This window comes from Phocoena phocoena, chromosome 3, assembly GCF_963924675.1.
Source record: "Phocoena phocoena chromosome 3, mPhoPho1.1, whole genome shotgun sequence".
NCBI classification, from domain to species: Eukaryota; Metazoa; Chordata; class Mammalia; order Artiodactyla; family Phocoenidae; genus Phocoena; species Phocoena phocoena.
This window is the reverse complement of record NC_089221.1, coordinates 52,958,547-53,030,635: the sequence shown is the minus strand read 5'-3', so window position 1 is coordinate 53,030,635 and position 72,089 is coordinate 52,958,547. Positions and strand designations below refer to the sequence as shown.

The 72,089-nt window shown below is 37.6% G+C and overlaps 1 protein-coding gene across 2 annotated transcripts; it reads right to left on the bottom strand.

Annotated features, from left to right (window-relative positions):
* Positions 1-20,874: 20,874 nt before the first annotated feature.
* On the bottom strand, positions 20,875-71,824 carry SREK1 (splicing regulatory glutamic acid and lysine rich protein 1). Of its 2 annotated transcripts, none has more exons than XM_065874152.1 (12): positions 71,557-71,824; positions 63,850-63,983; positions 58,018-58,133; positions 47,497-47,661; positions 47,174-47,352; positions 45,859-45,989; positions 44,871-44,985; positions 39,673-39,792; positions 38,924-39,304; positions 34,634-34,729; positions 22,093-22,237; positions 20,875-21,024 (listed from the first exon to the last, which is right to left on the bottom strand). In XM_065874152.1, exons 1-12 carry the CDS (start codon positions 71,712-71,714, stop codon positions 20,875-20,877), a joined length of 1,890 nt encoding a protein of 629 aa, XP_065730224.1. In that variant the 5' UTR covers positions 71,715-71,824. The 2 variants fall into 2 exon arrangements, with proteins under 2 accessions (XP_065730224.1, XP_065730225.1); XM_065874153.1 differs by having other exon boundaries at positions 22,093-22,234.
* Between the last annotated feature and the right edge of the window lie 265 nt (positions 71,825-72,089).

Sequence of the window (72,089 nt, the reverse complement as noted above, 5' to 3'; positions counted from 1 at the left end):
GCTATGAATTAGGACAAAGGCCTTCACCCAAATATGCTAGTACCTTGACCTTGGACTTCCCAGCCTCCAGAACTGCGAGCAATAAATTTCTGTTGTTTATAAGATACCCAGTCTGGTATTTTGTTATAGCAGCCCACATGGACTAAGACAACATCAGAGGAAACTTTTCACGGAGGAGGCCCATTACATTGGGTGTTGAAGGGAAAGTGGAATTTGGACTTGTAGAACTGGGATTGGAAGGGATGGGGTACCTATGGTATTCCAAGCAGAGAAGGCAAGGGCAGGAAAGGGGACCAACTAGTAAGGAACAGAATTTGACTGCAGCACAGAATATATATTCAAAGGAGGAAAAAGGAGCATAGGTTGGAAAGATGGATGGGGCCTACATTTGGCAGGATTCTTCCAATGGAAGTAATTGAAACCCAATTCAAATTAGCCGAGTCAAAAAAAAAGGGGAATTCAGTGACTCTCATTACTGGCACATCCAGAGATGGTGACAGCCTCAGGCATGGCTGGATCCAAGCACTAAAAGATATCCTCCATTTCTCTCTCTCTCCCCTTCCCTCAGCTGCTCACCAATGGGTCCTAGCCTCACTTACTCCCTCTGCAAGCCCAATTCCTCCAGGTAGTCATGGGAATAACCATCAGCAGATCAATCTCTGGCCTTGTCTAAGACACTGGCCTCTTACTGGGCCAATCACTGGGCCCTGGTAAATGGGGTGCCATGGTTGGCCAGGCCTGGTTTATATTCCCACCCTCTTTCCATAGAATAGGATATGAAATCAGAAGAAAGGGGATGGGAAAGGGCGAGATAAAATGCACAGTTAACACAATCCATCACAGGGCCACAAAGTCAGAGTACCAGGTTGGGACTGTATTGTTTAGACAGTGGCAGGGACAGTGGGTGCTTTTAAGGTGAGAGGCATAATCAGAGACGTGAGTTAGAAAGAGGAGTCTAGGGAATTCCCTGGCGGTCCAGTGGTTACGACTCAGCGCTCCCACTCCATGGGACATGGTTTCAACGGCAAAAAAAAAAAAAGAAAGAAAGAAAGAAAGAGGAGTCTAGTGGCAGTGTGCAGGGTGGACTGCAGTGGTCAGAGGGTGGGGCAGGTCCCTCCAGCCCCAAGGGCTCAGGTCTGATTCCAGAGGGCAGAGGACAGGTCTTTGCCATGGAAGAACTAGGGAGAGCAGAGCACTGGGAAGGAGCAGTTCTTTCCTCTTTACCCTGAGAACCAACAACAGAGGACAGGGGCCCTAGAAGAACAATCAGGCGTCAGTGTTTTCTCTGCAAGCCTGTGACACCATCAGACTCACAAAGCTTAACGCTGGAGAAGAGGTGGGACGTGGAATGAGCTTTTCCCAATCCAGCAGATGGGGGCTCTGGAGGCTGATTACATGAACTTTGCATGTATATGGGATAAGATCTAGAAGGATGCCTCCACACTAGCAACAGTGGTTTACAAGAGGAGAGAGAGACTTTCACTTTACACGTTGAACACTTTGATGTTGTATAAGATGGTTTTACCTTCGCAATGAAAATATACATATGCATTTTATGTACATCGCACATGCATTACAAGTGTGTGCATTGTAAAGGAAAGGAACTGTAACTTTTTGTACCTTGGTCTGGTGACTTGGGACACAGCAAGTTCGCTATGGCAGGGGGATGAGCTGGGTACAGTGGGGACACAAAAGGGAAGTGGCCAGTTCTCTCTGGGGCCTTAGGAATGTTTGTTTCATTGAGAAGCTGTTCCTCAAGCTGAGACTTAAAAGAAGAGTGAGTGTTGATCAGACCAACGAGACAGAGAAGGAAGATACATTCAAGGCTGCGGGCACATGGCAGACAGATGTATGAGGCCAACAGCAGCCTGGTGGGTCTGGATGGCCGAAGCGCAGGGAGCAGAGCCAGCTGAGGCCCCCCACTTACATGCCACAGCCCGGGCTTTGCTCAGAGGGTGATAGGAAGCCGCTGAAAGATTTGATGCTGGGAAGTGGCAGAAGCAGCTCTGAGTTCAGAAAGTTCACTATAGGTAAAAGTTAGTGGGAGGAGAGAGACAGGAGGCTCCTGGAATAACCTGAACAAGAACCGCTGCGGGGCCTGAACCAAGGCAGTAGCTGTGAGGATCGGAGGTTTCTCACCTCCGTGAGGAACAGTCGCAAACAGAACAGGGCGTGGCAGTACTGGGTCAGGGCTATGGGCTAAGGGTTCTGGTCTGAGCTGCCACTGGATGATGGGCTGTAGCGGCAGGAGAGCTTTCTTAAGGTCAGGTCTGAAGTTCTATCATTAGAAAGCAGCACTGGCTTCTCTCCCCTTCTCTTAGGTTAGTTACCTCCACTTCGTGGCTGCCATCCAGGGATTCTATCATCCCCGTTGATACTAAAGAGGCCAATGGTGGCAGCGTCCGGAACATGTCCGCCTCCTGCTGGCCAGTGTACTCCGGTCGCCCGGGTGAAGGGAGGTGCCCGGTTCTCTCCGGAGCAAGGCAGACGGTAGGTTCTCAGGCCTCACCAAGTAAATCCACACTGACATGCCCGGTCCCTGAGCTCCACGCCCGGCCTCAGCACTCTGCCAGGTGGCTTTGTACCACCACCCTCATCCTGTCTCAGAGGGCAAGCCAGCCACCCGTCAGGACCAGCCCGGACATCTTGGCCAGGAGGGCTCCAGCGTCAACAAATTCCCCGCTTCCCATCCTTGCATGCTCCCAGTCCCGGGCCCAAGCCCTCCGCGTCCATCCCCACACTGCCACCACACCCTGCGGTCACCTGTGCCTTCTTGCGACTCTCTCAGCATGAGCTCTGACTGGAGGCAAGATCTTAAGGAAGATGGATCCTCTGCGAGGCCAGGCCTGCCTGAGAGACTGGCGGGTCCCCGCGGGGGCCAGGGCCACGGTCCAGAGCAAGGGAGGCGGCCGTCACCAACAGGGCTTCGCTCCGCAATTTCAAGCCCAAGGACCGGCTGGAGATGGCTCAGGAGTGCTTTGGGAGGCAGCCGTGATGTGTGAGCAGCTGCCCCCGCCTCTCCCCTCCGCCTGCCGGCCCTCCTCTCTCACCTGAGGCTCCCTGCCTGCCCGGGGCCGCTTAGGCTGGAGCACGAAGCCGGGCAGGCTGGGCTCCGCAGGGCCTGAGAGCGCACTCAGTCATTTTAAAAGCTGGTTATTTCTGAGGCCCCAAGCTCAAGAAATGAATTCAGAGAGAAAATGAAAAACACAACAAGATGGATAGCGGGAGTGCGGCCTCCACTAACATGGGCTGTCAGCTGAGACCAATTTGGATAGCTCAGCTCAGCTCAGTCTCAGCTCATGAACTGCGCTCTGCCTCAGAAAAGCCCTTCAGCACGGGGACAAACACACACACACACACGCACACACACAGGCACCATGCACACGCGACAGAGCACAGGCTGGGTTTCAGAGCTATTCAGCCTGGAAAAAGCAAAGGATCCCGGCTTCCTTTTATTTAAATGATAATCTCTGTGGTTTTGACCTCACTGGCTCAACGACTTCTGAAGAGGTCTTAGATTGGACCAGCTGCTCAGTTATCCCGGGCCTACAAGCTGGATTTCTAGGAGATACTTTGGGTTAGAGAACCTCAGGAGAAATGCAGAAAATTCCAGAAGCAGCTCCTGTTGCCCTAGTTTACACTAGCCACTTACCCCTGCAATACCTTGTCTCTCCACCCACCTTTATTTTTCAAACCCAGAAAGGAAGGGTTTGAAGTCCTAAAATATGTAAAGTGCCCCAACCCAGAGCTCACCAGAGAATGCCTGAATCTGAATCCCTGAAAAGTGGCTGGTCTGCTCCTTGGGAAGATCAAAGTTCTTCCCTTCCAGCTGGTCTCCATCATCTGGCCTCCATCACTGGGGGGCTGGGAGGAAGACAGTGAAAGGCTTATCTCTCCCCAGTTCCTTTGAGATCCCAGCCAAGTCCCACCTTCTCCTTGGAACTTTCTGAAAACCAAGCCAGTCCTCTTGAATTTTAGAATCTCCACACCTGTGAGACCCCATCCTGACCTGCGGCACAGCTCCACTCACCCAGCCACTCCTGGCGTACACCCAGCAGGTTGGATGCTTTCTCTACATGAGAAACATTCCCTCACCTTCAGGCCATGACAGAAATGGGGTAGAGAAATGTTTCACTCTAATATTCAGTGAAAAAAGCAAAGTTCAGAGCTCTGTGTATGGTAAGCTACTAATTGTATTAAAAGGGGAGAAAATGAATGCAAATTAATTTACTTGCATATAAATAAAATATCTCTGGAAGGATACATAAGAAGCTAATTACACTGTTTGCCTCTGAGGAGGGAACCTGTATGCTTTTGTCACCTTTGAATTTTGAAACATATGAATGTATTACCTATTCAAAAGGAAGTAATGAAACCACAATTTAAAATACACATATTTATTTTTTAAATATTTTTATTCACCAGAGCGTCAAGGTTGACTAAGGAAGGTAGGCCTAACAGAAGTGTACTCGTGAGGTAGAGTAGTGGTCTGCATACTGCAGCAGAGGAAGGGTCAAACGTCAGGATCGTGGACTTCTGGGCTACAGTGGAGCCAGAAGGGAGGGGAAACCAGTGCGGTACTAAACCGTCATGGTACCAGTGTGTGGAACTATAACTCCTTCGACCTTTTTTGGGGGGCCGTGCCACACAGTTTGTGAGATCTTAGCTCCCCACCCAGGGATTGAACCCGTGCCCCGGCAATGAAAGTACTGAGTTCTAACCACTGGACCGCCAGGGAATCCCCACTCCTTAGACCTTCAGTAGCATTTCTGAACTCACAAAACCATGAGTGTAATTGGACTTTCTTGAACAAAATGGGCACAAGGACAAGGCTAGTGAATTGGCGAGTACAGGGCCAAACTGAGGCTACACACTTAGGCGGAGAAGCTGATTCCAGTCAACCTTGAGGAGGAAGGTCAGAGGCTCACCAAAGTCACCAGAAAGCAGGGGGTACACACAGACTGGGGATTTGAGCCAAGTCCCCGCAGAGAGCCTGCCAAACCCCGATAAAGAAGTTTCTCTGAGTTCCTGCTTCACCGAGACCAAGGCTGTCGTTGCAGGGAAGTGGCTCTGAGGCTCTGGTGGCAGAGGTCCATCGGGCGGCACCGCCGGCCCATACAGACCCTTCGTGAGACCCAGAAAAGGGCACCCTTCCTCAAGCCACCTTCCTGACCTCTGCCAGAAGATTGCAGACTGGCCTGTGAGTGGTGGTGCAGTCCCCAACATGTTCAGCCGCCGCGGCTGCGGAGGACAGCCCTGAGGAGGTGGCAGGGAGCCAGTGGGACGCACTGGTGGCTCAGGCAGAGGCAGGATTGTCTGTCTTCTAGAAAACCTTAGCAAAATACACACACACACACACACACACACACACGTCTGCCTTCACAAAACAAAACCCTTAATGGCTAATTCACACATTTCAAAAAACTACTTTATGAACAGACTTCTCTTAAATAAGCTCTGTTTTTAGGTTGAAAATGTAATTTGTTATTACTATATCTTCTTTCTATATATTACTATACCCTGAGGTCTATTTGTGCCAATTTCCCATGGTTCAAAACATTTTAGAAACTCAGAGTTGAAAGAGCAGAGGCAGCCCTTTTCCTCAGTAAGATCTGCTTCACCTACATCATGCTCCGCGCGTCAGCCTCACTTAGCGGTAACAGGCGATTGAGTAAATTCTGGTTTTGGTGATCTAATATGAATAACAACTCTCTTTCTAGCATACAGAAATTGTTCTCAAATTCTAATGTGCATAGGAATCGCCAGGGAAGTGTGTTAAAATCACACTCCCACCTCCTTCCCCATACACCTCGTTCCACCTCCTTCCCACCTACAGCCCCTCTTCCAACCCAGTGGATCCGAGTTTTGTTAAATACCCAAGCAAGGACTCAGTTACTATATGCACTTCCCTCTCTAATGCTAACTCAGTGGAGACCTGCCAAACAGGAACAATGACTGTGATCTACTTTATTACTGTTGGCTTTTAAATAAATATGCAAAAATCGTATGGCTCCATCAGGTACTTGAAGCAAATAAGGCTAGAGTCCAGGATATTCAGAATTGCCTTTGATGGCTCTTCCCAAAGGAAGATATTGGCTTGCATTTAGCAGCTTTCTTTTTTAATTTTTTTAACACCTTTATTGGAGTATAATTGCTTTACATTGTTGTGTTAGTTTCTGCTGTATAACAAAGTGAATCAGTTATACATATACATATGTTCCCATATCTCTTCCCGCTTGTGTCTCCCTCCCTCCCTCCCTCCCTCCCTCCCTATCCCATCCCTCTAGGTGGTCACAAAGCACCGAGCTGATCTCCCTGTGTTATGTGGCTGCTTCCCACTAGCTATCTCTTTTACATTTGGTAGTGTATATATGACCATGCCACTCCTTCACTTCGTCTCAGGTTACCCTGCCCCTCTTGTCTCTGAGCTTTAGAGACGTATCCACTAGGAGACACATCCACTTGCGTGACTTATAGGTGTCTGAAATTGAACATGTCAAACACTAAACTGTCTCTTTTCAGCCCCTCCCACTCCGTCAAAATCCTTTTCCTTCCCCAGGCTTCACCATTGCACTTACCGGCACTGCCTTTAACCCAACTGCTTGAGCCAAAATGCTGAGCATCATTCCTTCACCCTCCCACACATGATACCTTAGCATCCTGAGATGGTATCTCCAAACTGTAACTGAAACCTAACTACTGCCCACTAGCTTCTGTTTTCTCCATCCAGGTGTGTATATATGCATCTCTGGACCCATATTTCTTAGCTGTAGGGTTGCAGTCAAACAAGTTTAGAAGCCACTTATAACCCAGCAGGTCATGGCTCCTGCCACCTCTTTGATTTCATCTTCTATCACCTTCCCCTCTTTTTCCCTTCAGTCCCTGGTAAGTGTTGAGCTCTTTTCCCACCTCAGAGTATTTGCTATTCCCTCCACCTGGAACATTCTTCTCCTTATCGTTCCCATGCCTGGCCCATTGTCATCCTTCACGTCTCAGTATAAATATCACAACCTCAGAAAGGCCTCTTCTGACCACACTATGTAAAGCGTGTTCTACACATAGTCATTTTTTCTAATGAATACCTACCAGTTGACTTGCTTATCATCAGTTTTGCCATGAGACTATAAGCTCTGAGAGGACAAGAATGGTTTGTGTAAATGATGATTCCCTGCACCCCACTTTCACCTAATTCAAAAAGCTCCCCAAAATGGTGGGGTAATTAATGACTGCCTGAAGTGTTTTGGTGTTCATAGAAGTAGTAGGGCTGCATGCTGTGGTGGGTAGAATTGTGTCCCCAAAAAGATATATTCAAGTCCTAACCCCGGGTACCTGTGAACATGACCTCAGTTAGAAATAGGGTTGTTGCAGATGTAATTAGCTATGATGAGGTCATACTGGAATAGGAAGGGCCCTTAATCCAGTATAACTGATGTCCTTGTAAGAACAGGAGTGAAGTAAGTCAGAGAAAGAGAAATATCGTACGATATGGCTTATATGTGGAATCTAAAAAGAAATGATACAAATAAACTTATTTACAAAACAGAAACAGACTCACAGACTTAGAAAACGAACTTAGGGTTACCAGGGGGGAAGGGTGGGGGGGAGGGATAGTTAGGGAGCTTGGGATTGACATGTACACACTGCTATATTTAAAATAGATAACCAACAAGGACCTGCTGTATAGCACAGGGAACTCTGCTCAGTATTATGTAACAAGCTAAATGGGAAAAGAATTTGGAAAAGAATAGTTACATGTATAACTGAATCACTTTGCTGTACACCTGAAACTATCACAACGCTGTTAATCAACTATGCTCCAATATAAAATAAAAAGTTAAAAAAAAATAGGAGAGACACAGGGATACATACAGGGAGAATGTCATGGGACAATGGAGGCAGAGACTGACTGATATCTATGAGCCAAGGAACACCAAAGATTGCCAGCAGCACCAGAAGCTAAAAGATAGGCACGGGGGCTTCCCTGGTGGCGCAGTGGTTGAGAGTCCGCCTGCCGATGCAGGGGACGCGGGTTCGTGCCCCGGTCCGGGAAGATCCCACATGCCGCGGAGCGGCTGGGCCCGTGAGCCATGGCCGCTGAGCCTGTGCGCCCGGAGCCTGTGCTCCGCGGCGGGAGAGGCCACAACAGTGAGAGGCCCGCGTACCACAAAAAAAAAAAAAAAAAAAAAAAAGATAGGCACGGAACAGATTCTCCACAGAGATTTCAGAGAGCACAGCCCTGCCAAACCCTTGATTTCAGACTTCTAGCCTCCAGAACTGTGAGAGAATGAATTTCTATTGTTTTAAGACACCCCGTTCGTGGTACTTTGTTATAGTAGCCCTGTTATCCGCCACTTGAGTAAAATGAGAATATGATAATAAATAATTTCTAAAATGAAATCTATCTCTTAAGTTTGTGGATATTATGATAAGTAATTAATAAGAGTGCAGTTAGTTAGGTACAATAGAGGATTTGGAGGACGTGGAGATGAGTTCTAAGGTAGGTTTTATTCCTTGAAGGTAAAATACCCTAATCAAAACTCTCATAGTTCATCTGAATCAATGTTACCCCAACCCTTGGAGCCAAAAATGAGACATATTTGATTCATCAAGCAATTAAATTGCTCATTAAACTTCTGCCGCCTGACCTGGAAGAAAGGAAAATCATATTAATGTTAGAAGATGTGCTCATTATTTGTTTTCCTAGATAAAATACTTTTTAAAGTCATGTACTGATAATGAAGTTACATCGGCCTTTTAGGACATCTTTGAACACAAATTACATTAATGCGGATGTCTTGGTTGGTTCATCAAGAGTAATGAAATTATTCCTGCCAGAAGCCATGATTCCATGGAAATGAAAATTGTATTTTTCAAGTACTATAAATGATGATGCTTGGAAGTCCTGTAACTATTGAATAATAGAAGTCATATTTTTATCAGTATTTTCAAGATGGATTGTAAGCAGCACTGGAAAGGAAAGAAATCTATCCAAATTTTAATTTATAAAAATGGTAGTTAAATATTGGAAGGAAATGGCTCACGGTCGGTCAGTGGGTCATGGAAGGAACACAGCCTGGAATCACAGCATTCAAGCCTTGTTCAGACTCTGTTACTTAGTAGTGGTGAGACCTGGGGCTACTCACTTCCCCTTTGAACCCTGGGATTCTTCAACTGTTAAAAGAGCAGGAAGGCAAGAACTAAATCGTTTCCAAAATCCTTCCAAGCCCTAAAATAGCCTTGTCCAGAGACATTTTATTCTTCTTCCTCTGCAGCATGTGTATATTGGCTCAGGATTTCATGGTTAGGCTTTCATCTTTTTTTAAGCCAATAAACATCTCACTCATCTCTCGGTCCCTCCCCGTGTCAAACAGGCCGGCCAGAGGCTGGGGCTGGAGGGGGGAGATTATTGAAGCCGCCTCCCACTACCGGTGCCCCACAGACAACTGTGTAGTGTGTTTATTGCACGAAGATGCCCAGTCCGGGAGACAAGGGAGCCTGAACTTCAAACTGAACTCCATCTGCCAAGCCAAGCAGCCATGCAGTTGCATCACCCAGAGGAAGCATCTTTTCTTAACCCTCACCAAGGCACCAGAGGCTCACAGCTGCCCTGCTCCCACCTCCCTGGATTTCATACTTTCTTTGAAAAGCTGCCAGATTCCTTTCTTACTTCAGAGAAAACAAAGAGAATACTTTTATTATTGCTATTAATTTATTGCTGTTTATCATCACTGCTCTTAAGAACTGATGAACAGCCTACATGCCCACGGACCCAGAGAGCAACAGACTAGCTAAATAATTTCCAAATTCTAGTTGTCCTTATATTACCCTACTCTACACCTGACAGCAATCTAAGTTGCTAGCTGTGGTTTAGTTAAGATGTTTAAATTGTTAGTTTTGTGATTTGTCCTATAATCACATTCTCCTGACTAGGGTGTATCTTAGTTTAACCTCTGTTCAAATTTCTGATATTAGCTTGCTCTCACACCATGTAACTAGTAGGAGCTTGAAGTTAGGACAACAAAGATAAGGGTATGCAACACAGATTCAGCTTGTGTGGTACTGTACAGTGAGATTTCTCCCATGCAGGCGGGCAACCTCTTGGACGGAGGGCTCCTGAGAGATGTGTACTCCAAGCTGCCTGATCTAGAGGTGGATCCATTGGATCCAAGCTACCGGCTGAGTGGCTTCCCTGATCTTTAAGCAAATGAGTTTTTATAATCTATCAAGAAATCAGTCCTTGTAAACACCACCTCCTTCATTGGTTGTCATTGGCCATATTGCACTTGGCAAGAGTCTGATCAGGCTGGACCGAAGCCTCCATCCTGCCGAATCTTGTCCTTCCTCTTTTCTTAAGACCCAAAGATGGATTTACCATGAAGATAATAAAGTTTAAGCTTCAGGAGCCATCACTTGCACCAGTCCTAAGACTCTGGTCATTTCTCTCTGTGTGTGTGTGTGTGTGTGTGTGTGTGTGTGTGTAGAGTAATATAATATAGATTATCAGCAAAAAGTATGTAGCCAAAAAATGTAGGTTGAAAACTATTACAGCAGACGTCCACTTTTGGCCAAGATGGAATCACAGAAATGTGTTTACCATCTCACTTGAAACACTGGAAAAAAACAAATATACATAACAATGGTTTTCAGATATTGGACATCAGACAACAATCAGATCGAGCTGGTGATCTCTGATCAATATATGAGGTGAGCCCTATGATTGCCCCCAGCTTACTGCCTGAGGGAAGTCTACAGGCTGAAGCAAAAGAAGGGGAAACCAAGGCAGAACCCAGTGGTCTGAGTTGAGGAGATGCTGGGAGCCCACTGAGGACAAGATAGCCGCAGATCACAAGAGCAGAGTACGGATTAAAGAGCTGCACAGAGGAAAAGCTCTGAAGATCTGCACACTGGGATGTTTGTGTCTTCAGTTGAGTAATGGTCAGCATATGCATGGGAAGAAACTACCCGAGGCTCAGGAATAAACACCAGGAAGGATCAAAGGGGAAAATCCCCAAAGCTTAAACAGACTGGAAACTGTTGGTGTTCCCATGGGCCAGGATGGGGGTTGGAGTAGAGCATAATTCATAGAGCATCAAGTGCACAGAAGAGTATCACTTCAGTAGTAGGGTAACATTAGCCCTACATAAATGGCTAAACTGATCCTTCCAAACAGTTCCCAAGTAACTTAAAAGCATCTCAGAACAAAGCTAAAGAATATCAATAGGATATTCAGAACCAAAAACATTCAGAACCAAAAAAAGGTAAAATTCACAAGTTATATTTTATATGCTTGAATTACATTTACATTTTAACATGTAAAATAGAGACATGGAGGATACAAAAATGACTTAAATTGAACTCATAAATTTGCAAAACACCTTAGACCTTTTTAAAAAAGATACACTGGATAAGATGAACAGATTAGATTCTACAGAAGAAAATATTAATAAACTCAGATATAGCAATAGAACTATCCAACGTGAAACAAAGAAAGTTGAAAAAATGAACACAGCATCAGTCAGTGAGCGGTGAGACTCCAAGTGGCAATATAAATGTAATTGAAGACTATAAAGTGTCGAAGAGAAAGAAAACGTATTTGAAGAAATAATGGTTGGAAATTTTCCAAATTTAAAAGAAACTCAAAATACACAGGCCCAAGAAGCTCAAGGAAACAGAAGCACATAAAACAAAAATAAAACAACACCAAGGCACATCATAATCAAAATGGATTAAAACCAGTGAATGAAGAGAAAATCTTGAAAGTGGCCACAAGAGAAAGTCTGCATTCTGTATATTGGAACAATGATCAGAATGATAGCAGGCATCTTGATGGAAACAAAGTAAACCAAAGGACAGTGGAGCCACATTTTTAAAGCACTGGGAAAAAAAAAAAAGTCAACATAGAAGTCTATATCCAGCAAAAATATCTTTAAAATATTAAGTTGAAATAAAATTCAGCATGCAAAAGGTGAAAGATTCCACCACTGACAGGCCTGAACTATTAGAAATGTTAAAGGATGTCTTCAGTCAGAATGAAAATAGTACCAAGTAGAAATATGAGGACTTCCCTGGTGGTACAGTGGTTAAGAATCCACCTGCCAATGCAGGGTACACGGGTTCAATCCCTGATCCAGGAAGATCCTACATGTCGCAGAGCAACTAAGCCCACAGGCCACAACTACTGAGCCCGCATGCTGCAACTACTGAAGCCCACACACGCAGAGCCTGTGCTCCACAAGAGAAACCACCACGATGAAAAGCCCGGGCACCGGAACAAAGAGTAGCCCCTGCTCACCACAACTAGACAAAGCCCACGTGCAGCAACAAAGACCCAATGCAGCCAAAAAATAAAGAAATATGAATATACACAAAGGAATGAAAAGCACCATAAATTGTAAATCTGTGGGGAAACAGAAGAGACTTTTTTCTTCTTCTTTAAAATCTCTTTAAAATTGACTGTTTAAAGAAAAAAAAATTACACCATATTATGGACATTTTGACACGCTTTAAGTAAAATGCATGACAAAAACAGCACAAACCTGAGAGTGGGAAAATGAAAGAATATTATTGCAAAGTTCTTACACTATACATGAAATGGTATACTAACTTACACGTACACTGTGATAAATGAAAATACACACATAGAGTAAACCCTAAAGCCACTCACAAGTTAAAGAATTATAGCTAATAAGCCAACAGAGATGATGAAATGGAATAATCAGTACTGAGTCCAAAAGAAGGCAGATCAAGAGGAAAATACAAACAAAAACGGAGGAGATAAATGGAGGATAAACAGCAAGATGACAGATTTAAACCCAATGAAATCCATAACCACATTCAATGTTACTGGTCTAAACACTCCAACTAAAGCGGAGGTCGTCAGACTGGATTTTAAAAAAGCAAGACCAAACTACATGAGGCCCACAAGAAGTACCCTTTAAATATAAAAACAGTGAAAGGATGAAGGAAGATAACACCATGCTAATGGTTTTTTTTTTTAATTTTTAAACTAGACTGCTAGCATTAATATAAGAAAAATATTTCAAAGCAAAGAATATTACCAGGAATAAAAAGAGTAATATTAATAATGATAAAAATGTCAATATGAGAACATAACAACCCCATTTATGAGCCTAATAACAGCTTCAAAATATATATGAGCCAGAGAGAACTGAAATGAGAAATAAATCCACAATCTAGTTGGGGATTCCAAGACCTCTTACTACTTAATTGACAGATAATGAGTGATGACAGGCAATGGCAGACAGAAAATCAGTAAGAATATAGAAGACTTGGGCTTCCCTGGTGGTGCAGTGGTTGAGAGTCCGCCTGCCGATGCAGGGGACACGGGTTCGTGCCCCGGTCTGGGAAGATCCCACATGCTGCGGAGCGGCTGGGCCCGTGAGCCATGGCCGCTGAGCCTGCGCGTCCGGAGCCTGTGCTCCACAACGGGAGAGGCCACAACAGTGAGAGGCCTGTGTACCGCAAAAAAAAAAAAAAAAGAATATAGAAGACTTGAACACCCCCATCAACAAACATGACCTAACTGGCATTATAGATTTTCACCAAACAACTGCCAGAAGATACATTCTTCTCAAGTGCACATGGAACATTTATGAAGCTGTATCATTTGTGGGCCAAAAAGCAAGTTTTAGACAATTTAAAAGGAATCAAACCGTAAGAACTATTTCCTAACCACAATGGAATTAAGTTAGAAATCAGTAACAAAGATCTTGGAAATTCCCAAATATTTGGATACCAAGTAACACACATTTAAAATAACCTGTGGATCAAAGACAATGCCAAATGGAAAATCATGAAGTGTCTTGAACTGAATGAAAATGAAGACACAACGTTATCAAAATTTGTTGGAAGGCAGCAAAAGCAATGCTTAGAGGGAAATTTATAGCACTAAAATACCTCTATTAGGGAAGTTCTCTCAATATCTTGTAATAACCTAAATGGAAAAGAATCTAAAAAAGATATATATTTAAATATATAAAATGAATCACTCTGATGTATGTCTGAAACTAGTGCATTGTAAATTAACTGTACTTCAATTTTTAAATGGTTAAAAAAAAAAGGTCTCAAGTCAGTGATACCAGCTCACACTTTACACTAAGAAGAAGAAAAATGGAAGAGCAAACTAAGTGGAAAAAAGCAGAAGAAAGAAATAATGAGTAGAAATCAGTGAAATAAAAAGCAGAAAAAAAGAGAAAATCTGATGAAAACAAAATCTGATTACTGGAGAAAATAAAGCTGATAAATCTCTAGCCTAACTCATCAGGATAAAAAGAGAAAGACCTTAAGTTAACAATATTAGGAATGAGAGAGGCTATCACTATAGATCTCATGTATATTGAAATAATAAGAGAATGTCATAAACAACTTTATGTTGACAAATTCAACAACTTAGATAAAACGGACACATTCCTTAGAAGACAAAGAACACCAAAACTCACTCAAGGATAGCCCTAAATCTATTTTTAATGTTGAATTTGTATCGTGAAAAGGAAATTCCAGGCTCAGGTTGGTTTTCCTGGGGAACTCCACCTAATATTTATGAAAGAAACAGTGAACATGACACAAATTTCTTCAGAAAATTCAAGAGGGAACAACGTCCAACTCAATTCTCTCAGGCCAGCATGACCTGTATACTAAAACAAGAAAGACATTCCAAAATTACAGACCAATTGAAAGGAATTTAATCAAGTAACAAATTTATGTTGAATAGAATTTGGAAAAAGGCCTGAAGTGAAAAGATGTCAGTTCTGGTGAAAAACAATAAGGAGCAGAGGCATAGACCTGGTATTGGAAATTGAATGTTTTGTTTGAAACAGGATAAATGGTGCTGGTAAGATATCCAGTAATGTAATAGCTAATAATCAGTGAGTTCTTTGTGTCAGGTGCTACACTAATCAGAAGGACTGGAGCTCAGTAGAAGGAAAAACAGTACTAGAAGTCATGCCTGTATAACTGATTCCATTTACCACCTCTGATTTTCATACTGTGGCTATTACTACATTAAACAGAGTGGCATACTTTTTTTTTTTTTTTTTGCAGTACACGGGCCTCTCACTGTTGTGGCCTCTCCCATTGCGGAGCACAGGCCCCGGACGCGCAGGCTCAGCGGCCACGGCTCACGGGCCCAGCTGCTCCGCGGCATGTGGGATCTTCCCGGACCGGGACACAAACCCGCGTCCCCTGCATTGGCAGGCGGACTCTCAACCACTGCGCCACCAGGGAAGCCCCAGAGTGACATAATTTTTAAGACTTTATTTTTCAGTGAATCTTATTTTTCCCAAGGTAAGAAAATCATCATTATAAAAACTAAATGTACTCTAATTATACTCAATTACTATTTAGAAATCATTCATAACAAAAATAATACAACATAAGAGACATTTTGTCTGGAAGTCAAATGTGGCTGCTACTCCAATCTGGCATTCCTTTAGGAAGTCCTGTGGAGGTCACACCTGGAGAAGTTCAAACTCACTATTGGCAAGGATCTCTCCTCTCTCACCCCCAACTCATCCTCACCCCATGTAGTTCAACACATCTGGAAACCAAAATGGCTCATGGTTTAACCACAGAAGGCAGCTAAAACAGAGGGCCTACACAGGGAAATCAGTGACAGCCTCACCATCTCTGCACCAGCTAAACCACCAGGTCATACAGGGTTCTGAATTTACATATCTGATAGCCAATGCTTTTTTCTTTTACAGAGACACTTCAAATAGGCTGTCTCACTTAAATGACCACCCCAAGTACACAGCTCACTTACCAAATGGAGAGTTATACTTTTGATATACTGGAGAAGGCGTTCCACTTGCTGTTAAAAGACAAGTGGTGGCAATTTTCATTGTGCAAATAACATAGTAAGAAGTTGATTCTGAAAACAAAAGGGAGATTCAAAGAGCTGCTATCACTTACTGGAACACTACAAAATGCTGGAGATGCAAAGCTCTGACTAGAGTTATTGCCACACAACATGAAGTACACCCAATGATCAAAAACCTCTATTTTGGTGGTAATTCTGAACCCTAAAGAGGCTGTTACCAAACCTTTCAGTTATAAAAATAAGCTGTAAATATGCAAAAACGTGTCTTAGAATTCGGTGAAATTACTACTCAACAGTGGAAAGATTTTAAGATTTTCATTTTATTAAAAATATAGCAACACAATAGCAGCAGCATCTGATAAATGTTTACTAGTACCATATGGAAGTAGTCCTACTCACATAATATACACCACCTATGCAGCACCTTTTTGTTTACATTTTGAACCCTTCCCTTGATAATCCATAGCATTATGTAAAGAATAAGCACTGCTGTATTAACCTAATTAAGATGAAGGAGAGTAATATTTAACTATTAAATTGAACTACCTATACAACTACACAGTACACCCAAATGTAACCTTCTGTGGAAATCAGAGAATTCTGTAGCGTGTTTCCTAACAGTTTTTTGCCTACCACTAACCTTAAACAGGTGGAACTCAATCTCTTCAACTCTAATTCAGCATGAATTTCATGAGTTTGAACTTACATATACAGTTAAGAAATTATCTATCTAGCAAACAAAAGTTAATCAAGAATGGAGAGAACTATTATTCTACTCCAATCCTTGGAAAACAAATCTTAATGGTAAAATTTGTGAAGTTTTACAAAAGTTGGCAATTCTCAAAATTAAAATGTTAGCTAGATACAAAGTAAATTTAAAATCAGGCAACAGGCTAAAAATCTGCTTTTAAGAACAGTATGTTAAGAAATGTATTATATATAAACAATTATAATTAATTGCTAGAAACTATAAAAGTACCTTAAATGGAATAGAAAGAAATTTAGTTACTAAATCCAACCTACCTTCAGCTTTAGCTTTTATTTTTAAAATCATGTACCACTCTTTGGCAGCATCACCAATAAAAGTGTATTTAAGAAAAACAAATTCACCCACAAACCCAAGTTTAAGTAGGGAAGTGAATTTTATTTTAAAAGATTATTTTATTACATTTATACTCGACTCCTGCTTCCAGAAATATCATTTAGCCCTCTGAGAGCACTAACTTCTGAAATTTGAAAATAAACAATTTAATTTTAAATGACTATTACATTAGTAAATAAACATGAGAACATCTAAGTATATAGGCAGTGAATTTTTTTAAAAAAATATTTAAAACACATAAGGAACATAATTACTTTGTGGAAACAGCTCTACTTCATAACTTACCCAGTTAAAACCAGATACTATCTTCCAATGAAAATATAAGAAATTTCCCACTGAAATGTTACTTAATGCATCCCTCAAAAAGAATTCATTTTAACTGCTAATTCAACTACTAAAGATTTAAACCAAATCATACTATTCCAAATAGGTTTTTAAAAAACTTTTAAAAGCCATTAGTATATATTATAATCCTTAAATTTGAATAATATCTTCAGGTGAGACCAGATTTGGCTCAAGGTTGTTTTGTTTTTTTTTTAATTTCAAAGGTAGCAACCTATATATAGGAATGAATGAGCATCCTGAAGATGACTAATACCACAAAAGAAATTATTTTCTTGACAAAAAAAAAAAAATTGATTCTAAATGCCGGTTTTTACTTTTAATTGAGGCATGTCAAAATTTAAGTCTCTATGATACTTCTAAAGATCAACACAGCGTATACTGAACCCCTTGGAAAAAAAGATTCTAAACAGAAAAATCACAAGCTGACTAGTGTGTTCGTAACTATAAGTTAATTAGATTCAATGGAAAATAATAATGAGATAGCTGTGGAAGTTGAGGGTTTTATACTTGTTTCCTCACATGAAACTGGCTAGCTTATGAAGGACCATCTTTTATTACCAGTTAAGTGCACAATGCTGAAAAGCAAGAACAAGAGGACCGAGAGAATTTGTCTAGAATGCTGAATAGCAACTACAATTTAAGGAACAGAATGTACTCGCTATATAATCAAGATGAAAAAGAAAATTTACAGAAGGTATTAAGTGTAAAATGGCTGTCTTCTTGGCCTTACCTCAAGTTTTCCTGACAATATCTACCTGGGATGAAAAAGACAGTTTTAAAGAAATAAAAAAATACCTCACAAGAAAAAAATAAAAGAAAACATATCAGCGCTTAAAAGTGAACAAAGAGAAAAAGATGTCTCTCTCTCTCTGTCTTACACACAACACACACACACACTCACACACTCCCTCCTTCCCTCCAGTACCTCTAGACCCTAGAAAGCTTTGCTTCCATAAGCCTGTTTAAGAAAATGATTTCACTTTCTCCGGACCTCTTGTATTCCTATTCATGCCCAATTTTTATAAATCAGTGTCTGTTAAGATTAGTATGACTGTTTTAAAGATGAATAAACCTCATCAAGAAAAATAACTGGCAGCAGGAACCAAATAACTATGTTAATTACCAACATAAAAAACATTTAATAGAGTCCAGAGTACAAGAAAATACTCAAACTTTAAATGATGGCTTTACACACCACATAAACATGCACTCTCCATATCAAAACAATTTATATGCCAGCTAAAACAAGAACAGGACAAACCTAAGATGCTGTTTTGAAATGCATGAACAAATACTTTCCTCTAAAATACTTAGCTTTATTAGAGAAATAGTACTAAAAATAACAAAGATTCAAACAACATTTGCTCTATTCTACTTACATATCATAAATAAGAAGCTTTGATGCAAGACACACACACTCCTTCACAATCTTTCCATATACACCCAAGCATTCTTATATCAAAATAAGCTGTTTACCAGCCAACCGTATGTGGTTGAATGATTAAAATGACCATCTATACTTTACATAGTAAAGCATTTTCAAAAATTTTAATGTACACAGTGAAAAAAAGGAAAAAAAACACAGTAATTCTGAACACATGAGGAGTAATTAAGCAGCTTCATAATCAAACCAGGCTTCATTACTTGCAATAAGGGCAATTCTTTCCATTCTTCACCAAATACTTAAATTTCAATAGTATTAACATTAAAAGAAAACTCAAGTTGAAACCAAGTAACTGATGTGCTACTCAGCTTTTTAAATCTATAAGTAACTCTTCCCATGAGGTAAGGCAACTGAGTAATTTGATTGTATTAGACTGCATTAAACTAATTATACTTGATTTTTTAATAACATGCTAATTAAAAGGTATAACTTTTGGAAATACAACAATGAAAAGAGTTCTGAAACTATGAGTTGTGTTCTGGGGGAAAATATTAGCAATGTTGTCATTTTACTACTTGCATACTTTCTGCCAAAAGTGTGCCTAACAATGTCGGATGACCTATATTTTAAGCTTAAGTAAACATATCCTTACACATAAGACAAACTCATATGCTCTCCTTTAAGTACAATTTCTGCACATCATTTATGAGAAGATGATTGAGAGGTAATAATTAAGGCCATCCAATGTAGACAACTAAAGCGTTCTGCTTTAAGTAAAATAAGAACATGCTGCTTCATTTTCAATGATCACAGTATGAAACTGATGGTCCCAAAACTGCATTGCTGTTTTAAGCTCTAAAGTCATTCTTGAAAACAGACTTCCCTCTCATATTAAGTGAACCAAGTAAGAAGCTCTTCTGACATACCACTTTCACACTTCTCTATGGGAGGGAATGGAATATCCATCTAAATTCCATATGAATTGAGAATGACTAGTCCATATAAAATTCTAGAAAACAGTATACCACATTGTAGAAGGCACTAAAGCTTCAGCTTGTGCTCCCATAGCCCATTTTGAAAACCCAGTTTTCTTATTATAAGTGGCACCTTTGCCACCTACAACTGACGACACGCACTGTGATACTGTTCATAATAAGCTTGGAAATGTCAAAAGAGTTCAAAAAGAAATGGTTATTTTGTGGGAAGACCCAATGATTCTGAACACTGAATACTAATATATTATTAGTATTCAACACAGTTGTTCTTCCTTTTGAAAAAGAACAGTAGCATGCATTGTCAGCTGGTTTTTAATCCACTCATGTAAGCAACTTGAATCTGTAAAACTATTTTAAAGAAAAACTGCTGTCCTAAACAGTGAGCAAAAGAAAGCACAATAGTGAGAATTTAACACAATCACTGTAAATCCTGTGAAGTCAATGTTAAAACTTCTTACATACTCCGCACTTACAAGGGTGTGTATATATTTGCACCAATTTCAAGCACATCATCAATCTGTAATATATTGAAATTAAAAAAAAAAAAGTAAAACAATACAAAATCAGTTACTAGCATTTTTAAAAAGAGCCTCCAATGCTTATCTCCAGTCTTTAATGGATAGTACAAATTTAGATCTTTAATGTCCCATTTATTTTAATGGTTCTTCGCAAACACTTAACAAACCACATGACAAGTGTGTCAGCCACCATGGAAATGCACAGCTTTTAGAAGATGAGGAGTTGGGCTTCCCTGGTGGCGCAGTGGTTGAGAGTCCGCCTGCCGATGCAGGGGACACGGGTTCGTGCCCCGGTCTGGGAAGATCCCACATGCCGCGGAGCGGCTGGGCCCGTGAGCCATGGCCGCTGAGCCTGCGCGTCCGGAGCCTGTCCTCCGCAACGGGAGAGGCCACAACAGTGAGAGGCCCGCGTAACGCATAAAAAAAAAAAAAAAAAAAAAAAAAAAAAAAAAAAAAAAGAAGATGAGGAGTTTGGGTAGAGGAGTTTGGGTAACACCTGTTATTTTCACGACGTCCATGCTTTATTTTCTTACTCAGTAACAAGATGGCCACAAAGTCACCTAACAACTAAAAAAGCTGTTAGCTCATATCTTTATGCTCTACTGGATTTCTTCACTGTTTAACATCTTGTTGAGAGAATTCAAAGCTTTGGATTCTATTCCAGCGTGTGTTGAGAGGTGCATTTGTAGGTCCTATACTGCTTCTGTTTTGGTAGAGAGGTTTTCTTCATTTGGTTGACAATTCCCATTTTGCTGTACTTTGTTTTCCTCAGTCCTTTGTGCATCCTTGTCATCTACTTCTTTTCCCACACTTGAATCTGGTTCTTTATTGTGCTCCTTCTCCTACAATGAATATTTAGGTATACATTTAATATTTTTCTCAAGAGTTGTCTGCTACTACATCTAGTTCTGGCTAAAACTTTATCTTTTGTGAATTAGTCAAACTGGGTACTATCTCTCATTACATCTTCATATAAATAGTATATACAAACGTATCAATATGTCCTTTGTACTTCTAATAAAAGATAGGACAATCTATGGAGATAATAGAAACTCTAGGAAAGAATTCAACAAACGTTGCTGACTGACTTGAAAGGTGGAACTGATCGGCTGAAAGTAAAACAGTTCCCATAGATGCCAGGACAGATTTGTAATCTGGATACCAAAGAAGCAAAAATAAGGGAATGTAGAAAAAGAAATCACTATTCCTCCTACCAAAGACTGTTTAAGAACAGTCCAAATTCAGCTCTCAACTTAACGGAGAATTAAATGAGAACATGTGGAACAGAGCCTGGAATGTATTAAGTGCTCAGGAGATATTATCAATGTTACTTACAATGATGATAAACCTCTATCAGTATGGGAATAAATAAGACTGTAAAATAAAAGCTTCAGAACTCATAATTGATCTCCAAACACAAATATACTTACCAGTATAATAAGGGAATTAACCTAATTCACAAGTACTTAAAATATTTTATCAAAAAAAAAAAAGGAGGAAAACAAAACAAAAACCCTTACCTGGTGGAATTTGGTTTTCCATTAATTATTCTAATTCAACAAACCTAACTTTGGTATATATTACAAAACCAATGATAACATCACCTGTCAAATTTGCTAAAACAAATATAGTGAGGAAAATGGCAACAAGTAAAACTATTCCAGTACATAGTTAAAATTTATTGTATGCCATTCTGTGATTCTCTAAAATAAGGAATGCAATTGTTTACACTAGTAAACATTACATTAATTAGTTCTTATCTTCAAAAATTAGGTTAGAAAACTACCAATTTAACAAATAGCACCAAAAACACACAAGGCACTGGTAGTATAAAATTACCTCTATGCAATAAAGAAGAACAATCTCAAACATTAATTATTCAAACCCTAAACACTGAACGACTTTCTTACTTTAAGTGAAGTATTGTTCTTCTCCACCTTTTCCTTCCCATCTCTGTCATTACAACTCTTTCTTGTAGAGGCTGAACGTTCTCTCTCTCTTCTTTCACTGATGTGGTCCCTTTCTTTTTCTCTCTTTTTATCCTTCTTATTTCTGCTATAAGAATATTAATAATGTCATTAACTTCTAAAAAAGTAAACACCCACTATAATGTTGACAAAATATTCTTACCTAACATTAATGCACTGTAAACAAGCGTATCAGTAACCTGGTGGACCAAATAACATAAATGAGTCCTGTAGCCCACCTAACTCCACCCCACACCCAGTTAATTTTTTAGACACACAAGTCATTACCGCAGAGGCCACCAAGTGTTCATATAAAACACAATTCTGTATTATCAATTTCTTAGTTTTGAAACATTCAAGGTTTATTTATCTACTGTAATCAGGATAAAACAAAACAAAACATATAATATTTTTTTACCCATCTTTTCAAAGTAAAAAATGAATAAGCAGAAAAGAATAAAAATGATAAAGAATCAGATATGGCTCTCAGGTAAGGCTGAATGACTTCTAGGAAAACATGGAACTTCAAATAACCAATTATGCCATGTGCCCTCCCCTCTCATTCACAATTACAAAAAAGGCCCATCCACCAATTCAAGAGCAAACATTAAGCAGAAGATGGAATGAACAAGTTCCATTTGTAAAAATTACATATCCTTAAAATTAGAGGGAAAAAAAACGATGCATTTCCTATCAGAAGCATAACAGACACCTATTCAAAATAATTAGCCTTAATATGGAATTCTAAACCTTTTTGTCTTAATTATGAATATTTTAAAAATAAACACAAAGACCAGGGGAACAAATAAAAACACTTAGGAAACAGACCCAAGTACCTATGAAAATTCAATAAAACAAAGGGATGGCATCTCAAATCACTGGGGCAAAGTTCGTCTTTTATAAATAAAAGACTTGGGGACAACTGGATTATTATTTGGAAACAGACAAAACTGGGTCCATATTTCATTCACATAAATAAATAAATAAATCCAAATGGATTAGAGACCTCAATTTTTTACATGAAACAATACAAGTACTAGAAGAAAACATGAATAAATTTCTTTCTAACTTGAGTGAAGGGGAAGATTTTTTTAGCCATAAATAAAATTCCAGGTACGATAAAAGATTCATTAGTATGCCTACATAAACTTTTGCAAAGCAAAAAAAACAAAACAAAAACCACTACTAGCATATTCAAAAGAAAAATACATTTGCTACATTATTTATGTATGTATATCTTTATATACAACTCTTAAAGCCAAGGAAACAACTACATCAAAAAGAATGAGATTCTTGGGACCTTCCTGGTGGTGCAGTGGTTAAGAATCCACCTGCCAATGCAGGGGACACAGGTTTGAGCCCTGGTCTGAAAAGATCCCACATGCCACGGAGCAACTAAGCCCGTGCACCACAGCTACCGAGCCTGAGCTCTAGAACCCGTGCTCCACAACAGGAGAAGCTGCCGCAATGAAAAGCTCGCACACCACAACAAAGAGTACCCCCCGCTCGCCACAACTAGAGAAAGCCCACGTGCAGCAACGACCCAAAGCAGCCAAAAATAAATAAATAAATAAGTTTATTTAAAAAAAAAAAAAAATGAGATTCTTAGGCATAAATTTAACCAAAAAGGCAAAAAATTTGCTGAAAAGAAATAAAGACATAAATAAATGGAAAAACATCCCATGTTCTTGGATCAGAAGACTTAGAGTTAAGATAACAATAGTATCCAAAGTGATCTACAAATTCAATGCAATCCCTATCTAAATCCCATTGGCACTGCCAGCAGAAAAAGTAAAACCCATCCTAAAAACCACAGGATCTCCAGGGACATCAAATAGCCAAAACAATCTTTAACAACAAAATTGGAAGACTCACAATCCCTGGTTTTAAAACTTACTACAAAACTACAGTAATCAAAACAGTGTAGTACTGGCATAAGGAGAGACTTACAGACCAATGGAAAAGACAGAAATATATGGTCTCATGTATGGTCAAATGATTTTTGATAAGGGTGCCAAGACCCATTCAATAGGGAAAGGACAAGCTTTTCAACAAATGTTGCTAGGAAAACTGGACATCCGCATGCAAAAGAATGAAGTTTTAGACTCTTTCCTTACACCATATGTAAAAATTATCTCATAATGGATCAAAGACCTAAATATATAAACTAAAACTGCATAACCCTTAGAAGAAAACACAGGGGAAAATCTTTATGACACTGGTTTTGGCAATGATTTCTTGGATATGACAGCAAAAAGCAATGAAAGTAAAAAAACAGATAAATTCGAATTCATCAAAATTAAAAAACTTTTGTGCATCAAAGGATACTTACTCAAAGAAAGTGAAAACACAACCCACAGTATAGGAAAAAAATACATGGAAATCATATTATCTGGTAAGGGATTAACAACCAGAATATAAAGAACTAAAACTTAACAAAAAACCAAATTATCTAATTCAAAATGGGCAAAAGACTAGAATAGACATTTCTTCGAAGTAGATACACAAATGAAAAGATGAAAAGATGCCCAACATCACTAATCATCAGAGAAATGCAAATCAAAACCTTAACAAGGTATCATTACACACAGACAATAACAAGTGTCAGTGAGCATGTGGAGAAACTGGAACACTTGTACATTGCCGATGGGAATACAGAATAGTGCAACCACTTCAGAAAACAATTTCACAGTTTCTCGAGAAGATAAAGAGAGGATTACTATACGATTCAGCAATTACAACTCCTAGGTATAGAAACAAAAACGTGTCCACATCAAAACTTGTACACAAATGTTCACAGCAGCATTATTTATAACAGCAAAAAAATGGAAACAATACTAAATGTCCATCAACTAATGAATGGTTAAAAAACAAAACCTGGTTTTATCCATAGTGGAATATTATTCACCCCTAAAAAGGAATGAAGTACTGATTAATGCTACAATATGCATGAACCTTGAAAATGTTACATTTAGTCAAAGAAGTCAGATACAAAAGACCGCACAGGGACTTCCCTGGTGGCGCAGTGGATAAGACTCCATGCCCCAATGCAGGGGGCCCGGGTTTGATCCCTGGTCAGGGAACTAGATCCCACATGCATGCTGCAACTAGGATTTCGCATGCTACAACTAAGGAGCTGGTGAGCTGCAACTAAGGAACCCTGGAGCCGCAATTAAGGAGCCCACCTCCCGCAACTAAGACCTAGTGCAACCAAATAAATAAATAAATATCAGGGAAAAAAAAAGGCCACACATGTTATATGACTCTATATGAAATGTCCATAACAAGCAAATCCACAGAGACAGTAAGTAGATTAGTAGCTGTAAGGAGCCATGGGGAGTAACTGCTAATGGGTACAGGCTTTCTTTCAAAGTGACAAAAAATGTTCTGGAACTAAGTAGCAGCGATGGTTGCACAGAACTGTGAACTCTTGGGCTTCCCAGGTCACGCAGTGGTTGAGAGTCCGCCTGCCGATGCAGGGGACACAGGTTCGTGCCCTGGTTCGGGAGGATCCCACATGCCGCGGAGCAGCTGAGCCCGTGAGCCATGGCCACTGAGCCTGCGCGTCCGGAGCCTGTGCTCCGCAACGGGAGAGGCCCACGTACCGCAAAAAAAACAAACAAAAAAACCCTGTGAACTCTTAAGAAAAATGCAATGAAAATTACTAAAAATCACTGAAATGCACTGAGGGTGAATTTTATTTTACATAAACTACTCCTCAATTTAAAAAATAACTCAGAGGGCGCCTGCCAGCCACTGGTGGGGGACTCTGATGCCTAAGGAGACAGGGGGAACCCCAAAGTGAACCGGTAGGATGTAGGGGGACTGAGGGGGGAGGAGAAGAGGAGGGTAGACAGGATCGGCATCCCTGAGGCCGGGGAGATGAGGAGAGGCAGGGGGGAGGGACCCTCCAGAAAGAGCAGAAGAGGATGGAGGGTGATTGCCCGGCCCACTCGGGCCACGGAGCCTGCGGAGCTCCCAGGCTGGTGCCTCCCCTCCAAAGCCCCCTCCAGGACGCATGGGTCCTTGGGGGCATAGGAGGGAGGCTGGGGACATCAGGAGAGGCAGGCGGGAGGGGCCCTCCCAGACTGGAGGAGCGGGAAAGGAGAGGAGGGTGTTTGCCCTGCCCACTCGAGCCCAGGAAGCCTGCTGGGCTCCCAGGTGAGGTTCCCGGCCCTCTGAGACCAGGGGTGGGGGGCACTCCTTGGCCCCTTCTGTTCCTTGGGCCTAAAAGCCAGCTCCCCACAGCTCCCAGGGCCTCTTCCAGCCCTGGGGGTCCTGAGCATTGGCCCCGTCCACCACCCAAACCTCGCCTTTGCTTAGGCCCCACCCTCCACAGCCAAGACCTCTCTCCCCCGTCTTTTTTTTCTTTTTCTTTTCCCTCCTCCTCCTTTTTTACTATTGTGGTACTGATGTACCTTCCAGTTGTTGATTCATCTGTATTTTTATATTCTTCCAAACATATCTGTTAGTTTCCTAGTCTAACTTTACTTTTTACTTTGTTATATTTATTCTTATTTTTTGGGCACCGCGAGCAGCTTGTGGGATCTTGGTCCATGAGCCCGGGGTCAGGCCAAAGCTCCTGTGGTGGGAGCTCCGAGTCCAAACCACTGCACTAACAGAATCTCAGACCCCAGGGAATATTCATCAGAGTGAGGTCTCATGGGGTTCCTCATCTCAGCACCAAGACCCAGCTCTACCCAATAGCCTACGAATTCGAGTGTTGGAAGCCTCACACCAAACAACCAGTATGACAGGAATACAATCACACTCATAAAAAAAAATGAGATGGCAAAAAAATATGTCACAGATGAAGGAGCAAGGTAAAAACCTACAAGACAAAATAAATAAAGAGGAAATAGGCAATATACCTGAAAAAGAATACAGAGTAATGAGAGTAGAGATGATCCAGAATCTTGGAAATAGAATGGAGGCACAGACTGAGAAAATACAAAAATTGTTTAACAAAGACCTAGAAGAACTTAAAGAACAAACAGAGATGAACAACACAGTAACTGAAATGAAAAATACACTAGAAGGAATCAATAGCAGAATAACTGAGGCAGAAGAATGAATACAGCAGGAAGACAAAATGGTGGAAATAACTGCTGAGGAGGAAAATAAAGAAAAAAGAATGAAAAGAAGTGAAGACAATCTCAGAGACCTCTGGGACAACACTAAACACATCAACATTTGAATTACGTCCAGAAGAAGAAGAAAAAAAGAAAGGGTCTGAGAAAATATTTTAAGAGATTATAATGGAAAACTTCCATAACATGGGAATGGAAATAGTCAACATTTGAATTACGTCCAGAGGAAGAAGAAAAAAAGAAAGGGTCTGAGAAAATATTTTAAGAGATTATAAAGGAAAACTTCCCTAACATGGGAATGGAAATAGTCACCCAAGTCCAGGAAGCACAGAGAGTCCCATACAGGATAAACCCTAGGAAAAACACACCAAGACACATATTACTCAAACTAACAAAAATTAAATTCAAAGAAAAAATATTAAAAGCAGCAAGGGAAAAACAAAAAACAACATACAAAGGAATCTCCATAAGGTTATCAGCTGATTTTGCAGTAGAAACTGTGCAGGCCAAAGGGAGTGGCAGGATATGCTTAAAGTGATGAAAGAGAAAAACCTACAACCAAGATTACTCTACCCAGCAAGTATCTCATTCAGATTCGATGGAGAAATTAAAACCTTTACAGACAAGCAAAAGCTAAGAGAATTCAGCACCACCAAACCAGCTTTACAACAAATGCTAAAGAAACTTCTCTAAGTGGGAAACATTAAAAGAAGAAAAAGACCCACAAAAACAAGCCCAAAACAATTAAGAAAACAGTATAAGGAACATACATATCGATTATAACCTTGAATGTAAATGGATTAAATGACCTAACCAAAAGACACAGACTGGATGAATGGATGCAAAAACAAGACCCGTATATATGCTGTCTATAAGAGACATACTTCAGACCTAGGGACACATACAGAATGAAAGTGAAGGGATGAAAACAGATATTCCATGCAAATGGAAATCAAAAGAAAGCTGGAGTAGCAATACTCACATCAGATAAAATAGACTTTAAAATAAAGATTATTACAGAGATAAGGAGGGACACTACATAATGATCAAAGGATCAATCCAAGAAGAAGATATAACAATTATAAATGTTTATGCACCCAACAGAGGAGCACCTCAATACATGAGGCAAATGCTAACAACCATGAAAGGAGAAATCGACAGGAACACAATAACAGTAGGGGACTTTAACACCCCACTTACACTAATGGACAGATCATCCAAACAGAAAATAAATAAGGAAACACAAGCTTTAAATGACACAATAAACCACATAGATCTAATTGATATTTATAGAACATTCCACCCCAAAGTGGCAGAATACACTTTCTTCTCAATTGCACATGGAACAGTCTCCAGGATAGATCACTTTTTGGCTCACAAATCAAGCCTCAGAACATTTAAAAAAACTGAAATCCTACCAAGCATCTCTTCTGACCACAACGCTATGAGATTGGAAATCAATTACAGGAAAAAAAACTGTAAAAAACACAAATACATGGAGGCTAAACAGTGTGCTACTAAATAACCAAGAGATCACTGAAGAAATCAAAAACTACATAGAAACAAATTACAACGAAATCACGATGACCCAAAACCTATGGGACGCAGCAAAAGCAATTTTAAGAGGGAAGTATATAGCAATACAATCTCACCTCAAGAAACAAGAAAAATCTCAAACAATCTAACCCTACACTTAAAACAACTAGAGAAAGTAGAAGAAAGAAAACCCAAAGTCAGTAGAAGGAAAGAAATCATAAGAAAAGTGCAGCAATAAATGAAATAGAAACGAAGAAAACAATAGCAAAGATCAATAAAACTAAAAGCTGGTTCTTTGAGAAGATAAACAAAATTGATAAGCCCTTAGCGATACTCATCAAGAAAAAAAGAGAGGACACAAATCAATGAAATTAGAAATGAAAAAGGAGAAACACAATGATGCTGCAGAAATACAAAGGATTATGAAAGACTACTACAAACAACTGTATGCCAATGAAATGGACAACCACAAAGAAAAGGACAAATTCTTGGAAAGGAACAATTTTCCAAGACTGAACCAGGAAAAATTAGAAAATATAAACAGACCTATCACAAGTAATGAAATTGAAACTGTAATTAAAAATCTTCCAACAAAAGTCCAGGTCCAGATGGCTTCACAGGCGAATTCTATCAAACACTTAGAGAAGAGTTAACACTGATCCTTCTCAAACTCTTCCAAAAAAGTGCAGAGGGAGAAACACTCCCAAATTCATTCTACAAAGCCATCATCACCCTGATACCAAAACCAGAAAAAGGTATCACAAAACAATAAAATTATAGACCAATATCACTGATGAACATACATGCAAAAAACCTGAACAAAATACTAGCAAACAGAAGCCAGCAACACATTAAAAGGATCATACACCATGATCAAGTGGGATTTATCCCAGGGATGCAAGGATCCTTCAATATACGTGAATCAATCAATATGATATACCACATTAGCAAATTAAGGAATAAAAACCGTATGATCATCTCAGTAGATGCAGAAAAAGCTATTGACAAAATTCAACATCCATTTATGATAAAAACCCTCCAGAAAAAGGACATACAGAGAACCTACCTCAACATAGTAAAGGCCACCTATCACAAACCCACAGCAAGCATCATACTCAATGGTGAAAAACTGAAAGCATTTCCACTAAGATCAGGAACAAGACAAGGATGTACACTCTCGTTACTCTTATTATTCGACATAGTTTTGGAAGTCCTAGCCACGGCAATCAGAGAAGAAAAAGAAATAAAAGGAATACAAATTGGAAAAGAAGAATTAAAACTGCCACTGTTTGCTGATGACATGACACTATACATAGAAAATCCTAAACATGCCCCCAGAAAACTACTAGAACTAATCAATGAATTTGGTAAGGTTGCAGGATACAAAATTAATGCACAGAAATCTCTGGCATTCCTATACACCAACAATGAAAAATCAGAAAGAGAAATTAAAGAAACACTCCCATTTACCATTGCAACAACAACAAAAAAATACCTAGGAATAAACCTGCCTAAGGAGGCAAAAGACTTGTACTCATAAAACTGTAAAACACTGGTGAAAGAAATCAAAGATGACAATCACATGGAGAAATACACCATGTTCTTGGGTTGGAAGAATTAATACTATGAAAATGACTGTACTATCCAAAGCAATCTACAGATTCAATGCAATCCCTATCAAACTACCAGTGGCATTTTTCACAGAACTAGAACAAAAAATTTCACAATTCGTATGGAAACACAAAAGACCCCAAACAGCCAAAGCAATGTTGAGAAAGAAAAACAGAGTTGTAGAAATCAGGCTCCATGACTTGAAACTATACCACAAAGCCACAGTAATCAAGACAGTATGGTACTGGCGCAAAAACAGAAATACAGATCAATGGTACAGGATATAATGCCCATAGATAAACCCACACACATATGGGCACGTAATTTATGACAAAGAAGGCAAGAACATATACAGTGGAGAAAAGACAGCCTCTTCAGTAAGTGGTGCTGGGAAAACTGGACAGCTACATGTAAAAGAATGAAATTAGAACACTCCCTAACACCATACACAAAAATAAACTCCAAATGGATCAAAGACTTAAATGTAAGACCAGACACTAAAACTCTTAGAGGAAAACATAGGAAAAACACTCTTTGACATAAACCACAGCAAGATCTTTTTTGACCCACCTCCTAGAGTAATGGAAATAAACAAATGGGATTAAATTAAACTTAAAAGCTTTTGCACAGCAGAGGAAACCATAAAGACGACAACCCTCAGAATGGGAGAAAATATTTGCAAACAAAACAACAGACAAAGGATTAATCTCTAAAATATACAAACAGCTCATGGAGTTCAATAGCATAAAAATAAACAACCTTATTAAAAAATGGGCGGAAGCCCTAAATAGACATTTCACCAAGGAAGACATACAGATGGCCAAGAGGCACATGAAAAGCTGCTCAACATCACTAATTACTAAAGAAATGCAAATCAAAACTACAACGAGGTATCACCTCATGCTGTCAGAATGGCCGTTATCAAAAAATCTAAAAACAATAAATGCTGGAAAGGGTATGGAGAAAAGGGAATCCTCCTGCACTGTTGGTGGGAATGTAAATTGATACAACCACTATGGAAAACAGTATGGAGGTTCCTTAAAAAACTAAAAATAGAACTACCATATGACCCAGCAATCCCACTACTGGGCAGATATCCTGAGAAAACCATAATTCAAAAAGACACATGTACCACAGTGTTCACTGCAGCACTATTTACAATAGCCAGGACATGGAACCAACCTAAATGTCCATCGACAGGTGAATGGATAAAGAAGATGCGGCGCATATATACAATGGAATATTACTCAACCATAAAAAGAAATGAAACTGAGTTATTTGTAGTGAGGTGAACAGACCTAGAGTCTGTCATACAGAGTGAAGTAAGTCAGAAAGAAAAAAACAAATACCGTATGCTAACATATATACACGGAATCTAAAAAAAAAAAATGGTACTGATGGGCAGGAATAAAGAGGTAGACATAGAAAATGGACTTGAGGACATGGGGTTGGAAGGCACAGCTGGGGCGAAGTGAGAGTAGCATCAACATATATACACTACCGAATGTAAAATAGTTGGCTGCTGGGAAGCAGCAGCATAGCAAAGGGAGATCGGCTTGGTGCTTTTCAATAACTTAGAGGGATGGGATAGAGAGGATGGGAGGGAGGCTCAAGAGGGAGGGGATATTGGGCCATGTTTATGCATATGGCTGATTCGCTTTGTTGTGCAACAGAAACTAACACAGTATTGTGAAGCAATTATACTCCAATAAAGATCTATTTAAAAAAATTAAATTAAATTAAAAAAATTTTAAAAAAGGAAAAAATAACTCAGGATGGAAGTGGGGCTGGGTATGTATAGTCACTGACCATACACACACACACACACACACACACACACACACACACACACACACACACAGTGTATATAGTGATAGTGAATGCTGTCTTTTGTGAAGAAAAGGAGAAATTCAAAGACATGTATCTGCTTAATTTTGCAAAAAGAAACACAAGGAAAGATAAACAATTGATCACTTACAGAGGGTGGATGCAGACTAAAGTAAAAGGAATGGGGAAGGAAGTGACACTTTGCAAATATAAATACACCTTTTTGTCTATTTTGAGTTCACAACTGAGAAAAGTTTTGACTTTCACGAGCCAAGTATTAAAAAAAAAAATTGGCCTACCTCCTAAATATCCTATGCCTTCCTTTATTCTCACCTAAAAATAATAACCCACGAACAAATAAACAAAAGAGCCCTGCTGGGAAACATGCTCCTTCTACCCGGGGAAAGCTTTTTAAAAGTTTCTCTTCTATACCTAGAAAACCACAGAAAACCAACTGAAAACTTAGGACCCATCAGTAAGATAGTGGGATGAAAATATATACATACAGAAATCAATATCCTTCCTATGTACAAACCCAATCTCCAATTACATGACATAATGAAAGAAAAGACCTCATTTACAAGAACAAAGAAGTAAAACATACCTAAAAATAAACTGAAAATGCATAAAACCTGTATGAAATAAACACTGAAACATTCATGAAAAAACACTAAGGATGATGGCCTGAATAAGTAGGCCATCCATGTTCCTGGATAGAAAGACTCACCTTTGTAAAGCTTTATTTTTTAATAATCTATTCATCAATTTCCATAATTAATAAATGTAATGCAACTATAATACAAATTATCAGTAGGTTTTATTTCTAGAGCCTAGACAACTAACTCAAGTTCAAACAGAAAAATAAACACACAAGAATGGTCAAGAAAGCTCATAAAAAGAGCAACGAGGAGTATGGGGAAGAACGGGCCTTACTAAATATTTAAAAATGCTATACAATCTGAATCATTAAAAGCATGGGGCACTACTGGTACACAAATTATCAGTCAAACCAGTCCAACAGCAGAGAAGCCCCAGAAATAGACTCCAACACAGACAGAAAAATTTAGTATATGACAAAGGAAATACATCAAATTAGTGTTAGGAAAATTGAGTTTTTAATAATGATATTGGAAGAACAAAGAAGCATTTAGAAAGATAAAATGAAATTGAATCAATGTACCATATGGCAAACAAGGATAAACTCCTAATGGATCAAAGACGTAAATGCAAAAATTAAAAGCATAAAAGTACAAGAAGAAGCAATGGGGGAATTTTATTATAACCTTGGAATAGGAAAGATTTTTTTTACCTTTAAGACTCATAATGTAGAAGTCACAAGAGAAAAAACTTGAGGAATTAAACTATACATAAATCAAAAATCTCTATAAAATCAAGTCTCATAAACAATTTCTAAGAAGAAATGACAAAGTAAGAATGATACTTGAAACCAAATCACTAAAGAATAATCTCCCTAATACAAAAAGAACTCCTGGAAATAGGAAAAAATAAACCAAAAAAACCCCCCACAAAAACAGACTCCATGAAAAATCGGCAACGTATACAACTCACAGAAAAGGAAATACAAATGGCCTTCAAATATATGAAGAGATGGTCACCTTCACTCTTAAGAAAAATGCAATGGAAATTACTATATACTGGTACCACTTCTCATCTATCAGATGGACAAAAATACACAACTTTGGTAACAATTTGCAGTAGCTATAGGGAAACAGGCATTCTCATACATAGCTGGTTAAAGTACAAGCTGCTGCCTATCTTTATGAAGGACAATAGGGAAGGAAATTGCTCAAAACTACAAACACACTCACCCTCTGACCCAACAATAAATACCATTTACGAAAATTTTCTCTGCATACTTGCACATTACAAAATTATGTACGTACAAAGCTGTTCATTACAGACTTATATAATTTATAAAAAGAAAATGAAGAAAACCCATTCTACTGCAGGCTGGTTATATAAACCAGGTACTGCTAGATAATGGAAGTTCATGAAGTTGTAAAAAGGAATGAAGCAGTACTTTCTGATAAATACAGAAAGTTCTCCTGGTAGTTAAGTGACAAAAGCAAATTGTACAACCATGTATATTTTGTTTTACCTTTTGTAGAAGATGAAAATAAAAATTATATATTTTCATCTGTACCTATATGCAAAACTGGAAGGATATACCAAAAAAACTAATAAAGTCATTACTTGTGGGAACAGGGTAGATGGACACCTGGGTGGAAGTTGGAAGTTAAGACTTATCATTATATAACTTTTTATACTCTCTGGATTTCTAAACCACGTAAAGACGTTACATATTACTCATTCAAAATATAAAGTTAAAAAAAATAGACTGAAAAGAGAAAATTTTCCCCCTGCTTCCTCCTCAGTTTTAGCACATGCTTTCAACCTACCTCCTAGGGGATGGAGATCTAGAAGATTTCCGTTTTATGGTTTTTGATGTCCTTGGTGATCTGGAAGAACTCCTGCTCCTCCTCCTACGCCTTTCCCTGGAAGTCAAAAATATGTCATTTTAAAAAACAGTAATTTAAATAAAAGATAATACAAATACACAAAATCAAAAGGGTCCTTAATGCTCTCAAGTGAATAGTATTCTTTGCAGGCCAGTTTAAACTAATGTCTTTCATGAAAATGGTCTGTTATCTAATTCTAGTACAGGTCAAATTATGAACTGTAAATTTTACAGACCAATGAAAACATCTTCTAAGATTTCATATCAGAAAGGGTAGACGACCTCCTTTTCACCTGATTTCTTGAATAGAAAAAATAGTAATGGATGTTTCTTTCACATTCTCTCTCAAGTCAAACATGTTCTTCCTCAGCACCTAAAGCATGTGTTGCTTATCAGATCCTTTGTCATGCATCTAGCTCCTTGCTGCCCCACTGTGGATTATTTTTTAACAAGGTAACAGGCCCTTTTCAAGAACTGAAAGGTAAATGGGCTTGCAAAATGTGAACTTTTAAAACCCAAGTATGTAGAATGTCTCTAAACATTAATTCATTTGACAGAGAAATTGCTTTTACCCCCTTAACCTACCATTTCATTATTGTTGTTCTATTCATTTAAAATTGAGCGCACAAGTTGCTTAGATGTAAGGAAATTACTTACAACCTGGGATTTAAATATGATGAAGTCAAAAATAATTATTAAATAGATTAACAGTTTTATTATTATTAAAACCTATTTTGCTTAACACATTACCAAATGACGCATACTCTAATAAACTACTTCATTTGTAAGGGCGGTCAACTTAGAAACAATGAATTTCAAGATGTCTATTATTCAGGTGACGAGGTATAAGGGTACATTTATTAAATGATTAATGTAGCCAATGACCTATCTCACAAGAAGCTCTGATAATTAGTGGCCACATAGCTGAAACAACCAAATCCTCTAGAATTCAAGTTCTCCTTATCACCTCAGTAAGCTGATTCTAGGCTAATGAAACATTCTGTGTACATTTTTCATCTGTAAAATAAAAAACTAGACAATGCTCATATGTGGTATACACAGTAGATGTTACTACCAAAAGAGCTCAAGAACTTTGAGAACACAAATAAATCAATTCCAACTCTACCTAAGGTTCTCTCCTCCTTTACCCAATTTTATTTCCAAGTCACCCCAAAATTATACTTCCTAATATGGAAATTAGATGATGTTATTCCATTTAATCAATGCCATTCTGTAACAGCACCTCCCTACCCCACACAAGAACCAGAAGTACTTTTTTCATAGCATGAGAATATCAGTGTATTCCAGACTTTAAGTTTACACAAAATGGCTCCATCTTCAACAGTGTAACTCTTTACCTGTATGTTCAGGAAGCACTATGTACAGATGGACATCTAATAATTACCAGTTAGTGATAATGAGAGCTAAGGCTGGACAGACAGGAAGCTAGAATGTCAGTTAGTCGAGAAAGAAGCTGTCAGCTCTAGTATGCAGAACTGGAGTTGATTAGGCTTACATTTAAATTTCAGTCCCACATCTTACCAACTGCACGACTGGGGTCATATTACTTTATCTGAGTCTCAGTTTTTCCAATTGAAAAGTGGAGATAATAACTCGAGCCTTGTAGTTTTAAGGATCAGGATAATACCTGTGAAATACCAAGCCTAGTGTCTGGGGCACAGCAGGTGCTCAGTAAATATGTTCTCCTTCCCTTTGATGGTCTCATCCTTATTAATTTTAATTCCAAGCATTAAAAGTTTTTAAATATCAAAATTTTTCCTTAAAAATGTAGCTCAGAAGACAATGTTGGAAATAAAAACATTAAGTAGACTATTATTCTGGGCAGTTAAGGTTTCCCATTCACTAAACAAATCAGAGCACCTTAAAGGAAGAAAAGTGCTAAAAGATAAGAAATGGTAACTCTTCAGCAAGCTCTTCTGAAAGCATAAAACATTCCAAACTGCTGAACCTTTAGGAACTAACATTAGTCAACATTTATTCTCCAGGCCCCAGAGGTTATCTAAGACCTAAGAACTGAATGTGAACATCTACACTTTCTTAAATATCAAGTGACTTAAAATGACCCATGAAAAAATTATAAACATTTCAAAGTCATCAGAAAAAGTAAATTCAACTGAATTTAAAAGGAATCGAGGGGACTTCCCTGGTGGCGCAGCGGTTAAGAATCCGCCCGCCAATGCAGGGGACACAGGTTCAATCCCTGGTCCGGAGAGATGCCACAGGGCAACTACGCCTACATGCCACAACTACTGAGCCTGCACTCTAGAGCCCACATGCCACAACTACTAAAGCCCGTGGTGCCAAAACTACTGAAGCCCGCTCACCTACAGCCCATACTCTGCAACAAAAGAAGCCACCGCAATGAGAAGTCCACGCACCGCAACGAAGAGTAGCCCCCACTATCCACAATTAGAGAAAGCCCACGTGTAGCAATGGAGAACCAAAGCAGCAAAAAATAAAAATTAATTTTTTAAAAAGGAATCGAAATATTATTTGGTGTTGTGAAGGGCAATATCTAAACGATCACACAAACACAAAGGAATGTGTGAAACACAACCAATAAAATAACTGCAATAAAGATGCAGTCTGCAAGGCTCAACTGATACCCACAGCAAATGAGTTAATTTCTTCAGGTTTTGGTTCAATGTGCTGAAATATGGCAATGACCTACCGATTTGAAGTCACATTTTAACATATACTGTTGCTTTCAACTATATACTTCTGACGCTTTTTTTTTTTTTTTTTTTTTGCAGTACGTGGGCCTCTCCCGTTGCAGAGCACAGGCTCCGGACGCACAGGCTCAGCGGCCACGGCTCACGGGCCCAGCCACTCTGCGGCATGTGGGATCTTCCTGGACCGGGGCACAAACCAGCATCCCCTGCATCGGCAGGTGGACTCTCAACCACTGCGCCACCAGGGAAGCCCCTTCTTTTTTTTTTTTTTTTTTTAACATCTTTATTGGGGTATAATTGCTTTACAATGGTGTGTTAGCTTCTGCTTTACAACAAAGTGAATCAGCTATACATATACATATGTTCCCATATGTCGGGAAGCCCCTTCTGACGCATTTTTTTAAAGCCAGTACCAAGTACTGGTTAAAGTCCTCAATTAATCTCTAAAGAGAGGAGAAGAGCTACTATACTACCATACTTCTAACTAAAGTGCAGAGCAGATGGAAAATTTCCTCTGGTTTGGTTTCCTCATGTTTTAAAACCAAGATAACAGTCTTCTCACAGGCTTACTGTGAAGATTAAATAAGATCAGTCATGAAAAACTCTGCTGAGACATAAAACCTGGCATATGGTAAAGCACTCAATAAATGCTTGCAATTATCTTCTATTAACTAGCCAAAGACTAGTATTAAGAATAAGCTGTTAAAACACAAAGTTAAAAAATTTAGGAAATATATAGTCCATTGTCTCAGAAATTATGTTCTATGAAAAACCATTTTAAAATATCTTTAAAACTTGCAAAAATATATTTTTAAAGTATTTTTAAGATATAGTTTAACACAACTTAGGAACTTCCATTTATTTATAGTCACAATATCATCTGGAGCAACGGATGTAGATTGAGATAATCTTGAATTAAGGAAGGTCCTCATTTTGCTGATGTTACTATGGCAACCTGCTGCCACCTGGTGGCAGTGTACCTATTAATAAACAGTCCTAAGAAAAAAGCAAATCCTTAACAAATTAATAAATGAAAACCAAAATTTAAACGTCATGTATTCAACAAAGTAGAGCAGTAAAAATGAACTTAGATGACGAAAAGGACTAATACTGTAACTTTAGAAATAATTTTATATATTAAAATTTACCACATCATTCCAAAGAAATATAGACGCCTAAGAAGTCAATTTCTCTACATAAAAAAAACAAAAAACTTCCCCTGCGATCCCACCCTCCAAGAAAATAATAAGCAGCAGCAACAGCAGCCACTGACACCACTGCCAGGTTAAAATAGTGGATTACAAAGGACAGTTAACTTTTCAAGTAATTCTGGCCAATATTCTCTCTTCCTCCTCATAGATTCAATACTGTAGCAATCCCTCTGCTAGAGAAATGTTTACTCTGCTATCAGAGGGAAATGTTCTGATACTATTGTACTGATTCCACTTGTGCACAATTATCTTTTCCCCCCAGTTAAAATTTATGTTTTCATTTGTCATCAGTAAGCCCTTTGGTAAAAACTTTAAGCATTATCAAACCTGCTGGAACTACGAGATCTTCTTGATGCATTGTAACTTCTGGGTGGTGTTCTGGACTTTTTATCCTTCTTTCTTTTCTCATCTATCTCTTTGGATCTGTCCTTTTCTCGTTCCTTTTCTTTGTCCTGTTCCTTCTCCTTCTCTTTGTCTCGTTCCTTTTCATGCTCTTTTTCCCGCTCTCTCTCTCTGTCCTTCTCCTTGTCTTTATCTCGGTCCTTTTCCCGTTCTTTATCCCGGTCTTTATCTTTGTTTTTACCCCGTTCCTTTTCTTTTTCACGTTCCTTTTCCCTGTCTCTCTCTTTTTCCCTTTCCTTTTCTCTATCTTTTTCTTTCACTCTTTCCTTTTCCTTGATTTTTTCTCGGTTGTCTTTCCTTTTGTCCCTTTAAAAACAAAAGTAAATAAATAAATTCACAACTAAAATAATTCTACTCCCCAACAAGGACCTCATTCTCTTTCCTCAACAATTATCAACACAAAACAATGTATAATAGCTGTAAGACATTACATATAAATTTCTAAATAATTTATGTGTACATGAAGCTGCTAAATGAAACAATTATCAGGCTGAATTTAGTCTGGAAATCACATGAGTCATACTAACCATCAGATTCAAATCAATGACAATCGATATTAAATCATTACTGAAACAATCAGAAAAAAGTTTAATTTCTTTCATTAAAAATTTAAACAACAGATTTTTAACATATGAGGTCATGAGAAAACTACCCTTAATTTCCAAAAAACTCACCGTGAACGCGAACGACTCCTTGACTTCCGCCTCTCCCTTGATTTAGAGCGTTTTTTATGAGGGCTCTTAGATCTACGTCTATCTTTTTGTCTTGAACGTGATCTATTATGGGATCTACTCCTAAAGAAAAACAAATTGTTAGAATATCAAAACTTATTCTTAGAATTTCAATTTATAAATATTTAAGATCTTTCAAATAAGAGAATTTAAAAACCAATCCTGACAGTATTTATCAATATTTTTAAATTCTTTATTACATAATGCTTCAAAATTAGATTATCTGACATAAATTTATTTATTGAAAACTTCACCAGACATTTCATTGTCCAGAACACAAAGACAGAAACAGAAAAAGAATTTATTTCCTATGTCAGACTTAAGTTGACAGTTTCAGGTGTGGCTTTCTTTTGCTAAATATTACATGGCTCAATTAGAACAGACAACTTCTCCCATGGTCCAAATTTTCATACCAAAAATTGTCTTTAACTCTTGACTTGCATGTAATATTCCTGCTTGTGGCTATAACTTATCTTTGACAGGGAGTAGTGGTTATATGGTTCAATGGTTTCTATAAATGACTGTGTGCTATTTGTCATAACACATACTAAGAAGAATGCATAGGGAAGCACAGTACTAATGATGGTGCTAGTGTGACAGGAAACCAAACATCTTACTCGTGAGTTAAAGCTAAATATAATCAAATGTTGAATTTGCAAAGCCTTGATTTTATTACCTAAACAAAGCTATTAAAAGAAACCTTTATTACTGGCATTCTTGGAGGAAAAATAACTGTTTTTTTAAATTCTGAAATTCTCTAGGCTCCTTTCCCAACTGAAATAATAGCTTATATAATGTGACATTTTTCATAATGAGGTATCCTAGGAACTATTTACTTAAATGTAACCAAATTGAAGGCATACAACTTAAACAACAAAGTGATGAGACTCACCGGCTTCGCAGTTAAACAATCTGGCTCTGACTCTCAGTTCTGCCACACAATAGCTGTGAGAACTCTGGCTAATCACTCAACCTCTCTAAGCCTGAGTTTCTTCATCTAAAAAGTGGAGTAAGAATCATACCTATACCTCCTAGAACTGTCATGAGAATTAAAACAGATGATATATGGAAAACTGCCCAACAGCTTTGAGTGCAGAGTAAATGATTAAAAATCCTATCTCAATATCTGCATCATCATCATTATTAACAATTAACATAAATGAAAACTTTAAATTGTATCTCTATTTATTCCAAGGGGTCAAATGAACATCTACAAGTATGCCTTACATAATTAAAACTCATCTTGATAGTAATATCTTCATGAATTAAGTTAAAACAAATATCTATAAAATACATATAAATGCTTGTGCTATGCCATGAAACCAGAAGTCTCCAGACAATCCTCAATTAAGTAATGATCTTGTTCTTAAAACACATTTTTCAGTTAGTTAAAATCTGTTTTCCAACAGCTAATTTTCAACTGAACCACTCATCTATTATACACTTATCTTCATACCTCATTTTTAATATACGAAGATAATTCGTAGTTTGTTGAAACCTTTATCACTAATAACCTAAGAGACACAAGGGTCAAGTAGTAGCTATCAGGGGAAAACTTAAAAACTTATAACATTTTTAGTCCATTTACAGACATCCACATGAGGGTGATAATGTTTTAAAGGGCCTTTGCTTCTATGTACTTAATAAGTCTTAAGATTTCTTTTCTAGTTAACCTTGCTAAAAAAAAAAATAATAATTTTGTTTGCTTCAAACAGCACTTTCCAATCTTAATTAAATAAACTCCTTTAAGAAAATTAACCATAGCCATAACAAATAAAAGTTAATAATAAAAAAGCACTGACCACTTGGCTTCCCACCTTATCCTGTGGGTCCTCAGAGTTTGAAAGTCACTGCTCAAGAGTAATTATTGTATTTCAATTTTGACATTAAATACTTCATGTCTGTCTCACCCACTAGTTGCCTACAAGTTTTCTATTAGGAAAGCTAAAAGCTTCAAGTCAAGAGCAAATCTAATCCAACCAAAGATAAAGATTTGAGCTATCATTAGCAGCTGTCATTTTAACATGATGTACAAAATTGCATTTATAAGTTAAATTGTAAATAAAGAGCAACTTACCATTATGTTGCATCAAAGTTCATTTGTAAGTCAGCTGTTTCCCATTAAAATATTATAAAATGTCTTATAGTTCCTATGCTGGTCTGTAAAGGTTACTTAACTTTAAAATATAATAGAGTACTACTACCCACCTTTTCTAACACTGTCCCTATGAAAAAAACACATATAAACATTTGGACAGAGTGGAAACACATCTTCCCAGTTCTAGCCAAGGTCATAGTAACAAGTAACTATTTCCTCCCTCCTACAGAAAGAAGAAGGAACAGGGAAAGAGTCAGGGGAAAGTTCTAGAAGTATCAGAACACTAAGAAGGTGGGGCTTCAAGAACAAGGGCTCCTGCAACCCACACTCCTGCTAGGTCTAGTGGGTCAGAGCCAGAGCTGAGGGTATCCAATCCCACTAGAAGAGGAGGGGAAACCGAAAAATGCTTGCCATCCCCTACCGGTGGAGAGGGGGAGGGAGTTCCATAAGTCAAATGTTTTTGGGTGAGGAATTTCTTTTCTTTTCAACAAAACTCATCCTCTTTTTTATTTCTTTATGACCTTAGTAAAGGCTTCTTGTGTTTATATACATCATGTATAAAAACAGTATATGCTGACAAAAAAGACATACAGGCATACCTCAGAGTTATCGTGGGTTTGGTTCCAGACCACCGCAAAAAAGGGAGTATCACGATAAAGCGAGTCAGGAATTTTTTGGCTTCCCAATGCATATACAATTTATATTTACTCTATACTGTAGTGTATTAAGTGTGCAACAGCATTTTGTCTTAAAAAAAAACAATGTACATACCTTAATTAAGAATACTTTATTGCTAAAAAATGCTAATTGTCATCTGACAATGCAGGGCTGCCACAAACTTTCAATTTGTTAAAAAACCACAATATCTGTGAAGCACAATAAAGCAGAGTAAAATAAAACGAGGTGTGCCTGTGTGTATGGGCGTGTTTGGGTGTGCGTGCCAGCCAAGAACAATTAATTTCTAACGTTACATAATTAGATAGACCTCCATGAAATCACTCCCATGAATAAGAATAATTAACAAATTTCATTTTAGACAGAATAACCCTTCCTCCACTAACCCCTGGAAAGGGAAAATATCCCAATATACTGAAAACGATAAGAGTAAAAACCTTAGTTAAATTATTTGTCCCAACAGAGAAAGCTTCACAGAAATTATCAAGGAAAAAATGTTAATAATCAAATTTTGCTTTTTTTCTGCCTTAGAAAACCACTAAGGTATTAGATTTGGAGCATGGCTCTTATAACACAAAGTAAGATTTAAGTCATTGCTCTTTTTCTTCCTCAGAAAAGTTATTACTCTTCAGCTCAATTCTGTATTTTCTTGATCTCCTTTACCTTCACCACCCTGTTGACCTATAGAAATATCCATAATCTAGTACCACTGATTCTATACCACTTTCCTTCTCCAATTCTGGCTTTGCTACACTGTCTTATTCCTTGTACATGAAACAACTTCCTTCCCTTGGACATGAATTTGCCTTACTGTAAGGCTTTGGATAGAGATAGAGATTAAAACCATATTCCAAAAGGAATTCTGCAAGTAATAGTAGAGACGTATACACGAGTAGAGAGCTGAAGTATAGTTTGCTAGAGTCTAATTAAGAATATCTGCAACTAGGGATTATCATACTAAGTGAAGTCAGTCAGAAAGAGATGACGAATACTATATGATATCGCATGTGGAATCTAAAATATGATACAAATGAACCTATCTATGAAACAGAAACAAAATCAGGGACATAGAGAATAGACTGCTGGTTGCCAAGGGGGAGGGGGATGGGAGAGGGGAGACGTGAGAGTTTGGGATTAGCAGATGCAAACTGGTATACATAGAATGGATAAACAACAAGGTCCTACTGTATAGCACAGGGAACTACATTCAGTATCCTGTGATAAACCATAATGGAAAAGAATATGAAAAAGAACATATATATATGTATAACTGAGTCACTCTGCTGTACAACATTGTAATTCAAGTATACTTCAATAAAAAATAAATTAAAAAAAAGAAGATCGTATTTTCCTATCTCATTACCTCAATCTCCTTGATTAGCACAGAAAATCAAGACTAAACTGAGCCTGCTGGTGAGGTTCAACATAGGGCATACTGGTTCCTTTTTTCCCTCCCCTCAAATCCTCCTCCTTCTCTAATACTCCCAACAAACATGCACACTCACACGCACACACACTTTTCTCTGCCTCTTCTCTTTAGAGAGTATGCGTATGTATGCACATGTAACATGCAATTAGGATCCACTGCATACATGTTCACATTTCAGCAACAGCCCCCTTCACATCTTAAAGAAGACAATAAAACTTATTTTAGACATGACTCTTAGGTTACTTCCAATCAAGATGGTGTTGCAAGTTTATATCTTGAGATCCCCTTTGCACCAAACACAAAAGATTTTAAAAGAACTTCAAAATGACAAAGCCACGCTCAAAAATAAGATAAACAGAACAGAAATAGAGCTTAAGCACAACAGTTGCAATTAAAGCTGCAAGTTACTCCTATGTTTCAGGTCCCAAGGTGGGTGGAAGAGGCTCTGAGGCTCTTATCACCAAGAGTTCAAAGACTTAAAGTACCCCACTTGACACACAGTATTGGAGAAGGGTAACTACTTGAAATCAAGATCTGGGGTGGTGCTCCCCAGACCTTGAGGAAAGTGGGGGAAGAAAAAAACAAAAAAGCTGCAACAACTTCAGCAATATTTTCAGCATCAGATGTTCCCCTTATGAAGAATGAAAAACTTCTGCCAGTTCTGTATAGAGACTAGTTTACTCTTAGAAAAATCAGGAATAGAACATCTTAAGATAGAAAACCAACTTCTAAAACTAAAAATTAGTTGAAATTATATATTAATTACATAAAACTTCATTCTTTAGCATTACAATTAAAGCAGTATCTAATGGTAACCATACTCCCTGGTGAACACCAGTGAAATTTCTACACTCTGATACTTGGACAAAAACTCAGAAAATCTTAACCACTGTAAATACAAAACCGAAAAAATTTAAATATGACAGTAGAAATTCTCACCTGTGTTTTGACTGTGATCTTTTCCTTCTAGAACGGGATTTTGAGCTAGACCTGGATTTTGAACGAGTGTGGGAACGAGATCGACCGCCTTTTCTTTCATTGTTCTTTCCAGACTCTGGGAGGAAAAAACCACTTTGCAGTGTAAGCTCAGAACAATTAAAGATCCCAGTTAATAATCAGGCACAAGTGGAATGTACCACATATAGTGCAAGGGGCCTACTCTCTGTACATCCTCCTCCTGTGCAATTATCCTTCAGAAACATCCAAGAAAGTCATTGCATAAACTCGTTGAGTGCAGCCACCCTGCAGCAGTACATATAAACCAGATGATTATAAACAGCTGTTCGTAGTATTTTGTTGCTGCCATAATGTACGATTATAACATGTCTGTAATTCCTATGACAGTGATTTTAAATCCTTTTTCCATTTATTTTCCTAGAATTGAAGCTTAAATTCTTATTTAGAAAATTTGCTCAAATGTAAAAAACCATCTAGACATTTTTAGGTTGGATTTCTAATTTTAGTTAGCAACACAAAAGTTTGAAAGGGTGTTCCTTTACCATGCTAAAACAGACTCTGTAGTTTTCCTAACTCATGGGCTCTCTTTTCTATTTTTAAAATTAAAACTTTGAAGGAAAAGTGAATCTGCTTAATCATAACATTTAAAATATTTATTCTTGTCTTTAGCCTCACAATAATATTTACACTTTGCTTTAAGCAAATCAGTTCTGCGTACTGATTTTGCTATTAAAATATAAAGAAGTGATTAACTCAAGCTAATGTACCTCAATTCAGTATCATGGAAAAAGATATTTGTGCTAAATAGTTCTTCAACCTTTAACACTAGTTAAGTCACTTACTCTTTCTTGAGTTTCAGTCTTCTTGTTTGTAAAATGAAGGGACTGAACAGATAATTTCTAAAATTCCTTCCAGTTCTAAGATTCTATGATCTTCAACTATGACCTATGTAACAACGCTATGGCCTTACCTGGTTCGATAGCTGCTGAGATAAAGGACTGAGCCTCTCGCACTCGCTTCATTACTTCTTCTAACTCCTTAGCTGCAGCCTGAGGTGTCATCTCAGGGGGTTTTACTATTGCATTGTTGGAGTGATTTATTCTAAATTAAAAATATTAGCATATCACAAATACACACCATATTTTACAAAACATGAAACAACTAATTGTTTATATGATACAGATATTTACAAATCTGAGGACATCTCAAAAGCACATTTAGAATAATATAGCTAAATACAGAATAACCAAAACCAACCTCAAAACCATGATTTATCTCATTCCCATCTGCCATCATCTCTTGCTAACAAAGGCAAAAAGCAAGGGAAAAAAAGAAAAACTAGCTAACTTCTTTAACAACCTAAATAGGCCAGGACAACCGTGTCTTCTCACAGCTTAGAGTTATAAATAAATTAAAATGGTGACACCAATATTAAAATGAATCACTTCTAAGATTATAAAATTTTGTTGATAACCTCTGCACCCTGGGAGGATGAAAGGGAACCTATATATCATGTGCACCACTTTAATCCACCCTGGACCATGGCCTAGTCATACAGCTTCAAATATGGGAGGAATCTGATAAAACTCTTCCTTTATGGGTAACAGTGGTTTCTCTGATGCACATAAATGAATTTGGTGTGTCTCCCTTCACCATGGTGAAAACACAGCATTCACTAAGAACAGTTTCTTATCCCTTAATAGCAGACTCCTGATCAAACTGTATAATTAAGGCAATTATCTACAGAATTCAGATAAAATTGGTGCCTCAATAATGTGCATGAAATAGAATTTCTGGTCTTGAGTACCTGAAAGGCTACATCAACTTTTCATTTTGCAAACAAGGATGTGAGCAAACCTTAAAATGTATAATTTAAAACATTTCTGGGTACTTTCTTCCTGAAATTTTGGATTTACCAAAATTCTTATTATTATATTACTGTAAGTTCTACCCATATGTTAAACTGCCCATTAGTCTAGTGTAATAATGCAAAACCAACCTAACTTGTTAAAGCTTATGGAAAAAGACCTACAATCAATATGTACAGTATAAAAATGTTAACTTTAAATTAGACCTTATGAAATAGAAAATAAGATGCCTTCAAATGTAACTTTAATTTAAAGGCTAAAATGGTAAATATCTCATGTGTTTCATTTATACTTAACACAAAGTCTTCCTTTCCACAAATTGCCAATTACTATTAAAAAGAAAAAAAAAACTGCATTACATCAAAACCACAAAATTTTTTCAAAATCATTAAAATTTCTTTGTTTAGTGTTTCTTACTTCAGTGGCCTGTCTCCAAACATAACTCCATTAAAAGCAAGGGCCCTTGGTACAGAATTTTGGTCTGCAAATTCCACAAAAGCAAACCGAGTCGGCTGAGTCTCATCACCTGCCATCCGCACAAACTTCACTTCTCCAACTTGTTTAAAAAATTCAAGTAGCTGATCAGCTGTTGTTGTCTGAAGAAACAAAGTAACACTTTAATAAAGTATATTCTTCTTTAAAAAAATTCAGGTAAATACTACTTTATCAATTGATATGATTTTTAATAAAGGGAAAGGAATAAGAGGTCCCACCACTCAATTTCTTCTTATATTAGTTACCTGGGAATTCAAATTGCCAACATAGACTGTTCTCCTAATTTCATCAATTTTGGAAGGATCCACATTTCCCATAAGTGGTGGCTGTGGTATCTCTCCAAGTGTTGCAATATTGGGGTCTAGTGCTGCTGCTGGTATAGCTCCCAAACTGCTAAGGGAAACACCCAGCTATAAAAAAATTAAAAAAAAAACAGAGCAGATATTTTCTATTAGTGTCAAAAATTACCATTCTCTAATCTTGAAGAATATTGATCAACTCAGTAAGAATGGGAAGAGACTAGGGACTCCTAATTTAAGCCAGGTATGTATCTGAATTATTCAGAGTAAGGTCACAGTAGTTTTCAATGTAATTAGAAATACAACATATTTCTTAACTATCTGGGTATTTTAATTACTTCTAACCTTGACACTAAAAACAAACAGTCCATTCTCATTATCTGTAGTACTTATGTCCAATAAAGTTTGCCATGAAGACTGAATTATTAAATACTGAAATCGCCGCTCCTAGGGAAAAAACACAGGGCTAGGTTCCTATGAGCCTCTTTATCACTTTCATCAAGTGATAAATATATGACCTTGTTTTATGTGTGCTTCTGTTTAAAAATACCTTAGCTAGTATATATTATTGATTCATTAACATTAAACTCATGACCAGCAGCATGATCAACTCATGCCTGAATGAACCTTATCTTACATAAGAATTTTCTCTGTAAGGTACATCACAGGCTTCCAACACTTAGGAATACTAGACAGAACTTTAGCACTATGCTGGGGGCCAATTTAAAGAGCAAAACGACCAACATAAAGCACAAAAATGCAAAAAACATGACACTCGACACACCACACACAAAAAAGTTATTTACACCATTAGAGCTGAAATAAGAAGGCAGAGCGTTGCTCTGTTTGAACTCATCTGGGAATGAACTTATCAAGCAACTCAATTTTCTCCTCATTCTATTTGTGTTGAATAACCACAAAAGCACCACAAGTACTGATTTTGAGATTTCAAATAAATTTTAGCTAGTATGTGAATTCACAATACAGAATTCACAAATAATGAGAATCAACTGTACCTCGGGCATTCAACAACACTGTGAATTCCTAATACTTAACAATAATCAAAGCACCTTATTCTTGCTAGGTTATTAACTCAATTCTCAGAACAGCCCTAAGAGATAGATATTACTATTACACCAATTTCACAGATAAAGACAAAGTCTTACAGAAAATAATTTTCCCAAATATACTCAGCTAACACATGGTAAAACCAGGGTACCAGCATGCACAGACTAAAATTAAAACAGGGACAAAGTTTACCTAAGAAAAGAAACCTAAAATATTAAACCCTTACTTATACTATGGTAGGAAAAAGATAAAAACCTTTGAATGATCTTTCATAACATTACTAAAATCAGTTTTTAGTTTAAGCATTAAGAAACACATTTTTAATGTGAATTTAAACTTGAAAAGATCTCAGAATTTGAAAATGAAAAATTTTGCAGAATTCACAAGACTTTTCAAGGAAAAAATAACCTGCAACTTTCATTTCCACTTTTGCAATTTAAGTCAAATAAGTAAACTGACTATATATTGTTATATTGTTGCAAAGCTACTAAAATTTAACAAATGTTAATAACACTTCCTAATGGTGAAAATACTAGTTTATGAAAGAGTGTCACTTATGCTTACCATAGCAACCCATGTGTGATCGTTTCAAAACATGTCAAATCAAGTTTTACCTCCGCTTAAAACCCTTTACAATAAAATTCAAACTTCCTTCTGTGGCCTAAATAGCCCTACACCATCAGTGCCCTATCTTTCCCTCCAATCTCAAAACACCTACTACCCTGCTGCACCCCACCCCGCCACCCTGCCTTCACAACCATTCTGCACCTGGAACACACAAGTTTTTCTCACTTTAGGGTTTCTCACTTGGCATTCCTTCGGCCCTAGAAAGCTCTTCCCCTAGCTTCTGCTGGCTGAATCCTTCAACCGCCAGGTCAATCACCCTCTCCAGGAGGCTTTCCCTCACCTTACATACAGCCTCATTTACTCTCTACTACACCACTCTGGTTTTTTTCCTTCATAGTATTTATTACAATCTGTGGTATCTTTCTACTAACAGATCTTATATTTTTTGCTGTCACCATTTCAAGTTACCATAATGTTGTAGAAAATACCTTAGTTCAAAACAGGTGAATGGCCTAGCCTCCCTCCACATGTTGCGTCTAATCACACTCCTTTTTCCCCTACCATGTCTTTGATAGTCTAACATTCACAGATGATTGAGGGTCATACCTTAAATTTTTTTCTACTGTGCAAGAGAATTATTATATACAATTAAGCTAAATCACAAATATGAGTCTTATTATTTCTCAGTTTTGCATGGATTTAAAACAGGCCTTTCCTAGTATTCCCAGCTGTCAATCCCTTTGACCTACAAATTTCTTCACTGGTACATACAATTATAGATCTCTAATGGGCCTTTCCAAATCATCTAATCCAACTCCTTTGTTTCTCAAATTTAAAGATCATTCAGTCCTGTTTTTAGAAACTTTTCCTGTCTCTCTCTCTCTTCTTTGCACTATACCATTCTTCGACACTTGCGTCATTTAACATGGTAATCACCAATCACATATGGCTATTTGAATTTTAATTAAAATTCAGTGCCTCAGTCACACTAGCCACATTCCAAGTGCTCAAGAGCCACATGTTGCTAGTGGCTTCTACACTAGACAGCAGAGATACAGACATCTCCATCATAGCACAAATTCTACTGAATGTGGCTGCACTATAACAATAAAACGACCCTTCTTTAGATTAGCCTATTTTCTAGCCCTGGTCTAAAGGACCTAAATACTTAAGTTGCCCTTTCAGTGTCTGAGGGGGTAAAGATGACCTAACTCCTGATATAAAACTTTTGCCTTCTGACATAGAAACCTTGGCCTCCCTGGAGATGTGATTTTTAAATAGAAAGAAACCTCATGAAAGGTTTCACTCTTATGAAAGAGTAAAACTTTTCAATGTCTGGAAAGAAATGTTCTAGGCAGAGGATAAATAAGTACAACAGCCCTGAGACAGAAATATGTTTGGCATATCCAAAAATCAACAAAGCCAATAAGACTGAAATAGAGGGGAGCCAGGAAAACAAGTAGGAAAAAAAAGGTCAGAGAGGTAGCTAGGAGCCAAATCACGGGCCACCTTTCCCCTGTTTTCTACCTAAAATTATTCTTCATGAACTAAGCTTTATAAAAATACGTATCTTGGGCTTCCCTGGTGGCGCAGTGGTTGAGAGTCCACCTGCCGATGCAGGGGACACGGGTTCGTGCTCCGGTCCAGGAGGATCCCACGTACCGCGGAGCGGCTAGGTCCGTGAGCCATGGCCGCTGAGCCTGCGCGTCCGGAGTCTGTGCTCCGCAACAGGAGAGGCCACAACAGTGAGAGGCCCGCATACCGCAAAAACAAAAAACAAAAAAAACGTATCTACAGCTGAATTAAAAGGAATCATTTCCCCTCACGGCAACAAATTAAATAATAAAAACTTTCTCTTCTTGATAAATAAAACCTAAAAAGTTTCAAGATAGCAAGACAATACTTTCTGAGGAGGGGGGGGAAAAAAGATGATGATCCAGGAATTAATCTTAAAATATACCAAAACATACCCAAAATAAAATTTTTAGAAAGCCCAATTCAAATGATCAAATGTTAAATTAAAAACCATTTACAGATCAGGTCCTTCCAGATGGTGGAGGAATAAGCCCTGGAGATCACCTTCCTACCCACAAATACATCAAAAATAAATTTACATGTGGAACAACTCCTACAGAACACCTACTAAATGCTGGCAGAACACCTCGCACTTCCCAAAAGACAAGAGACTCCGCACATACCAGGCCATGTGGCTGACAGGGTGCTCTGACCAGGTTTCAGGCCTGAGCCTCTGAGATGGGAGCGCCGTGCTCAGGACACTGGACCACTTTCACCTCCCAGCCCTATGTGCCATCAATCGGTGAGAGGTCTCCCAGAGATCTCTCTCAACGCTAAGACCCAGCTCCACTTAACTACAAGCAAACTCCAGTTCTGGACATCCTATGCAAAACAACTAGCAAGACAGGAACACAACCCAACTCATTAGCAGAGAGGCTGCCTAAAATCAGAAGTTCACAGACACCCCAAAACACAATACCAGATACAGTCCTGCCCACCAGAAAGAAAAGACCCAGCCTCATCCTCCAGAACACAGGCACCACTCCCCTCCACCAGGAAGCCTACACAACCCACTGAACCAACCTTACCCACTGGGGGCAGACACCAAAAACAACAGGAACTACAAACCTGCAGCCTGCAAAAAGGAGACCCAAACACAGTAAGTTAAACAAAATGAGAAGACAGAGAAATACATAGCAGATGAAGGAGCAAGGTAAAAACCCACCAGACCTAACAAATGAAGAGGAAATAAGCAGTCTACCTGAAAAAGAATTCAGAATAATGATAGTAAAGATGATCCAAAATCTTGGAAATAGAATGGAGAAAATACAAGAAACATTTAAAAAGAACCTAGAATAAACAAACAAACAATGATGAACAACACAATAAGTGAAATTAAAAATTCTCTAGAAGGAATCGACAGTGGAATAATTGAGGCAGAAGAACAGGTAAGTGGCCTGGAGGATAAAATAGCGGAAATAACTACCGCACAGCAGAATAAAGAAAAAAGAATGAAAAGAATTGAGGACAGTCTCAGAGACCTCTGGGACAACATTAAACACACCAACATTCGAATTATAGGGGCCACAGAAGAAGAAGAGAAAAAGAAAGGGACTGAGAAAATATTTGAAGAGATAATAGTCAAAAATTTCCCTAATATGGGAAAGGAAAGAGTCAATCAAGTCCAGGAAGCACAGAGTCCCATACAGGAAAACCCAAGGAGAAACACGTCAAGACACATATTAATCAAACTATCAAAAATTAAATACAAGGAAAAAATATTAAAAGTAGCAAGGGAAAATCAACAATTAACATACAAAGGAATCCCCGTAAGGTTAGCAGCTGATCTTTTGGCAAAACTCTAGTAGCCAGAAGGGAGTGGCAGGACATATTTAATGAAAGGGAAAAACCTACAACCAAGATTACTCTACCCAGCAAGGATCTCATTCAGATTCGACAGAGAAATTAAAAACCTTACGGACAAGCAAAAGCTAAGAGAATTCAGCACCACCAAACCAGCTTTACAACAAATGCTAAAGGAACTTCTCTAGGCAGGAAACACAAGAGAAGGAAAAGCCCTACAATAAAAAACCCAAAACAATTAAGAGAATGGTAACAGGAACATACATATTGATAATTACCTTGAATGTAAAATGGCTTAAATACTACAACCAAAAGACACAGACTGGCTGAATGGGTACAAAAACAAGACCCATATATATGCTGTCTTCAAGAGACCCACTTCAGACCTAGGGACACATACAGACTGAAAGTGAGGGGATGGAAAAAGATATTCCATGCAAATGGAAATCAGAAGAAAGCTGGAGTAGCAATTCTCATATCAGACAAAACAGACTTTAAAATAAAGACTATTAGAAGAGACAAAGAAGGACACTACATAATGATCAAGGGATCAATCCAAAATGATGATATAACTATTGTAAATATTTATGCATCCAACATAGGAGCACCTCAAAACATAAGGCAAATGCTAACAGCCATAAAAGGGGAAATCGACAGCAACACAATCATAGTAGGGGACTTCAACACCCCACTTTCACCAATGGACAGATCATCCAAAATGAAAATAAATAAGGAAACACAAGCTTTAAATGACACATTAAACAAGATGGACTTAATTGATATTTATAGGACATTCCATCCAAAAACAACAGAATACACATTCTTCTCAAGTGCTCATGGAACATTCTCCAGGAGAGACCATATCTTGGGTCACAAATCAAGCCTTGGTAAATTTAAGGAAATTGATATCGTATCAAGCATCTTTTCCGACCACAACGCTATGAGACTAGATATCAATTACAGGAAAAATAGACTGTAAAAACTGCAAACACATGGAGCCTAAACAATACACTACTAAATAACCAAGAGATCACTGAAGAAATCAAAGAGGAAATTTTTAAAAACCTGGAAACAAATGACAATGAAAACACGACAGCCCAAAACCTACTGGACGTAGCAAAAGCAGTTCCAAGAGGGAAGTTTATAGCAATACAAGCCTACCTCAAGAAACAAGAAAAATCTCAAATAAACAACCTAACCTTACACCTAAAGCAATTAGAGAAAGAAAAACAGAAAAAAACCCAAAGTTAGCAAAAGGAAAGAAAGCATAAAGATCAGATCAGAAATAAATGAAAAAGAAATGAAGGAAACAATAACAAAGATCAATAAAACTAAAAGCTGTTTCTTTGAGAAGATAAACAAAATTGATAAACCATTAGCAAGACTCATCAAGAAAAAAAGAGAGAAGACCCAAATCAACAGAATTAGAAATGAAAAAGGAGAAATAACAACTGACACTGCAGAAATACAAAGGATCATGAGAGATTACTACAAGCAGCTATATGCCAATAGAATGGACAACCTGGAAGAAATGGACATATTCTTAGAAAAACACAACCTTCCCAGACTGAACCAGGAAGAAATAGAAAATATGAACAGACCAATCACAAGCACTGAAACTGAAACTGAAACTGTGATTAAAAATCTTCAAATAAACAAAAGCCCAGGACCAGATGGTTTCACACATGAATTCTATCAAATATTTAGAGACACGCCAACACCTATCCTTCTCAAACTCTTCCAAAAATAGGAGAGGGAAGAACACTCCCAAACTCATTCTATGAGGCCACCATGACCCTGATACCAAAACCAGACTAAAATGTCACAAAAAAAGAGAAATACAGGTCAATATCACTGATGAACATAGTTGCAAAAATCCTCAACAAAATACTAGCAAACAGAATCCAACAGCACATTAAAAGGATCATACACCACAATCAAGTGGGGTTTATCTGAGGAATGCAAGGATTCTTCAATATATGCAAATCAATCAATGTGATAAACCATATAAACAAACTGAAGGATAAAAACCATATGATCATCTCAACAGGTGCAGAAAAAGCTTTCAACATAATTCAACACCCATTTAGGATAAAAACCCTCCAGAAAGTAGGCATAGAGGGAACTTACCTCAATATAATAAAGGCCATATATAACAAACCAGCCAACAACACTCTCAATGGTGAAAAACTGAAACCATTTCCACTAAGATCAGGAACAAGACACGGTTGCCCACTCTAACCACTATTATTCAACATAATTTTGGAAGTTATAGCCATGGCAATCAGAGAAGAAAACGAAATAAAAGGAATCTAAGTTGGAAAAGAAGTAAAACTGTCACTGTTTGCAAATGACATGATACTATATAGAGAATCCTAAAGATGCTACCAGAAAACTACTAGAGCTAATCAGTGAATTTGGTAAAGTAGCAGGGTACAAAATTAATGCACAGAAATCTCTTGCATTCCTATACACTAATGATGAAAAATCTGAAAGAGAAATTAAGGAATCACTCCCATTTACCACTGCAACAAAAAGAATAAAATACCTAGGAATAAACCTACCTAAGGAGACAAAATACCTGTATGCAGAAAACTATAAGACACTGATGAAAGAAATTAAAGATGATACAAACAAATGGAGAGATATACCATGTTCTTGGATTGGAAGAATCAACATTGTGAAAATGACTATACTACCCAAAGCAATCCATAGATTCAATGCAATCCCTATCAAACTACCAATGGCATTTTTCACAGACTAGAACAAAAAATTTCACAATTTGTATGGAAACACAAAAGACCCCGAAAAGCCAAAGCAATCTTGAGAAAGAAAAACAGAGCTGGAGGAATCGGGCTCCCTGACTTCAGGCTATACTACAAAGTTACAGTAATCAAGACAGTATACTACTGGCACAAAAACAGAAATATAGATCAACAGAACAGGACAGAAAGCGCAGAGCTAAACCCACACACATATGGTCACCTTATCTTTCACTGGACAGCTACATGTAAAAGAATGAAATTAGAACACTCCCTAACACCATACACAAAAATAAACTCAAAATGGATTAAACACCTAAATGTAAGGACAGTCACTATAAAACTCTTAGAGGAAAACATAGGCAGAACATTCTATGACATAAATCACAACAAGATGACTTTTGACCCACCTCCTAGAGAAATGGAAATAAAAACAAAAATAAACAAACAGGACCTAATGAAACTTAAAAAGTTTTTGCACAGCAAAGGAAACCAAAACAAGACAACAAGACAACCCTCAAAATGGGAGAAAATATTTGCAAACAAAGCCACTGACAAAGGATTAATCTCCAAAATATACAAGCAGCTTATGCAGCTCAATATCAAAAAAACAAACAACCCAAACCAAAAATGGGCAGAAGACCTAAATAGACATTTCTCCAAAGAAGATATACAGATTGCCAACAAACACATGAAAGGATGCTCTACACCACTAATCATTAGAGAAATGCAAATCGAAACTACAATGAGGTATCACCCCACACCAGTTAGAATGGCCATCGTCAAAAAATCTACAAACAATAAATGCTGGAAAGGGTGTGGAGAAAAGGGAACCCTTTTGCACTGTTGGTGGGAATGTAAATTGATACAGCCACTATGGAGAACAGTATGGAGGTTCCTTAAAAAACTAAAAACAGAACTACCACACGACCCAGCAATCCTACTACTGGGCATATACCCTGAGAAAACCATAATTCAAAAAGAGTCATGTACCACAATGTTCACTGCAGCACTATTTACAATAGCCAGGACATGGAAGTAACCTAAGTGTCCATCAACAGATGAATGGATAAAGAAGATGCAGCACATATATACAATGGAATATTACTCAGCCATAAAAAGAAACAAAATTGAGGGCTTCCCTGGTGGCGCAGTGGTTGAGAGTCCGCCTGCCAATGCAAGAGACACGGATTTGTGCCCCGGTCTGGGAAGATCCCACATGCCGTGGAGCGGCTAGGCCCATGAGCCATGGCCGCTGAGCCTGCGCGTCCAGAGCCTGTGCTCCGCAATGGAAGAGGCCTCAACAATGAGAGGCCCGTACCGCAAAAAAAAAAAAAAAAAAAAAAAAAAAAAAAAAAAAAAAAAGCAACAAAATTGAGTTATTTGTAGTGAGGTGGATGGACCTAGATTCTGTCATACAGAGTGAAGTAAATCAGAAACCGAAAAACAAATACTGTATGCTTCCACATATATAGGGAATCTAAAAAAAAAAAAAGGTTCTGTAGAACCTAGGGGCAGGACAGGAATAAAGCATTCGTAGATAATGGAGGACACGGGGAGGGGGAAGGGTAAGCTAGGACGAAGTGAGAGAGTGGCACTGACACATATACACTACCAAATGTAAAACAGACAGCTAGTGGGAAGCAGACGCATAGCACAGGGAGATCAGCTCCGTGCTTTGTGACCACCTAGAGGGGTAGGATAGGGAAGGTGGGAGGGAGACGCGGGAGGGGATATGGGGATATATGTATACGTATAGCTGATTCAGCAGAAACTAACACAACTTTGTTATATGGCAGAAACTAACACAACATTGTAAAGCAATTATACTCCAATAAAGATATTAAAATAAAATAAAAAATAAAAGGCATCTTCCTCCCATGGATCACAATACAGGTCTCCAGCAGAACAGTGTCATGTGAAAATCCTAAAATTTTGCACTTCCAAGTTTCAAAAACCACTTTTATAACTTGGATAAACTATAATCATAAAGTTTACTGGTTCACTCCCTAAGAACCCAGTACCAAAAAGTAAAACACAGCTTTCAATTAATGTGAGTTCTGTATTTGTCTTGGATTTATTTTTGAAGAAAAATGACTCTTATTTAAAATAAATGACCAGAATCTTTTATATAAACCAAGAACCCAGTAACAGCAAATCTGTTTTTGACACCACTTGGAAATCACAAATGAGGCATTAAATTACTATTTAATTCTGCTAATGAAAAATATTTTTGCCATGTTTTTACCATGTTACATTTTCTCAGTATCAGACAAATGCTTCTCTGAGATATTTTTCCCATTACCAACGGTGTAAATCATTTCAAATTTTTCAAATGGATTTAGTCCTCCTGAACTGGGAAATATAGTTACCTAGATTCTCCAATTCCCTATGCTATCTAAAATGCTGAATTTCAATTACTGATTTTCTAATGAATAATATATTTCAGTTCTCAAATTTAAATGAATCCCCAATTACTTCATAATCAATTCCAAAAGGCAGTTCAAGTCAGTAACATGGGGAAAAAAATTACGCAGACATTTCGAATCCTCTCCATTTAAAAACACAAATACTTAAAATAGAAATAGCTTTCTAAGCTCTTAAAAAAAAAAAGAAACTTTCTAAGCTCTTTATTCAACCAATTACACAGTTAAATGATCACTCCCTTTAGAAGAGGGTGTATCATACTTACTGTAGTTAAGGGATTTGGAGTCGGTATGGGAAGCAAGCCTGCACCAGGCATCAGACTTGTCATGGTTGGAGCAGGAGCCAATAGAGAGAGAGCTTTGGCTTCCTCTGGGATTTTACCTGCAGAGGCAAGTTCCAAACATTAAAGAAAGCAGAAACACCACACAAACTTTATACTATGATTTTACAATTACCCTTGCACTTAAAAAATAATAATAATAAATGAATCTATCTATCAGATCCATATAAAGAAATAAATAAGAACTTAAGTCTTTCCTTTTACCCTGCTCTACTAGGAAAAATAAAAGTGAGCAAAACTTCAAAGACTAACAATCTCATTAATGGAATATTATTTTAAAAATTGAATAATGTAGACAATTATTTAACACTTTGAGCTATGGGTCACCTGTACTGGAAACTTAATGTTCATGAACCAAACGATATCAAGCATGGACGCTTTCCCAGGACGGTGTTTTCGCGGTGATCGAAAGTTGTGTTACACATGACAACCGTTCGTGTTGGCTGCATCACTAATAGCACACAGAACATCAGATACAGAAAAGAAGAACATTTTTTAAAGTTTAATCCCCAGAAATGGCAAATAACCAAATTAGTCAAAAAAAAGAAAAAGAAAAAAACAAATATGTGCGAATTGAAATCTGTTCCTGAGTGTCCCTATCCTGTTAATTGAAACTACCTACTTGTGATGCAAACAATTTTGATAACCTTCCAAAAGATCCCATTTAATTTCAAGTAGACAGAAAAAAACCAAAAGCCTACCACATGTAATCAGCTTCAATTGGAAAGGAAGCCTACACCCATTCAGTTAATAAGGCATCTCACCAACAATGACAGAGATGACTAAAAGAATCCAGTTCCAAAGAATATGCCTTGGGAAACTGCTAACATTTTTGAAAATGACTAACAAAAAAAAGTTCCCTAGTCTCAGGAAACTTCTTATATTACTGACTTTTAGAACCGATTTATGTATACTTATCTGAAGAGGGGTGGTTAATGCCTAAATGTCTTGCTTATAAGCGTCCTAAGTGCCTAATAACAACAACAATAACCTTAAAATAACCCTAGACACTAAGAAAAAGAAATCCCTACGACTAAAAAAAAGGAAATTTACTCTGAATTAAGTCTATCAATTTGCCACATTTAATTACTGAATTCTAGTCAATTAATTTTGATAAGGGCTGGGACCTTCACACATTTTTTCTGGTCCTTTCTCTCAACCTTCCCAAAAAGAAAATTTCTAAAAAGTTGACTACGTATAGCAATTTCAGAACTACTCATAATTATGTGGTATTTGGCTACACGTTTCCATTATGAATTCTTCAAAAGTAATTTAAAGTACAAAGTCAGGCCAAATTGAAAATAGCATATGGAGTAAATTTTCAAAAAAGCACCATGTGGGGTTTCAGTGGTAAAAATTCGACTTAACACACACATGTGCAGGGATAAATCTCTAAAAAAATTATCTGAATATATTTCTAAACATGGATGGAATTCAAGACGAATTTTTAAACTTGCTTTAAGTAGTGGTTACACCTTATTTATAGAAATACAGAAATCACATTTTATTAGCTTTAGCAAATGCCTACTTATTTCTAAGCTTTGCAACATCTAAGTCTATATTACCTTAATTTACTAATTTCAAAAACAAAGTCATTTTATTATTTCAGTAAATTCTGCATAAGCACTGATTTTAACATGCATTAAGATTAAAAGGCAGGAAGGCCTTACTGAAGACATCAAATAACAGTAATTTATTTTGTATTTATTAGTTATTAGCATTAAGACATTTATCTGTATACTCACATATACTATTTACATCACTATCAGACCTGCTTTATCTGTTAAAAATAAGTATTACTTTTTTAATATTTGTAAAACCTGTACACATCTTGATAGGTCAACTGAGGTCCTAAGGTACAAACCCTATGCTTCACTACCCTAATTTATGCACCTAAAAAACAAATAAAGAGTTCCAATCTAGTAATGTCCCCAATTTAATATTACCTGTCCATTAAATAAGCAAAACTATCCACATGAAAGACCACACAAACAAAACGGGTATTCAATACAGGCCAAAAGTTGATTACTTAACATAATAAAGTCATTCAGTGTTGGCTTAAAAATAGTATCAGGAGGTTGTCTGCCTCTCACTGTCTCTTACAGTATAATAAACTATTATAAGTATTAAGTCTAACTAAAAGCACAATATTTTTTTACTTATTCTAATTACCATTAAAGATACTTTAAGAAAAAAGTTCCATTGCTTAATTTCCAGGATAAAATTCTACCAAATATACCCTCCAAATACTATCAGAGTGTATAAAAGTACAAAACAAATAAGCATTTAGCATTTTTCCCAAACTGTACTCATCAAAGACAACTGAGAGAAAAAACAATGTCTCTCACTCATCCTAATCTCAGAATCCATTTAGAAACTAGTAATCTCTGAACATTTTTTAACAAAAAAATTCAAGCAAAAAAATACACACACAAGTGTAAGTATTCAACAGTTTCTCAAGTATCCATTCCCCATGTAGGCAATTAAAAGTGTTTTCAAATCAAAGAAATGCTATTTTCTATAATAAATATCATAAAAGTGAAAAGTCTCCTCTTGTCCTCTACCCCCAGAATGTTATAAGAAATTTACTTATTTTCCTTGATGATTCTGCATGCCTAAAATTCTAAGGGAGGAGGACGAAAATTAGAAGCTATCAGTTGGTCTTTATGAGAGATGCAGACTTGGGAGAAAACTGCAAAAATGTTACACTGAGATCAAAACGTGTTCCTAAGGATCTCATCAGTGTTTTAGTGTTTTGGGAACAAAATGTACCTGATCAGTTTATAAACACCAATTAAGACTAGCATTGAGCTTCAAGAAACCATATCCTAATTTACTGTGAAAAGTTCTTTTATGTTAAGGATGAGCTCTACTAATCATCTCCCAATATAATTTGCAATGCAATGTTATGAACCCTTAACGGAATACCATTTACAAAGAACTGGAAAACCAGCTCACAAGTTAAAGTGAAAGAGATTTAACAAAACAAAAACAAAAACAAAAAAAAAAAGGGACAAAATAAAGAAAAAGAAATGAAATTAAAGTAAAACAATAAAAAACAGAGACAGGGCGTCCATCTTCTGCGGTTCAGACTCCGATCTCATTTCCCCAATGAAGGTTTCACTTGACGGCAGGTTTAGTGGCATGGCAAACAATGCCTAACTCAGGCAAGTGTAACAGGTCTGCCTTGGCCAGTCTAGTCATCTAATAATGCACAAATATCACATAGAGAAAACATACAAAACCAAATTAATAGTCAAAATCCATCTACCAGAAAATGTGGACATAAACTTATGACTGATGATTAGGCTGACACCCTTATTATGTTTGACCGTATCTTTTTCTAAGTGTTAACATTTATAAAAAGAAATCTGAGATGCACGCAACAACAAAAAGAGGTCATATTTGGACGAGTATAATGAAAGTATATTTTATTTTGAAGTGGCATGTTTTATTAACAATAGCTAATGCTTAATATGTACGAAACTATTACACATCAAACATTACTTAAACGGCTTAGGATCTCACAGTACTACTGTCTGCATTAAAAAAAAAACAGCAAATTGAAAGAAACTGAAAAAAACTTCTTACAATTTTTTTCTATGGTTTTCTCACTTCTTTCATAATGCTGTTTCTATAACATCAAGGAAAGAATACAATCAGTGAAGTAAACAGAAGACTGCTTACAGCACATCTCCTCTTACAGAACTTACTCCACTGGAACTCTTTCCTTTGATTTATTTCAAACTCACTTTGCTATCTTTTTTAACACAACAATACATTATTACTTTGCTTGCAGTGCATAATCAGATCTTTTAACAGCTCACTGTGACATTCTTCAGGTTCTATAAATTCATTTTTGTTGTATTTAATGAAAAATGTGTATCTGAATGTTTTTCCAATACAAATTATTTTATAGGTTAGTGTTCTAAAATACTTAAAACTAAACTGGAATAAAAATATGCTTGAATTTTCACGTTCAAAAATAGCGAAATTTTGTCTGTTTGTTGATACTAAAAATATTCAAAAGCCATTATAATAAATGTGCATTTATTTCTTTCTATCAAGTAAAACAAACAAAAAGGAACCTCTACATGCCCATGATCTTTAACATTTATGACAAACCATGGTCACTTCTCAATATATGAAAAATTTTATGGGAATATAGCAAGGTTCCAACAGAGCAACACTAACAAAATTTTTCCTTCCAGTTCAATAATAAGCTAAAATCACACAAGATACTGTGCTGCTGGTGGCATAATTTTTTGATACAATTAACACTCCCATTTAGTAAAACTTCTACCTGATTTATTTTTTCCCATGCAGTTTACTTGGTATGAAATTGGTATGAACTTGGTATACAGAACTAAATCATTACCAGCTCTTTTCTCACCTTGTTCTCCAATTTTGGGGTCATTGTCCCCTTACAGATTAGTAGATAAAGATAGATTTAGCAAATAATTAACTTTAATTCATTTTTTATTTATTCTACTATATTCGCTATTATTTATTTTATTCTCCCTACCCCTCTCTAACCCCTAGACATGGGAAAAATACTTTCAAATTTATCTGAAAAAATCCAGAATGTCATATTCTAGGACATCAAAAATAACAGAGTCATACTCACTGTATCTGACTAATGTTTTTGACATCCCAGAACAGGCATTCTGAAATATGCATAAAACCTTGAAAATGCAGCAAACTGTTTATTATACAGTATTTTAATGTGAGCCTGGTTTCTAAAAAAAGTTTTAAAACATGACATATGAAAGCTCCTTAAATTGTTTCAGGTAAAATTTTTATGTTGTAAAACAGTTACCACCAGCCACCAGTGAAAATATATTTTAAAGACATTTAAATTATAATAACCCAATTCTAAAATCCATGTACACACGTCATAGTCAGTGCTCTGAATAAAAGTTAATTACACACCAGAACTGTCAAATTCAGCACAGCCTAGTATAATGAATGTGAATGGCTCTGCAAATAGAAGTTACTAAAAAAATAGGCATTAATAATAATTAGCTCTTAAAGCAGGTTATGTCATAAAATTTAATGAATTACTATAAGGCCTTTGGCCTTGTTTCCACCTTCAACAACTATTTCCTCGATGGAGGCTTTGGAAAATTGCTTTCCATGATTTTTCTTCAATTAATCACCATCACCGCCACCCCTCCCTCCCCCGCAAAAAAAGCCAGCAAAATTAAAAGTAAATTCTAGTTGCACAGCAAATTACACTGAATGTAAAATAATGGTCTCAGTAACAATTAAGGTAAATTACCTTAAGAAGATACTTTAAAGCTTAAATTATGAATATCGTTCTTAAACACAACTACTACCTAACTCCCATTTGGTGAAATGTGTACACTGTTTTTATTTATGCAATATCTTTAATAGGTATACACAGGGGCAAATGCTTATTTACACATTTTAAATAATGTCCTCTACCAACTTAATATTTTAATTTCAAAAAGCTTTCTTTACAACTTGCAAACTGAATACAGAAAGTCAAAGCAAACCAAAGAAGCCAAGTAATTTATAAATTTTTAAATGTTTAGCTATAAAATCTCAAATATACATAAGTAATAAATTAACCATTTTAATATATTTTATTATTATGTAAAATCCTTTCCACCTCCAAATTTCATTCTTACACACACACACACCATATCTACTTGCCAATTTCTAGGAAAGCCAATGGTAGTAACAGACAGGACAGAGATTAAAATAACTGAAAAAAACATGTGAGATACTAACCTTCTGCACAAGGAACAACTATCAGAGCTCTGTCAATAAAAACCGTGTTAGTTAGATGCTGGGCCACGCCAACACTTGATGGATCACGAAACTTAACATAACATACTTTGGAAGAAAAAGCAAGAGGTGCGTTGCTGCAAGATAAAAAGAAAAACAATTGAACTAATTAACATTTGGTTGGTTTTCATTTAAAATTTCTTACTTGTATCTTTACATAATCTTACAATCAAGACAGGAATATTCGTTGCTAAGGATCATTAAGACATGAAATAGCAGAACTTAGTCTTTTAATGGTGATTTGCTGCAATGACTGAAGGCACATCTAGGCAGGCCTATAGCCTTATTTGTTAAAAACCTGAAATTTAAATTAATGCCTTCTTAATCTGAGTGAAATGTGAAAACAGCTGACTTAACCCAAGGATGTCCAATCAGTGCATCATCATCAATAGGCAAAATCCCGTTTCATAAAAAAGCCCCAATCCTCAAGACTTCAAATTTTCTAACTACTTCCAACCCTCCCTAATGTGATTCCTCGCATTTAAATCACTAAAAACTTCACAACACTCTTAGAAACAATCAGATAACCTGGAATTAAAATTAAGGTCTTTTGCATATACTGGCCTACTTCAGGCCAGGCAGCATTGTGATTTTCCAGACAAAAACTTTTACAAACAAAATTTTACATATTTTATATGCAAAAGAGCAAAGACTCTTATAAATCCTACTAGATTTAATCTAGGCAGGACTATAGGAAAAAGAAGCCAGACACAGCACAGATGAAAGCAATTTTTCCACAATATGAATCCATCGTGTCAGATTCCAAAATACACTATCCTCATAAAGGATCATTTTGTCAACCTGCCCATAATTATGTTCAATTAAAGTCTGTAATTGTCTTTAGCAAATAAAAAAAGACATTAAATATACAGCTAATGTTTAACATAAATGTACAATCCTTTAAAATATTAAGTTTTTCACACTAAAAAAAGATCATTTGAAAAATACTAAATATGCACTGTGCAGCAACAATAATTTACTTTAGTTTACAAAACAGGTCAAGGGAGTTCACCATAATCCGAGACCTAGTAAATGGCAAAGATGAGATTTAATGTCTAATCATCTAATTCCAAATCTCATGCTACCTTAATTATTCAATTAATCAAGAATTTTAAAGCCACTTTAATGTACTACTTAATTTGTAATTCCATAAATATTCATTTTTTTAATTAAAAAATTACATACAGCAACAAATCCAGCTTGCTAACGGCTAAATATATTTATGATATTAACCAAACACTAAGATAATAAAATATATTTGCATTTAGAACTTTAAACTATATATATTATTAACATAACTAGTCAGGCTAGCAAAAATAAAAGTAAAACTCTACCTCTTTCTCACCCAACCCAACTCAATTCTTTCCTGCCTAAGGCCATCTGATTCAGGCTTCAAGCCAGTCCTCTCCAACAACCTCCCCCTACTCAACATGTAAGTCAAGCACTTGTACTTGCCATGAGGTAAACACATCTGCATCCAGACTTAACTCACCTATACATTACCAAGTCACCAATTTAGGCCTCTCCAGAGCTCTAGATTCCCAGATCCAAGTGCCTGCTGGCATACTGCACGGTGATCTGTCAGTCACAGGACCCACCCTTGAACTTATTCTTAAATTCATTACCCTCCTTCTGCACCAATCCTGCCCTTTGTTCTAATTTCATATCTCAGTTAAAGATACTACCCACATTATTTAAGTCAGAAATCCGGAAGTCGTTAATGAGACCATCTGTTCTCCAAATATTTCCAAATCTCCTTCTGGCTACGTAATAAAATTCTATTTCTTTTTTCCTTGAAGTTAGGTGTGGCCGTGCAATTTCCTTTGGCCAATTAAATGTGAGCATAATTGACATGTGTTCCTATTCAGTAGCCTTAAGGGCCACTGCTCGGTTCTTTTTCTCTGCCACAGTGACCAGCAACATCAAAGAGAAGGGTGGCTGATATATTAGCTTCATCCCAGAATGAGTGACTACAATGAGTAGAGTGCCCAACCCCACCAGTTTAGTATAAGAAATAATCTTGTTTTTATCAAACTACTGAGATTTGTGGGTTGTTTCCCTCCGTGACCCTTCCTTCTTTTTCATCCTATTGGTCTTTAAATCCTCTGAAGACTGCCTCCCAAATAGTTGTCACACTAATTCTTTCAACAGTCTCAGTATCAATGCCTTCATTCAGGCCCTTATCATTTCTCACCTGGATTACTACAATGGCTCCTAACTAATCACACTGCCTCCAATCTCAACTCCTCCTTATTAAAAATCTTCCACAAAAGCTGTTAGAGTAATCTTTCTAAACCCTAAATCTCTTCATGTCATGCAACTGCTTAAATTTCCTCAGACACCCTTCTTTTCTTGCTTCATCATTTAAAAAATCCAGGCATAAAAATACTTGTGGTTCCCAGAACACATCCTGAACCATCTGGGCCATCTTTGAACATGTTGTTTCATTTGGCTATGATGTGCTCTCTTACTGCCTTTTTGAACAGTAATTCCACTTTTCTTCAAGGCTCAAGTTTCGAAGTCTTCTGGAAAGCCATTTTAAAATATCAAAGTGACTAGGTACCCCCTCCTGTATGTGCTACCAATACATCCTATATACTTTCAGCACAGTTTCCTTATGTGAAACCCTCAACAGATCTTTCAAGCTTTCAGACACAACTGATCAGCTACATGACACAAGGGCTTATTTCACTGGCTAACACGAAACCTGTAATTTGGGTGGCCTGACCAAATGAACTTGAAAGTCACTTAGAGTAAGGGCTTGGGCCAGATGCCACATGAGTACAGAATACGTCTGAAAAGAAATTAAGCACATACACAGAAACAAACTGAGGTGACAATAAAGCCTGACAGGAAGAGGCAGATAGTCGCCTTGGATGTTGATACCCTTCTGGTTCCCAGTCCCAGTTCCCACGAGGCCTAGTCTTTATTCTTCTACTCAGGGAAATCTCTTTCTTTCAATAATGTCTCTTCTTGAGCTAGATTAGGTAACACTGTTTCTGTCCTTTGCAACCAAAAAAAAAAATCTATGATTACAACTAAAGCCCTAGCAATTTCAACAAGAATACTGTCTTTTAGCACTTGAAGAACCTGACAAGCCACCACTGAAACTGTATTTCCTAAATTGACAGATCCTTTTGTGAAAGGATGGAAACCTAAATCATCACTGTTGAAAACTACAAACATTTCCAAATATCCCTACTTGAAAACCACATCATTTCAAATTTAAAACATCCACAGGAATAAGAAATGTGAGCCTGGCTGGTAAACCACACACTACTTAGAGTTGAGAAGCCCAAAAACTGGTTAAAAGATGCAGATCTGTTCTGAACAGCATTATAGTAAGAGCATGGTTCCTAGTGCTATAAGCAATTTTTTTCATCTTCATCGCCAATTACCTTCCTTAAAATAGAGAGTAAAAGCAACACAGTATTTACTTTATAAAAAATGTAAACATATGAGCTTTTCAGGAGAGGCAGTAACACTTTTATTTTGAATATTATAGGCTAAAATAATACAGTGGCAAGCCTAAATATAGATATCTCAGCAAACAAATGTGTATTTAGAGATTTATATATCAGTATATTACCAAATCTTATATTTAGATCTTCCTCTCTAGTATATCTAGGCTATTAAATAAAATTTACGTTTTAAAAAATTAAATAGGATTATCATTTTCAAATTTAACTCTGACCTACACTTTTAATTTTTAAAAGGGGTTACATATTCCATTTGGTCTAAATGTATGCCTCTAAAGAAAGTAACAGTACTCAAACACAGCAGATTTTACTTTGACCCCATTTGTTGAATCAAGTTTTGTTTTGTTTCTTTAAATATAAAACCTTCTACAATCACTTTTCAAACAAATCAGAATTTCTCACTGGGAGTTTAATGGAGAAATCACAGAACCAACTTTTTGAGCACCAGTTAAATTTCTTAGACCCTAACTGGTTACCTTATTTTTCACTAAACATGGTGATGGCACTGTACAATCTTTTAAAAAAATCAATGTGGTAATACTATGTCCAATACTTTATTATATTAATATACATCCCTTGAGGATCTATCAAAAAAGATACAATGCAAAACATGGACAAAGTATATAGCTTTATGTATGGAAATATTAACTGACACAATGTATAACAGGGTTTCTCAGTAGGGCTCCAGTGATTGTCTGGATGCCACAATTCTCCTTTCTTTAAGACTTCCTTATGAATTATTGACACTTACCCACTAAATGCCAGAGGCCCTCCAATCACTGTGGACAATCAAAAATACACATTTTTCAAATATTTCTAGCTAAAATTCAATGACAGAATTTCAAACACACATACAACTTGAGACATCAGCCTTTAAATATTACAGTAAATAAAACACAACAATATGAAAAATGCTTACCACAGGCTGAGTGAAAAAAGTTTACAGTAAAGGTGTATAAATCCTTTGATTACACTATATTAAAATAAATGCATGTAAAAAGGACTGGAGAGAGGTTTTGATAGGGTGATAGGATCACTGGCAGTGTACCTTTTTCTCTATTTCTCCTGATATGACTATATTGGTTATATTAATTTTAGCTAGTTGACAGCTTTTACCTTATTACTACTTTTAAAGACCAGAGAAGTGAAGAAAACCAGCAAGCAAAAAAAGAAAAAACAAAAACCCCCACAAGTGTTGATGTTAGAAATCAGGCCAGGATTACCCTAGGGGTATTATGCACTTGAGGGGGGAGATGAGAACTCCTAGGGCACAGAGAATCCTATCCGGGTGCTGGATGTGTCCACTTTGTGAAAATTCAACAAGCTGTATACATTTATCCCTGCACTTTTCTGCTCCTTATACCTCCATGAAAAGCTTACTGAAAAAACAACAAAGATTTCTTACCATTGTAAAAAGGTTTTCATGATGTATGAGATTCCCTTATTGAGTAAAAAGTTAAAACAGAAATTCTGGATATTTATCATCTGGTAGCACTAATAAGAATTTTTAATATTTACAGTGAATGTTTACACCAATTCTTAATGTTTAAAAAGAAACTGAATCATGGCCTCACGCCAAAAAAAATTAAATTTAAAAATCTGAATTTTCATATTAGCAACCAAATCCTTAAAATGTTAATGAGAAACTATTCTCACATTCTATTAAAGAAATATCATTCCAAATTTAAAACAAATGAATTTCTACTCAGCTTCCAAAGATTAATCATAAAATACTGTTTCCACAACACTGCAAAATAGAATCATCTGTCTTCAATACAACTACTACTATTGCATTTTTATGCATTTCTGCCCAAATCTGCAAACACATCTTTAATGTAAGGACCAGGTTATGACAACTTCATTACAGAGCAAGCAGAAAACATGCCATTAGAAAAGCATGTAAATACTTGTGAAAAACAGGAATAGGGACTGACTGCCTTTAAGAAAAACTGGTCAAGGATTTTGCCTGGCCTATATGTGTTATATTTATGTTACAATTTTGCAAAATGTATTACAGTTTGTGACACAATAATTCTATATTAATGCACTGTTTAAGTGACGAGCTTTTTTATTCTCTGACTCCTAAACTCCAAGCAACTAATACTTGATTTCAAAAAACAGCCCATTACTAAATGTCAGATGATAACTGGCAGCATATTGCCACCCAAGTGCACTTTTCAACTATGTAAGTGGTGTTATGTTGGCAATGAAGAATATTCTGTGATATATTTCTTCTGCCCATGAGACACTTATTATCACAACCTTGAAAGCAAGGTTAGTTTACAATCATGTACAAAATATTTTACTATTTGATTCCAATTCTTTCAGAATACAGCACTCCTCCAAACAGTTCTCAATTATTAAGAAATGTTCTGAGCGCTTAAATGAAGAGATAGCTGAAAGCACTTTCAAAGTTATAAGATATTCAAAGCTATACATGAGATGGCTAGTCAATAAAGATACATGTGCATGCCCTTATGAAGCATCTTTGACAAAACTGTATTACCAAATCTATTCATGTAGAACCAACTTATATAAACCCAGATAAGTCATTCTACAACACAAACTACAAGACAAAATATTAATGTCATGAAAAACTTTTAAAAAGGTGACTTGGAAAAAAATAAAAGGCGACTGGGAGGGTGGAGGGGTGGCTGTCCTAGATTAGAGATAACCAAATGCATTGAGTGATCTGATTATATTCTAGATCAGAAAAAGAAAATGGAATAAAGGCATTATCAGTATAACTGAAGAAATTCAGATGTTATATTTTAATCAATGTTAAACTTCTTGGATGTGTTAATAGCATTGTGGTAATGCAGGAGAATGTACTTCTTAAGAGATTCACATTTAAGTGTTGAGGAATGAATAGTCATGGTGTCTGCAACTACTTTTAAAAGCATGGGAGAGGGGAGGGTTGTAGGGGTGTCTGTGTGTGTAGGTGGGGAGTGGGAGGGGGAGACACAAAGACAGAAATCAACTGTGGCAAACTATAAATGCAGATGGAGGGAACATGGGAGTTATTCTTTAGCTTTTCTGTATACATGAAATATTTCAAAACAAAAATGAGAAGAAAAACTTAAGTAAAATTTAAAAATCCAAACACCAACTTTTATCAACATCTATACAGTAACAATGCAATATACTTACAGAGAGAAAACCGAAAAAAGTAGGTCTACATGCATCACTATGAAACAAACCAAAAAGTCAAATACAAATTTTTTTAAAAAGGAGAAAAATCCTGGGGAACTACTATCCCTTCCTTCAAAGGATTTTGACAAAATGAACAAAATACTGAGAATTTTCATATTCTAAGCTCTAGCTTTAAAAAGTTTATGCCTGTAAGAAAGTAAACAACCTTCAAACCCCTTACAAATTCTGTGAGTAGATAGTACTGTACAAGGGAAACGTTACTTCAAAATACACTACTTGGGAAGTGTCTGAGAACTGTGAATGCCAGTCCAGATCTGGACTTTTAAAAGTATACAGCAGGAGTAATCCTGTACGGACTATTACTTTTTCTGAAAGGTTTAGGACGGTGTGACCTTCTAGGAGGAAATTTTAATCCGTTGCCAAAAGGGTGAACAGACTGATCTTTAACAACATGGATGGGCTCGGTTAAATGAACCAAGAAGATGCTAAATTTGTGAACACAGGCCTAGGGACAAATTTAGGCCTAATTCCATCTGTCATCACCTGCACACTTCCCCGTCAGCAACAACGGTCCGACACTGAGGCACTAAGAACTGGACAGTTTATCAGGCGCAGTCTCCGCGATTTGCCATTGCAAAAACGCTATCAGGAGCTTGCCATGAGGACTACCGCGGGCCCACCTGCGGCCATCTTAAGTTCGGGAAAAAAAAGAAGGGGAGGAAGGGCACTGAATTCGAGGACCCGGCGGCGACCAGAGCTCGGAAAGCACGAAAAAGGCAACCTCTCTAACTCCTCTGTAAGGGTTCTGTGCAGAGGTTAACCCACCAAATACGACTAACAAGGAAAGCAGGAGCGTGGGGCCCGGGCCGCGGTGCCCTAATCAAACATGGGCACCAAGGTAAACCCGGCGGTCACGTGACTGACACCGCGCGCCCCCGTCAGCGCTCTCCCCTATGCCTTGGTTCCCGAGGTCTCTCTAGCGCCCGCGCCCCTCCCCCAGCCGAGCTTGAGCACTTACTCCGGGGGGTAGAGCCGCAGCTCCTCAATTTCTCCTAGGAAGGAAAAAAGCGTCCGCATCTGCTCGCTGGTCACCGCCGACGACAGATTCGTCACCTGAATCACCGCCGTAGGGGTGAGGCCGAAGCCTAAGCCCAACCCGAAGCCGGCGCTGTTCATCCCGACCCCGCTGCAGCTGCCTGCCTCCCCAACGTCTACGACGCGTCAGCGACGAAGCCGGGAAAGCGGAGAACGCGCGGCCGCGAGCGCGCCCCCGCTAGCGAATTCACGGCAGCGGGCAGGTCTAGCCGTCCATTTCACAACTCCCCTGCTCCCAGGGCTGCGCGCGCCAGCCGGAAGCGTCTCCCCGGCAACCCGGCGGATCTCGCGGGGCTTCGGCCTGGGGCTCCCGGGTACCTAGGCTGTTTCTCCTGCTGCACTTCTCCCTGGCAAGGTTTTGATCGAGTTTTTTCCCGGCCTCCACTCGATCAGTTTCTTGTGCTCCTGTAAACGTGGGAGACCCACCTCTTTCCAGTCTTTATACTAGATAGGACT

What these genes read in the sequence shown, in the direction of transcription:
- SREK1 (XM_065874152.1), bottom strand. Translation starts at nt 71,714, where the DNA reads ATGAACAGCGCCGGCTTCGGGTTGGGCTTAGGCTTCGGCCTCACCCCT. An exon ending in CTGCGGCTCTACCCCCCGGA is followed by an intron (nt 63,984 to 71,556) that starts GTAAGTGCTCAA and finishes TTTATCTTGCAG; the next exon opens with CAACGCACCTCTTGCTTTTT. An exon ending in TTGGCAATTTGAATTCCCAG is followed by an intron (nt 47,353 to 47,496) that starts GTAACTAATATA and finishes TTGTTTCTTCAG; the next exon opens with ACAACAACAGCTGATCAGCT.